Source organism: Aegilops tauschii, chromosome 5 (assembly GCF_002575655.3).
Source record: "Aegilops tauschii subsp. strangulata cultivar AL8/78 chromosome 5, Aet v6.0, whole genome shotgun sequence".
NCBI lineage: Eukaryota > Viridiplantae > Streptophyta > Magnoliopsida > Poales > Poaceae > Aegilops > Aegilops tauschii.
The window spans coordinates 361,765,964-361,837,771 of NC_053039.3; the positions used below are offsets into that span (position 1 = coordinate 361,765,964).

At 50.0% G+C, this 71,808-nt stretch overlaps 2 protein-coding genes across 2 annotated transcripts; one reads left to right on the forward strand and one right to left on the reverse strand.

Moving 5' to 3' along the window:
- The first annotated feature begins 20,383 nt into the window (after positions 1–20,383).
- LOC109759055 (probable potassium transporter 17) lies at positions 20,384–25,457 on the forward strand. Its single transcript, XM_020317899.4, has 8 exons — positions 20,384–20,607; positions 22,087–22,309; positions 22,733–22,975; positions 23,059–23,109; positions 23,198–23,458; positions 23,547–23,599; positions 23,685–24,054; positions 24,148–25,457. Exons 1-8 carry the CDS (start codon positions 20,521–20,523, stop codon positions 24,996–24,998), a joined length of 2,139 nt encoding a protein of 712 aa, XP_020173488.1. The 5' UTR covers positions 20,384–20,520; the 3' UTR covers positions 24,999–25,457.
- A 9,268-nt stretch (positions 25,458–34,725) lies between these two features.
- LOC120963982 (uncharacterized) lies at positions 34,726–36,306 on the reverse strand. The gene is made up of 4 exons (XM_040388439.2): positions 36,218–36,306; positions 36,015–36,122; positions 35,671–35,903; positions 34,726–35,326 (listed from the first exon to the last, which is right to left on the reverse strand). The coding sequence occupies exons 1-4, from the start codon at positions 36,296–36,298 to the stop codon at positions 35,110–35,112; spliced, it is 639 nt and encodes a 212-aa protein (XP_040244373.2). The 5' UTR covers positions 36,299–36,306; the 3' UTR covers positions 34,726–35,109.
- Between the last annotated feature and the right edge of the window lie 35,502 nt (positions 36,307–71,808).

The following is a 71,808-nucleotide window of genomic DNA, read 5'->3' on the forward strand; positions in this document are numbered from 1 at the left end:
CGGGAACTCCCCGATATTTTCCTCGCCGTCGCTTCTACCACGGTTTTTTCCGTCATGGACGGCCCAAAGAATGTCATGCAGCTGCGTCTCCGACCCGCCTAGGACGAAAAGCCCATTTTTTGTCATGATTTTTTGTCATAGAAGTAGGAGCCCACCACATCTATGATGATACCGGGTTTGTCACAATTATCGTCATAAAAGTGTCATAAGCATGACAGAAAAAAAATTCATTCGGCCCAAAATGTCACGGATGTGTCTTTTTTTGTAGTGGATGGAGCTGTACTACCGCCCGGGGCGCGGAAGTAAAATTTTACTTCCACCCCAGGCGCGGTACTACCGTGCCAACCCGGCACAGTACTACCACGGCTAGAGCGGCTGTAAAATTTTACTTCTGCATCCTGGCCCGGTACTACCGTTGAGTTAAAAGTTACTTTGTTTTGTCCACTCAATCTCATTTCTACATGTTTCGTTTGGTTTTGGTCTTGGTCTTTGCAATAATCCTTCTCGTTCCTCTCATGTGTTTGTGTTGTGTGTCATAGGCGGTGGCTCCAATGTCCGGCGCTCGAATCCCAGCCGCGACACGAGCTCCAAGCGGCTTCGCAACCAAGAAGCTCCCGAGGGGTCCAATGCCTCACAACGCCACGTCAAGACCACAACTAGCAAGTTCAAGGAGCCAAATGTTGGCATGGATGAAATGCCTCAAGCGGAGTTTCTCATTCGAAGGAAGCTCAACCCCTACGTCAAGCCTAGGGAGATCTCAAGGGGAAATGACTTGTTTTGGACCAAGCGACAAAATCTCATCTTCTTAGATGTGATCAAGGCCAAGCAGAACCTCTATGTACCCGTTTAGTGGATTGATATGAATCATCTGAAGAAGGACCAGGCATACTTTGGTGAGCCTCTGGATTTGGTGGAGCAGTTTGGCATTGAGGAGTTACTCATGTTCCACATGGACTTTGACCCGGAGATTGTGGCTCGGTTCTTTGCTTCTGTCCACTCCACGCAGATGAGCAGTGGACCATGACTTGGATGACTAATGGGAAGAGGATGTCTGCTAAGTGGAAGGAGTTCATGGATATGTTGCACGTTCATGATGAGGGGCTAAATGTGCCCATTGGTGTCCGCCCACATGCCAACCCCGAGTCGGCCAACAAGAACAAGCTTCTACCCTACCTTGTTGAGAAGAAGTTAGCCAATGACAAGAAGACTTTTGTGCTGAACCCGTTCCTTAACGTCATGCACCGGATCTTCTGCAACTCACTTTTTCCTCGCATAGGGGACAAGGACAAGGTGCATGACTATCTTGTGGACATGATGCTCATCTATGAGAAAGCGCGTCTCCAACAAACTGAACCACTTGATGTCTCTCATATCATGTGGTGTGAGCTGCAGTTTGCTGTGTTCAATCGCAAGGTGCCCATCTATGGACCTTACCTGTTTCTCTTGATCTCGAAGACTTGGGAGAAGCTCTTTCCGGATGAAGAGTTTCTTGCTCCCAACTGGATTCGCCACGAGCCCATCAAGCCGCGCCAGAAGAACAAGTGGGCTAACACCACTACCCAGGCTGAGGCAGAGGCTGCTAGGATGGATCTTGATGAGGATGAGTTGGAGGAGGAGGAGGCTGAGGACAGCTCTGAGGGGTATGCACCTCCCTCTGCTAAGCCATCTTGGGCTAAGAAGCTCAAGGCAAAGATGAAGGCTCTATTCTGCATGCAGGCCAAGGGACAATACAAGGCTCATGTGAACACCAAGATGGCTCGTTGTTGCGACAAGGCTATTATGAGGCAGGTTGGTCTTGAGGTTGAGAGTGGCTCTCAGGAGAGGATCACAGATGAGGAACCATGGATCAGACAGCACTGCCGGTGGAGTGAGTCTGAGGAGGATACTGGCGTTCGCTCTTCATCCTGTGCTGCAGAGGAGTCTGAGGAGGAGGAACATGACTGGTGATGCCTTGGAGGTCTACCACCACCTGTGTCGTAGGTGTCCTCTTTGCCTTTTTGGTGTCTCGATGCCAAAGGGGGAGAGAGTGTAGGATTTGCGGGTCTTGTGTCGAGTCTTGTGTCGCTTTGCTTTCGTTCCGTTGAACCTTCGTTGCTTTGGTTTGTTGGTTTGTGGTTGTGTTCGTGTGAGACCAGGAGACTATCATATGGTGTGAGACATATGCCCTCAAGCTTATCTTATTGTCTAGTATGTTTAGTAGATTGTGAGCTTATGTTTGTGCCCTTTACTTCATGCTCACTTACTTGACCTTGCCTCCATGCTTAGTGCCACTTATATTGTTGCAAGTTTTTCCTTGTCTATAAAATATAGGGGGAGTGTTGATCCTAGTATGTGTGCCGTGCAGTCCAAAGCATATCTATAGAGTGCACACATCTAGGGGGAGCCTGTCTATATTTTATAGATGTTGGGTATGCTTATGTTCATTTTATATCCTCATGTGCAAATCCCGTATTGTCGTCACTCCACCAAAAAGGGGGAGATTGTAAGGGCATATTTCTCCCTATGTGGTTTTGGTGATTGATGACAATGCATTTGCGGACTAATCGTGTGCATTGAGCATTTTAGAGATCTCATGTCTAGGCACAAGACAATTCGGTGCCCCTCGGAGTATATCGAAGATGGCATTTCTCTATGTTTCTTTTTGGTGGATTTGAGTTGTAGGAAAGCCGTACTATTAAGAGGGGGTCCGCTTCGGAAAGGTTAGGGTGGAATCAACACGTACACATCTGTTTCTTTGCACCACCTTTCCTTCGCTTCATTGGAGCACCGGTTGTTTACCCTTGTCTATGCGGAGATGAAGGCCTCCAAGTGCTATAGTTTCTGTGGCGCGCGGTAGTACTGCTCAAGGGAGAAGTAGTACCGCAGCGGTCCATAGTAGTACTACCCAGGGAAGCTGTAGTACCATGTTGTGTGGTAGTACCGCTCCTCGCGAGCGGTAGTACCGTGGCCTCTAGCCCAGAACACTGGCACGCACGAAAGTAGGTGCGGAAGTAATTTGTTACTTCCGCGCCCTACGCGGTAGTACCGCTCCCTGCGAGCGGTAGTACTGTGCCGGATTTTCGCACAGACCGAAACTCAACAGAAGTAGCCACGGATGTAATTTTATTAGTCCATGCGTTCCCAGCCCAGTTGAACCCTGCCTTGCGGTAGTACCGCAAGGGCGCGCGGTAGTACCGCTCCGGTGATTCCACCGCTCGATGCTTTACACAACAGGGCCTCGTCTGGTCTCTGCCGCGCGAGCGGTAGTACCGCAACGTCTAGCGGTAGTACCGCATGTCTGTGCAGTAGTACCGCATGTCGCGGGTTGAATAAGTGGGTAACGGTTGGATCTTCCCCCCCACTATATAAAGGGGGTCTTCTTCCCCAAGTTGACTACCTCTTCTCTCCCCAAGCTCCATTGTTGCTCAAAGCTCCATTTTTGCCCGATCTCTCTCCCTAGCCAATCAAACTTCTTGATTTTCTAGGGATTGGTTGAGAAGGCCCCGATCTACACTTCCACCAAGAGAAATTTGATTCCCCCCACCAATCCCTTGTGAATCTTGTTACTCTTGGGTGTTTGAGCACCCTAGACGGTTGAGGTCACCGCGGAGCCATATTCCAATGTGGTGAAGCTCCGTGGTATCGTTGGGAGCCTCCAATTAAGTTGTGGAGATAGCCCCAACCTTGTTTGTAAAGGTTTGGTCGCCGCCTCCAAGGGCACCAATAGTGGAATCACGGCATCTCGCATTGTGTGAGGGCGCGAGGAGAATACGGTGGCCCTAGTGGCTTCTTGGGGAGCATTGTGCCTCCACACCTCTTCAACAGAGACGTACTTCCTCTCAAAGGGAAGGAACTTCGGTAACACACCCTCGTCTCCACCGGCTCCACTTTGGTTATCTCTTACCTTTACTTGTGCAAGCTTATATTGTGTTGTATCCTTGGCTTGCTTGTGTGCTTGTTGTTTGCTTGTGTGCTTGTTGTTGTTGCATCATATAGGTTGCTCACCTAGTTGCATATCTAGACAACCTACTTTGATGCAAAGTTTAATTTGGTAAATAAAGGCTAAAAATTGTTAGTTGCCTATTCGTGCACACACTGCCAGATGCAAGATTTCCCTTTAGAGCAAGTACAATAGGATGACACAAGCGGGCTATAAGAGTTGCCACCTCAGATTTATGATGATGTGAAGGGGAGAGGAGAGGAAAGAGAAGAGAGGCGAGTTGTAAGCTTGTAGCCGGCTGCAACACGGGCTCCAACACACTTTGTGAGAGAGGAAAGTGGGTCAAGCATTAACTAGTCTATATAACCAACATTTATCGTATGAATGGGCTTTTAGATTGGCTATAAATGATGTGGCACGAGAATAGAGCTAGCAGTCGGCTATAGTATTAACCATGCTCATATGCGGATGATGCTGGCATCTTCGTCAAGCTGAACAAAGAGGAGCTGTGGGCAATCTCTGCCATTCCTAAGGCCGTCGGTGAGGCTAGCGGCCTTATCACTAATCTAGACATGACCGAGGTTTACCCCATCCGGTGCAATGGCATCGACCTCCAAGACATTCTCCCCGCCTTCCCGGCCAAGGTGGCCACTTTCTTGGGATGGTACCTCGGGCTGCCCCTCCATTTCCGCCGGCTCCGTAAGGTTGACTTGCAACCACTCATTGATAAGATCGCTGGTAGATTGCCAAGTTGGAAGAGGAAGCATACGAAAAAGCCTGGAAGAGTGGCCCTAGCAAAATCACGAGTGCTTTTTTCATCACCGCCACTACCACCCACCACATCTCGGCCATTATCTCACCCAAGTGGATTCTGATCGAGGAAGGTTGATAAAATCACAAAATCATGCCTGCTTTGTCTGGGAAAAGGAGGACCATGAGCTCGTTGGTAAACTAGAAGACGATTTGCCGGCTGCTAAGCTTGGGCGGCCACGGAATTGCGGATCTAGAAAGATTTGGCCGCACCCTGCGGTAAAATTTCGTGTTTTGACCCTTTTTGGTAAGAAATTCAGGATCTGACCCCCGTTTGAATTTATTTTGGGATCTGACCCTTTTGCCTACCGCCAGGGGGGCTGGCGGTAGGTGTGCACGTCCTACCGGCATCCTCTCTGGTGGTAGGACCTTTCACGGCGAATGACGGCCGTCTGAGCTGGCTAACGTGGAAAAGGGCCTACCGCCAGGGGCTCCGGCGGTAGGGTACTGAAGCCTACCGCCACAACCTCCAGCGGTAGGGTCGTGTGTGGTGGATAAGGTGGGGAGGCGCTGGTTTGTGGGCCCCACCACCACTCTTCTTCCCCACTCACCCTCTTCCCCGTGCTCAGCTCCTCTCCCCCCTCTCTCCCACTCACAAACCCCCCTAGATCCACTCCATTTGCTTGACATTTCACCGGTGGATCCGGAGCATTTTCATCACCCAAGGTACCTCCCCCATTCACCCTCCTTTTGATTGGTTGAGATCTTTGTTTTGTGTGCATTTGGAAAATTGGTTGCAAACCCTAGGTGTTGATCTTGTTGTGTGCATTTATGATAGTTTGTCAAGTTTGTGCTGTTTTAACCTTCGCAAGGACCGGGCGTAGCCACACTCGGTTCAACTAAAGTGAGAGAGACAGACACCTGCCAGTCACCTTTAAGCAACGAGTGCTCGCAACGGTGAAACCAGTCTCGTGTAAGCGTACGCGTAATGTCGGTCCAGGCCGCTTCATCTCACAATACCGCCGAACCAAAGTATGACATGCTGGTAAGCAGTATGACTTATATCGCACACAACTCACTTGTGTTCTACTCGTGCATAACATCAACGCATAAAACCAGGCTCTGATACCACTGTTGGGGAACGTAGTAATTTCAAAAAAATTCCTATGCACACGCAAGATCATGGTGATGCATAGCAACGAGAGGGGAGAGTGTTTGTCCACGTACCCTCGTAGACCGATAGCGGAAACGTTTAACACAACGCGGTTGATGTAGTCGTACGTCTTCACGATCCGACCGATCAAGTACCGAACGCACGGCACCTCCGAGTTCAGCACACGTTCAACTCGATGACGTCCCTCGACCTTCGATCCAGCCGAGTGTTGAGGGAGAGTTTCGTCAGCACGACGGCATGGTGACGATGATGATGTTCTACCGACGCAGGGCTTCGCCTAAGCACCGCTATGATATTATCGAGGTGTAATATGGTGGAGGGGGACACCGCACACGGCTCAAAGATCGTAGATCAATTGTGTGTAGAGAGGTGCCCCCCTGCCCCCGTATATAAAGGAGCAAGGGGGAGGCCGCCGGCCAAGGGAGGAGAGGCGTGCCAGGAGGAGTCCTACTCCTACCAGGAGTAGGACTCCCCCCTTTCCATGTTGTACTAGGAGAGGAAGGGGGAAGAGGTGGAGGGGAGGAAGGAAGGGGGGCGCCGCCCCCCTCTCCCTGTCCTATTCGGACTGGGGGGGAAGGGGCGCGCGGCCCTGCCCTGGCCTCCTCTCCTCTCTTCGACCTAGGCCCACTAAGGCCCATTAAGTTACCGGGGGGTTCCGGTAACCTCCCGGTACTCCGGAAAAATCCCGATTTCACCCGGAACACTTCCGATGTCCAAACATAGGCTTCCAATATATCAATCTTTATGTCTCGACCATTTAGAGACTCCTCGTTATGTCCATGATCACATCCGGGACTCCGAACAACCTTCGGTACATCAAAACATATAAACTCATAATATAACTGTCATCGTAACGTTAAGCGTGCGGACCCTACGGGTTCGAGAACTATGTAGACATGACCGAGACACCTCTCCGGTCAATAACCAATAGTGGAACCTGGATGCTCATATTGGTTCCCACATATTCTACGAAGATCTTTATTGGTCAGACCGCATAACAACATACGTTGTTCCCTTTGTCATCGGTATGTTACTTGCCCGAGATTTGATCGTCGGTATCTCGATACCTAGTTCAATCTCGTTACCGGCAAGTCTCTTTACTCGTTCCGTAATACATCATCCCGCAACTAACTCATTAGTAACATTGCTTGCAAGGCTTATAGTGATGTGTATTACTGAGTGGGCCCAGAGATACCTCTCCGACAATCGGAGTGACAAATCCTAATCTCGAAATACGCCAACCCAACAAGTACCTTTGGAGACACCTGTAGAGCACCTTTATAATCACCTAGTTACGTTGTGACGTTTGGTAGCACACAAAGTGTTCCTCCGGTAAACGGGAGTTGCATAATCTCATAGTCATAGGAACATGTATAAGTCATGAAGAAAGCAATAGCAACATACTAAACGATCGAGTGCTAAGCTAACGGAATGGGTCAAGTCAATCACATCATTCTCCTAATGATGTGATCCCGTTAATCAAATGACAACTCATGTCTATGGCTAGGAAACATAACCATCTTTGATCAACGAGCTAGTCAAGTAGAGGCATACTAGTGACACTCTGTTTGTCTATGTATTCACACATGTATTATGTTTCCGGTTAATACAATTCTAGCATGAATAATAAACATTTATCATGATATAAGGAAATAAATAATAACTTTATTATTGCCTCTAGGGCATATTTCCTTCAGTCTCCCACTTGCACTGGAGTCAATAATCTAGATTACACAGTAATGATTCTTACACCCATGGAGTCTTGGTGCTGATCATGTTTTGCTCGTGGAAGAGGCTTAGTCAACGGGTCTGCAACATTCAGATCCGTATGTATCTTGCAAATTTCTATGTCTCCCACCTGGACTAAATCCCGGATGGAATTGAAGCGTCTTTTGATGTGCTTGGTTCTCTTGTGAAATCTGGATTCCTTTGCTAAGGCAATTGCACCAGTATTGTCACAAAAGATTTTCATTGGTCCCGATGCACTAGGTATGACACCTAGATCGGATATGAACTCCTTCATCCAGACTCCTTCATTTGCTGCTTTCGAAGCAGCTATGTACTCTGCTTCACACGTAGATCCCGCCACGACACTTTGCTTAGAACTGCACCAACTGACAGCTCCACCGTTCAATGTAAATACGTATCCGGTTTGCGATTTAGAATCGTCCAGATCAGTGTCAAAGCTTGAATCAACGTAACCATTTACGATGAGCTCTTTGTCACCTCCATAAACGAGAAACATATCATTAGTCCTTTTCAGGTATTTCAGGATGTTCTTGACCGCTGTCCGGTGATCCACTCCTGGATTACTTTGGTACCTCCCTGCTAAACTTATAGCAAGGCACACATCAGGTCTGGTACACAGCATTGCATACATGATAGAGCCTATGGCTGAAGCATAGGGAACATCTTTCATCTTCTCTCTATCTTCTGCAGTGGTCGGGCATTGAGTCTTACTCAATCTCACACTTTGTAGTACAGGCAAGAACCCTTTCTTTGCTTGATCCATTTTGAACTTCTTCAAAACTTTATCAAGTTATGTGCTTTGTGAAAGTCCAATTAAGCGTCTTGATCTATCTCTATAGATCTTGATGCCTAATATATATGCAGCTTCACCGAGGTCTTTCATTGAAAAACTCTTATTCAAGTATCCCTTTATGCTATCCAGAAATTCTATATCATTTCCAATTAGCAATATGTCATCCACATATAGTATCAGAAATGCTACGGAGCTCCCACTCACTTTCTTGTAAATACAGGCTTCTCCAAAAGTCTGTATAAAACCAAATGCTTTGATCACACTATCAAAGCATTTATTCCAACTCCGAGAAGCTTGCACCAGTCCATAAATGGATCGCTGGAGCTTGCACACTTTGTTAGCTCCCTTTGGATCGACAAAACCTTCCGGTTGCATCATATACAACTCTTCTTCCAGAAATCCATTCAGGAATGCAGTTTTGACATCCATTTGCCAAATTTCATAATCATAAAATGCGGCAATTGCTAACATGATTCGGACAGACTTAAGCATCGCTACGGGTGAGAAGGTCTCATCGTAGTCAATCCCTTGAACTTGTCGAAAACCCTTCGCAACAAGTCGAGCTTTATAGACGGTAACATTACCGTCAGCGTCAGTCTTCTTCTTGAAGATCCATTTATTTTCAATGGCTTGCCGATCATCGGGCAAGTCAACCAAAGTCCATACTTTGTTCTCATACATGGATCCCATCTCGGATTTCATGGCCTCAAGCCATTTTGCGGAATCTGGGCTCACCATCGCTTCTTCATAGTTCGTAGGTTCGTCATGGTCTAGTAACATAACCTCCAGAACAGGATTACCGTACCACTCTGGTGCGGATCTTAATCTGGTTGACCTACGAGGTTCAGTAATAACTTGATCTGAAGTTTCATGATCATTATCATTAACTTCCTCACTAATTGGTGTAGGTGTCGCAGAAACTGATTTCTGTGATGATCTACTTTCCAATAAGGGAGCAGGTACAGTTACCTCATCAAGTTCTACTTTCCTCCCACTCACTTCTTTCGAGAGAAACTCCTTCTCTAGAAAGGATCCATTCTTAGCAACGAATGTCTTGCCTTCGGATCTGTGATAGAAGGTGTACCCAACAGTTTCCTTTGGGTATCCTATGAAGACACATTTCTCCGATTTAGGTTCGAGCTTATCAGGTTGAAGTTTCTTCACATAAGCATCGCAACCCCAAACTTTAAGATACGACAACTTTGGTTTCTTGCCAAACCATAGTTCATAAGGTGTCGTTTCAACGGATTTTGATGGTGCCCTATTTAGAGTGAATGCAGCTGTCTCTAAAGCATAACCCCAAAACGATAGCGGTAAATCAGTAAGAGACATCATAGATCGCACCATATCTAGTAAAGTACGATTACGACGTTCGGACACACCATTACGTTGTGGTGTTCCGGGTGGCGTGAGTTGCGAAACTATTCTGCATTGTTTCAAATGTAGGCCAAACTCGTAACTCAAATATTCTCCTCCATGATCTAATCGTAGAAACTTTATTTTCTTGTTACGATGATTTTCAACTTCGCTCTGAAATTCTTTGAACTTTTCAAATGTTTCAGATTTATGTTTCATTAAGTAGATATACCCATATCTGCTCAAATCATCTGTGAAGGTGAGAAAATAACGATATCCGCCACGAGCCTCAATATTCATCGGACCACATACATCTGTATGTATGATTTCCAACAAATTAGTTGCTCTCTCCATAGTACCAGAGAACGGTGTTTTAGTCATCTTGCCCATGAGACACGGTTCGCAAGTACCAACTGATTCATAATCAAGTGATTCCAAAAGTCCATCATTATGGAGTTTCTTCATGCGCTTTACACCGATATGACCTAAACGGCAGTGCCACAAATAAGTTGCACTATCATTATCAACTCTGCATCTTTTGGCTTCGACATTATGAATATGTGTATCACTACTATCGAGATTCAACAAAAATAGACCACTCTTCAAGGGTGCATGACCATAAAAGATATTACTCATATAAATAGAACAACCATTATTCTCTGATTTAAATGAATAACCGTCTTGCATTAAACAAGATCCAGATATAATGTTCATGCTTAACGCTGGCACCAAATAACAATTATTTAGGTCTAAAACTAATCCCGAAGGTAGATGTAGAGGTAGCGTGCCGACCGCGATCACATCGACTTTGGAACCATTTCCCACGCGCATCGTCACCTCGTCCTTAGCCAATCTTCGCTTAATCCGTAGCCCCTGTTTTGAGTTGCAAATATTAGCAACAGAACCAGTATCAAATACCCAGGTGCTACTGCGAGCATTAGTAAGGTACACATCAATAACATGTATATCACATATACCTTTGTTAACCTTGCCATCCTTCTTATCCGCCAAATACTTGGGGCAGTTCCGTTTCCAGTGACCAGTCTGCTTGCAGTAGAAGCACTCAGTTTTAGGCTTAGGTCCAGACTTGGGTTTCTTCTCCTGAACAGCAACTTGCTTGCTGTTCTTCTTGAAGTTCCCCTTCTTCTTCCCTTTGCCCTTTTTCTTGAAACTAGTGGTCTTATTGACCATCAACACTTGATGCTCCTTTTTGATTTCTACCTCCGCTGCCTTTAGCATTGCGAAGAGCTCGGGAATTGTCTTATTCATCCCTTGCATGTTATAGTTCATCAGGAAGCTCTTGTAGCTTGGTGGCAGTGATTGAAGAATTCTGTCAATGACGCTATCATCCGGAAGATTAACTCCCAGTTGAATCAAGTGATTATTATACCCAGACATTTTGAGTATATGCTCACTGACAGAACTATTCTCTTCCATCTTGCAGCTGCAGACTTCATATCTCTCAATCTGGGCATTTGCTTGAAATATTAACTTCAACTCCTGGAACATCTCATATGCTCCATGACGTTCAAAACGTCGTTGAAGACCCGGTTGTAAGCCGTAAAGCATGGCACACTGAACTATCGAGTAGTCATCAGCTTTGCTCTGCCAGACGTTCATAACTTCTGGTGTTGCTCTTGCAGCAGGCCTGGCACCCAGCGGTGCTTCCAGGACGTAATTCTTCTGTGCAGCAATGAGGATAATCCTCAAGTTACGGACCCAGTCCGTGTAATTGCTACCATCATCTTTCAACTTTGCTTTCTCAAGGAACGCATTAAAATTCAACGGAACAACAGCACGGGCCATTTATCTACAATTAACATAGACAAGCAAGATACTATCAGGTACTAAGTTCATGATAAATTCAAGTTCAATTAATCATATTACTTAAGAACTCCCACTTAGATAGACATCCCTCTAATCCTCTAAGTGATCACGTGATCCATATCAACTAAACCATGTCCGATCATCACGTGAGATGGAGTAGTTTCAATGGTGAACATCACTATGTTGATCATATCTACTATATGATTCACGCTCGACCTTTCGGTCTCCGTGTTCCGAGGCCATATCTGCATATGCTAGGCTCGTCAAGTTTAACCTGAGTATTCCACGTGTGCAACTGTTTTGCACCCGTTGTATTTGAACGTAGAGCCTATCACACCCGATCATCATGTGGTGTCTCAGCATGAAGAACTTTCGCAACGGTGCATACTCAGGGAGAACACTTTTATCTTGAAATTTTAGTGAGAGATCATCTTATAATGCTACCGTCAATCAAAGCAAGATAAGATGCATAAAAGATAAACATCACATGCAATCAATATAAGTGATATGATATGGCCATCATCATCTTGTGCTTGTGATCTCCATCTCCGAAGCACCATCATGATCACCATCGTCACCGGCGCGACACCTTGATCTCCATCGTAGCATCGTTGTCGTCTCGCCAATTATTGCTTTTATGACTATCGCTACTGCTTAGTGATAAAGTAAAACAATTACATGGCGATTGCATTGCATACAATAAAGCGACAACCATATGGCTCCTGCCAGTTGCCGATAACTCGGTTACAAAACATGATCATCTCATACAATAAAATATAGCATCACGTCTTGACCATGTCACATCACAACATGCCCTGCAAAAACAAGTTAGACGTCCTCTACTTTGTTGTTGCAAGTTTTACGTGGCTGCTACGGGCTTAGCAAGAACCGTTCTTACCTACGCATCAAAACCACAACGATAGTTTGTAAAGTTGGTGCTGTTTTAACCTTCGCAAGGACCGGGCGTAGCCACACTCGGTTCAACTAAAGTGAGAGAGACAGACACCCGCCAGTCACCTTTAAGCAACGAGTGCTCGCAACGGTGAAACCAGTCTCGCGTAAGCGTACGCGTAATGTCGGTCCGGGCCGCTTCATCTCACAATACCGCCGAACCAAAGTATGACATGCTGGTAAGCAGTATGACTTATATCGCCCACAACTCACTTGTGTTCTACTCGTGCATAACATCAACCATAAAACCAGGCTCTGATACCACTGTTGGGGAACGTAGTAATTTCAAAAAAATTCCTACGCACACGCAAGATCATGGTGATGCATAGCAACGAGAGGGGAGAGTGTTGGTCCACGTACCCTCGTAGACCGATAGCGGAAACGTTTAACACAATGCGGTTGATGTAGTCGTACGTCTTCACGATCCGACCGATCAAGTACCGAACGCACGGCACCTCCGAGTTCAGCACACGTTCAGCTCGATGACGTCCCTCGACCTCCGATCCAGCCGAGTGTTGAGGGAGAGTTTCGTCAGCACGATGGCGTGGTGACGATGATGATGTTCTACCGACGCAGGGCTTCGCCTAAGCACCGCTACGATATTATCGAGGTGTAATATGGTGGAGGGGGGCACCGCACACGGCTAAAAGATCGTAGATCAATTGTGTGTAGAGAGGTGCCCCCCTGCCCCCGTATATAAAGGAGCAAGGGGGAGGACGCCGGCCAAGGGAGGAGAGGCGCGCCAGGAGGAGTCCTACTCCTACCGGGAGTAGGACTCCCCCCTTTCCATGTTGGACTAGGAGAGGAAGGGGGAAGAGGTAGAGGGGAGGAAGGAAGGGGGGCGCCGCCCACCTCTCCTTGTCCTATTCGGACTGGGGGGGAAGGGGCGTGCGGCCCTGCCCTGGCCTCCTCTCCTCTCTTCCACCTAGGCCCACTAAGGTCCATTAAGTTACCGGGGGGTTCCGGTAACCTCCCGGTACTCCGGAAAAATCCCGATTTCACCCGGAACACTTCCGATGTCCAAACATAGGCTTCCAATATATCAATCTTTATGTCTCGACCATTTCGAGACTCCTCGTTATGTCCGTGATCACATCCGGGACTCCGAACAACCTTCGGTACATCAAAACATATAAACTCATAATATAACTGTCATCGTAACGTTAAGCGTGCGGACCCTACGGGTTCGAGAACTATGTGGACATGACCGAGACACCTCTCCGGTCAATAACCAATAGCGGAACCTGGATGCTCATATTGGTTCCCACATATTCTACGAAGATCTTTATCGGTCAGACCGCATAACAACATACGTTGTTCCCTTTGTCATCGGCATGTTACTTGCCCGAGATTCGATCGTCGGTATCTCGATACCTAGTTCAATCTCGTTACCGGCAAGTCTCTTTACTCGTTCTGTAATACATCATCCCGCAACTAACTCATTAGTCACAATGCTTGCAAGGCTTATAGTGATGTGTATTACTGAGTGGGCCCAGAGATATCTCTCCGACAATCGGAGTGACAAATCCTAATCTCGAAATATGCCAACCCAACAAGTACCTTTGGAGACACCTGTAGAGCACCTTTATAATCACCCAGTTACGTTGTGAAGTTTGGTAGCACACAAAGTGTTCCTCCGGTAAACGGGAGTTACATAATCTCATAGTCATAGGAACATGTATAAGTCATGAAGAAAGCAATAGCAACATACTAAACGATCGAGTGCTAAGCTAACGGAATGGGTCAAGTCAATCACATCATTCTCCTAATGATGTGATCCCGTTAATCAAATGACAACTCATGTCTATGGCTAGGAAACATAACCATCTTTGATCAACGAGCTAGTCAAGTAGAGGCATACTAGTGACACTCTGTTTGTCTATGTATTCACACATGTATTATGTTTCCGGTTAATACAATTCTAGCATGAATAAGAAACATTTATCATGATATAAGGAAATAAATAATAACTTTATTATTGCCTCTAGGGCATATTTCCTTCAATTATGAGGCCGCATATAAAATTCTTCCCAAGATGTTGGCAGCCATTGCTCATCGAAACCCGGGAATGCGCCATCGGGTGGAGTCAATTGACGGAGTGTTTCGTCGTGCCTTCTGGAGCTTTGGACAATGCATTGAGGCATTCACGTATTGTCGCCCGGTCTTGTCTATAGATGGTACATTCTTGACCGGCAAATACAAGGGCACATTGATGGTGGCGATGGCCCACTCTTCAAATGATAACGTGTTGCCGGTGGCATTTGCCTTGGTGCCTTCGGAGCACGATGATAATTGGGAGTGGCTCATGGAGCATGTGAGAACCAAGGTGATAGGCAAGCGAGAGGTATGCATTATATCAGATCGCCATCATGGGATTCTCAAAGCAATAGACGTTGATATTCCCGGTCTTCCAAAGCTTCAACACCGTTGGTGCATGAGACACTTTGTTGCAAACTTTTACCGGGCATGCAAGAGCAAGGAGTTTTGCAAAGACCTTACCCTTGTTTGCGTTGCATTCAACACCGACACATTCAAAAGCCGATATGATAAACTCCTCAAGGCTTTGGAGAAGAACAAAGAGGGAAAAGAATTCTTGCTTAGGCACGAGCCGGATAAAGAAAAGTGGTCACGCGCTTACGATGAAGGAGGTATGCGATATGGGGACATGATAAGCAACATGGTGGAATGCTTCAACAATGTGTTGAAGGGTGTCCGTTCATTACCAGTGACCGCAATACTCAAGTACACTTTCATCAAGCTCAATGAGTACTTCCTAAAGCATTCTGAAAGCACGGCCAAGTGGATTGGCGAAAAGATGGACTATCCATTAAAGGTTCATGATTGGTTGTTGCATCAAGCGCGCAAGTCTGCCAAACAACAAGTGATCAAATATAATGAAAAAGAAATGATCTATCAAATCGATGAGCCGGGTGGGACAACAAGGGATGGTAGGTCTTATGGTGGAGTTGCTTACGAGGTGCGTCTGAAAAACCGTTGGTGCCAGTGTGAGAGGCCACACAAGTATCATTGACCTTGCTCACATTTGACGACCGCAACACGGGCGAGAAACGTGCGCGTATCCGATGGCACAACGGTGCGGTTGCATGAGTTCACATTGGAACAAACAAGGTTGACATGGGCGCCTCGGTTCAATCCTTTCCTTGATGCCTCACAGTGGCCTGAGTATGTTGGGCCAGACATTGTGCCAGATCCCGCACTCATGGTGCCTATGAGGGGAAGAAGAAGAAAGAAGAGATTCCGGAGTGACATGGATGATCTAGCTGGATACACCGGAATGAAGCAATTTGGTAGTGGTCATTTCATGGAGCCACCGGAGAACAACAATTGTGGAGAATGCAACGACACAGGACACAACGTTAGGACATGCAAGAAACCAAAAACCAACACGGGCACTAGTCAAACACGTGGACGGAGGACTAGCCTTGGAGGGGTCCGTGGCCGTCGAGGAAGGGCTAGCCTTGGAGGGGGCCGTGGCCGTGGAGGAAGGACTAGCCTTGGAGGTGGTCGTGGCCGTGGAGGAAGGACTAGCCTTGGAGGGGGCCGTGGCCGTGGATCCGGTGGTTCTAGGACACGTCGGGTTGATAGGGGAAGGCCTATCGACGTGTTGCTCAATCCGGATGGTTGAAATAATGTGAATGGTACTACTTTTAATATGTTCATGCATGTGTTGATATATTTGCCCCTTTACATGTCAATGTGTTCATATTTAGACTTAACATCTTTATTTGTTGTAGGGCATGGCTTCATCCGGTTCCATGACGAGGCCACCGTGTGCTCACCAAGAAGACATGCCACACAAGTGGAAGGACGCATCTTTGGACAAGGTGAAGGAGAAAGATGTGAAGATTCCGCCATGTTGGTGTGGAGATGTTTGCAAGGTGAAGGAGTCCACCGACCGAAAGAAGTCATGGACCGAAGGAAGGAGATATTTTGTTTGCCCCAATTATGCTTAAGATCGTGCGCTTCCAACTAACGCCTATGACCTTCCACAGGTATGCTAGAGAAGTAACATGTTACTCTAAAATGTGTGTCAACACTAACATCCGTTTTATATGCAGTCACCGCCTCCTCTATGCAAGTACTTCAGCTGGATAGATCATGAAGTGCCAAAAGATATCCAAAAGGACCAATTAGAAGATTGTCTTAGGCGCCAGCGGCTGTTCGAAGAAAGGTTTCAAAGAGGCTTGGAGGAAGAGCGTCGTCAGAAAGAGAGGATGGAGTGGAAGCAACGCGAGGAGGAGAGGGCACGCCAAGCGAAGCTTGCTCGTGAGGAGGAGAGGGCAAGAAAGCTTGCAAAAGCTCGCAAGGCACAAGAGGAGGATGAGGCACGTGACAAGAAGGGGAAATGGCCCCGTATGACTCAGTAAAGCCTTTGCTTCGGTGGACTCGTCATGTAACCGGATGAAGCCATGCCAAATTTATCATAAACTATGTAGTACTAAGGCAAGAAGCCATGTGTCGTGAACTTGTCTTGAATGAATTTGCCATTTGTATTGAATTTGGTGTGAAAATGTTTGCAAGGTGTCGTGAATTTGCCATTTGTATTGAATTTGGTGTGAAAATGTTTGCAAGGTGTCATCATATTGTGTGATTTGTCATGATTCTTATTGAAAAACTGTTATGCTGGGAAGAGAAGAGGGATAGAACATAACAGAGTGCTCTGTTTTAGAGTTCACAACCCTACCGCCAGAGGCCCTGGCGGTAGGGTGCTGTACCCTACCGCCAGACCCCGTGGCGGTAGGGGGGTGTATATCTTCTATGATGAGAAACGCCAGCGCCCTGGCGGTAGGGTTGATCCTACCGCCACAGGGCCTGGCGGTAGGATGCTGTACCCTACCGCCAGGGCGCTGGCGCTTCTCGTCACAGAAGATATACACCCCCCTACCGCCACGGCCCTACCGCCAGGGCGCTGGCGCTTCTCGTCACAGAAGATATACACCCCCCTACCGCCACGGGGTCTGGCGGCAGGGTACAGCATCCTACCGCCAGGCCCTGTGGCGGTAGGGTTTGGTCCCTCCTTCTCTCTTTTCCCCTCTGTTTTGCCCCATTTGTCGAATGTTAGCGTAATATACCCAATTCTATCAAATATTAGAATGATCATTTCGCATACATAACTCAACTCAACATAGTTCATTACATTCACGAATAACACATGTTCAAACTTATTAAAACATGACCCGGTTCCGATGACATCGGTTGAAACTAATAACTCATGCTCAACGGCACATTTTCTAAACAGGTAACAAATTTCTCATACTTATCAGACGTTCAATTTGATCGTCACGCGCTTGATTACGCTTCAGTTGAAAGTCTGTGGATCCTGCCCAATGACCCAACACACCATTCGTTTCACGGAACCAAGCCCATGCAGCACGGCGAGCGGGATTCTCTGACACGCCCTGTTTGATTACCCATCCTATGACCTGCCCGGGTTTCCTCAAGTCCATCTCACGGAATTCTTCTTTGCTTGCAGTGAACGTAATCTCAACTGCCAAAGCGTGTCTGCAAGCATATTCCCGGTCTTGCAGCTCATCAAGCATCCTCTCTTTCTCCTTCACAAACTTTCGGAAAGCTTTTTTCTCCTTAGCATCAGAAGGTTCCTCGATAAAGTGATACTTGCTGAAATCCTTCATGGCCGCATTTGCCTCATCACAACTCTTCAACCATGCTTCACATTCCTTCTTCAAGCAACGGTGTCGCTCCGCCATGATCTTCTCACACGCTATGTTCATAGTCATGGATTGACTGTCCATCCTACATGAATATACGGGTTTAAGATGACATAAACCAAAACATAAAATAAATTCAGTAGAGTACAACACTTGGTTACTTGATATGACATACAAAACCAAGTTCTTAATGAGTTCAAATGTTAAGGGTACAAGTCATAGTAGTTCAAATGACGACCAAGCATAGGGTACATGTCATTACAGTCCAAATGACAAAGATTACATAGCCTCATGCAATTCTATGCGGCGTACGGTCCCGGGTTGCAACAAATAACATCATTTCTTTCTTTGACCCATGCCCAACGAGAAGCCCGGTTCTCGTCCGACGAGAATGGTTGGCGAACTAACCAATCAATGACCTGACCATGATTGCCCATGTCTATCTCAGCATATTCTCCCGTTGTCACACACAATGTAATTTGCATTGCAAGATCACACCTACAATTTTTTTCCACCGTCTTGAGCTTCTTCATCTGCCTCTCCTTTTTTGTTATAAAATTTTCGGAATGGTATTTATTGAAATAATTATATGAAAAGGCCCTACACTCCGCATTCAATGCATCAATGGCTTCGATCCACAAATTCATCTTTTCCTCAATCAATTCGCGTTCACGGTTCGCCGCCGCCTCAGCAGAAGTTTCAAAGAAAACGAACGGTGCCATCCTACAATTCGAAAAGTTGCTATTAAAGTAACTTAGATTTAATTGCTTTCTTAAGCCTAACCTAACCCCAATTATGTACATTAAGACTAGCACTAGATCTAGGTACACAAACTATTCTACAAGCAATTCTAAGCACAGCATACATAAGGAAATCACAAACATAAACCTAAATGGATCATAGTAATTGATTTGACCACACCAAAATGATGAGCTAGGGTTTGCAATCAAATGAGCAAATGCAAAGTAAACAAAGATATCAACCAATCAAAATGAGGGGAAATGAGAGAGCCACCTTGAGTGATGAAAATGGTAAGAATCCACCGGAGAAATCTCAAACAAATGAGAGGGATTTGGGAGGCTCTTGTGCTTTAAAGAAAGAGGGGGGGTTGAGCTCGGTGGAGAGGTGTGGCCTGAATGAGTGGTTGAGGAGGGGGAGGAAATATCCAGCCGCTCCCCACCTTATCCACCACACAGGACCCTACCGCCAGAGGGTCTGGCGGTAGGCTTCAGTACCCTACCGCCGGAGCCCCTGGCGGTAGGCCCTTTTCCACGTCAGCCAGCTTAGACGGTCGTCAGTCGCCGTGAAAGGTCCTACCGCCAGAGAGGATTGCGGTAGGACGTGCACACCTACCGCCAGCCCCCCTGGAGGTAGGCGAAAGGGTCAGATCCCGAAATAAATTCAAACGGGGGTCAGATCCTGAATTTCTTATCAAAAAGGGTCAAAACACGAAATTTTGCCGCACACTGCGTCTTTGTTCGCCCTGGTTGCAATGGGTGTACCAGAGTGACATGAACCTTTTTCGGGCCTGCACCACCATCACCTTGGGGAACGGATGTAAGGCGCTCTTTTGGCATGACAACAGGAGCGGTAGGGCCCTGTCAGATTTCTATAGGAAAAATTCCTTTAGAGCCTTTTGGTTTGTAGGAATCGAATCCTATTCCTATGAAATGAAGGAATTCTTTCTATCCTCCACATTTCATAGGAAAATAAATATTAGTCTAGACTCAATGGAAAAAAAATCTTATGTTGTGAATCAAAGGGATCTCTTTTTCTATTTCTACTCATATGATCGAGTCGAGCCCACGAAGTATGCAGGCAAGCCCAGCAGCCCACGGCTCGTTGCCGACCCGCAGTGCGCGGTGTGGTCACGGAAGCAGGCACGTGTGTTGACTCGTGAGCCAGCCCGACTCCCTTCCCAATCAGGCTCTGTTTGGTTCATAAGTCCTAGGACTTTTTTTAATCCCAACTTATAAGTCCCAAGTCCCTAAAAAGTCCCTACCTGTTTGGTTCCTGGGACTTACAACTATAAGTCTCTATAAGACTCTCCTTGAGAGTCTTATTTTATAAATTTCAAATGTCCACTTTAAGTCCCTATAAGTACCTTTTATTTGGTTTAGACTTTTTTTTAAGTCCCTGAATCAATAAGTCCTCAAAACAAACATCCTCTCAGTCGCGGTCGCGGTCGCCGCGCGCCGGAGAGGACTCGCCTCGGTACTATAAACCTTCTCTCGCTCGCCTTCTAATACAGCTTCGGCCACCCCCGCTTTCTCGTCCCCCTCTGCCTGCACACGCCGGACAGGGGGCCCACATGGATCTCGAGGCGGCAGCTCCTCCCCGGCCCCGCGGCGGCTCCCCGGCGACCGCCCCACTACCGCCGGCCAACAGAGAGACCGACGTGAGTGCGCGGGGAGAAACCCCATCCTCTCAATCTTACAGCTCTGCTTAGCTTCTGTTTTTTAGAGTACTTGTGTTATCTAGCTGAATCGATTGGTAGTTTTGCGCGAGCTCTCGCCTCGTGTTGGTGTGGGATTCTCGCCGGAAAGCTTCGGTCGAGAGCCAGAGGTTTACTTTAGTACTAGTACTACAATCTGTAGTAGGCTTATTAAAATAATTCTTTAACGAGAGCATCTTCAGTATTACTGTATCTGCATGCGCACAGTAGCAGAGCATGCTCGGGAGACCCGAGCGGTGGGAATCGATCGACTTGTTCGTCTAAGGAAGTTCTGGTGCTGTCGCAGTCGTAGAGATATTGCCCTTGATTCTTGCGACGGCGGCGGTGGCGCTGCGTGTCAAAATTCCAGCGTCAAGCCTGGGATTAGCTTCCGCCGCGGTGGCGATTTCTGCACGGGGTTGGTAGCACTGCGCTCCGCGAGTGCGCGTGTGCCCCAGTTTCCAAACTCTGTGTTGTTCTTTTCCCCATATCCTTTCTTTCCGCGGTGGTGACAGCTGATACGGAATAATTCTGTCATCGAGCGATGAGCAGAGTTGATTTCTCTTTTGTTTTGTCCGCTTTCCGCTACCGCTGGTCAATGGGATTTGCAGTCACGCAATAGTTTTAAATCATCTTTAAGCCAAGGGAAGGTTGTTTTGTCTTTTATTTTCCTCGAAGGAAGCTGTTTGTCTTGGCCTGGGCCAATATGGAATCAGTTGAATATTCTCCTTTCTTGCTTCCATAACTTGTGGATGATATTTAACCATGCAAGACTTGTTGAATGCATTAGAGAGCACTTTTACTTTTTAGTTAAGAGTTTGTATCATCAGTTGGAAGACTTGAGCATCTCTGACTGAAAAGTGTTAATACTATGCCTTCACTATGAAACGTGGTAGCTGAGATGGATCCCTAGGTGCTCATAAGCAACGGATAAGGATATTAGTCTGCAATGACCAGATTCCCTCTTTATTTCCCATCCATCATTCTTAGACAGGACCGCTTGTTTGTTTTTTCTAAGCTATCCATTCAATAAAATATTAAGAGAAAGAGAGAACTAGGTTTGCTGATTGGGGGCGACTTTTTTGATGATGTCACAAGGGATTACATCACAGGGACTCAGATTCGATGTTGATGCCACACCAAAGTGGACCAAGAGAATGAAACAAGTCCTTGGTGTTCACATTTGTCGTAAGCCCCACACAATTCCATATCATTACTTGTTGGGGATGGGATCTGTGAAATTATCAGCATAATTGATTTCAAGCAATGATAATGGTCCTACTTTGGGGCTTTGGGCCTTGCTTGACTCCATTGACTCACTATGCATATAAATGACCAATTGCTTTGTATGATCAGTTTGGTGCATCCCTCTTATTTTGGAGTACTGAATCTCTTATGTGTAGCTCAACGCTCATACAAATGACTTCCCTCAACTGTGAGCAGGTTGGCAATGTTCGCAAGAATATATTCCTTGCGTACAAGACTCTTGGCGTGGTTTTTGGTGGCCTCGTTACTTCTCCCCTCTATGTTTATCCCTCAATGAACTTGTCATCTCCTACAGAAGCTGACTACCTGGGAATATACAGCATAATGTTTTGGACTCTTACTTTAATTGGTGTGGTCAAGTATGTAGGCATAGCTCTCAATGCTGATGACCATGGTGAAGGTAAAATTTCTGCCTTTCCTTTCCTTTGAGCAGTTATTACTGCCTTTCTAGATTATTGTTGAAATTGCTAATAGCTTGGACAACGTTAGTTGATGATTTTTTATTTGAAAACAAACAAAAAAGATCAGTACAAACAGATTTCTTGATCAAATATTTGGGTACTTGTGGCGTTGCATCTCTGTTTACATCAATTCATTTTTCTAGTCTGCTGTCTTCAATACTTTAGTATGAACCAAGCAATTTACATACTATGATCTATGAATGTGTGTTCAGCTTGGAAAATGTCAATGAACCTTAAGCCTGTAGAGCTGTAACTTTTGTTTTAAACTCTTAATACAAGCTTCTTTTGCTGGTTAAATCATTTTTTACTTTATACTGTTACTGGTCTGGAGTGTTGCTTAGTCTACTTTCTGGTTTCCGCAGGTGGTACATTTGCAATGTATTCTTTGTTGTGTAGGCATGCCGATATAGGCATCCTTCCTTCCAAGAGAGGGTATTCAGAAGAAGAACCATTTCTTCATGAGCAGTCAGCAACAGCTATAAGGCCTAGTAAGCTGGGCAAGTTCTTTGAGCGAAGCATAACTGCAAGAAGGGTATTGTTATTCATGGCAATTCTTGGGATGTGCATGCTCATTGGAGATGGAATCCTAACTCCTGCTATTTCAGGTTTGTTGTTTGCAGGTGACATATCTAAATTAATCATTTTTGTGATCATATAGATAACTAACATGTTGTTTATGTCATTTCAGTGTTATCAGCAATTGAAGGACTAAGAGGACCATTTCCTTCTGTTAGTAAACGTAGGTAGCTCAATAGGTGTTGATTAGTAATGAAAATAATCTCTGATAACCCTTTTAGATGACATTGATCTTTCATTGAATTTTCCAGCTGTTGTGGAAGCTCTATCTGCAGCAATTCTTATTGGTGTATTCTTGCTGCAAAAGTATGGGACTTCAAAAGTGAGCTTTCTGTTTTCTCCAATCATGGCAGCATGGACTTTCACCACTCCAATTGTTGGAATATACAGCATTGTTCGTTACTACCCGGGCATTTTCAAAGCCATTTCGCCACATTATATTGTTCATTTCTTCCTAAGAAATAAAAAACAAGGATGGCAGCTGCTTGGTGGGACTGTTCTATGTATCACAGGTACATCAGATTTACATGCCAAGATTATCAGGTTGTGCATTTTTTTCAGATAAGATCATGCAGGCTAAAGTCGATCTCCTGCATACAGGTGCAGAAGCTATGTTTGCAGATCTTGGCCACTTCAGCAAAAAAGCTATTCAGGTCATTATTATTAACAAATATCAGCATGAATTATTCTTTGTGAATGTTTTCCATGTATAGCTGGTTACACCTTATTTGTTTTCAGATAGCATTTCTATCCAGCATATATCCTTCTCTGGTCCTCACTTATGCCGGGCAAACAGCATACCTTATTAACAATGTCAATGACTTCAGTGATGGATTCTACAAATTTATCCCTCGGCCAGTTTACTGGCCGATGTTTGTCATTGCAACACTAGCAGCAATTGTTGCAAGCCAGTCCTTAATATCGGCAACATTTTCTGTCATCAAGCAATCAGTTGTCCTGGACTACTTTCCACGTGTTAAAGTGGTGCACACATCACATCAAAAGGAAGGGGAGGTTTACTCACCAGAAATTAATTACATTCTGATGGTACTATGTGTTGGTGTTATACTAGGCTTTGGAGGTGGAAAGGAGATAGGGAATGCTTTTGGTAAGTAAATTTGACTAAACAAATGCTTCAGTTGTTGATATACAGCTACTTTGTGCCTGAAGACTCAATGCATAATTTATATTTTTACTGCAGGTGTTGTTGTCATCATGGTTATGCTCATAACTACAATCATGCTCACTCTTGTGATGATCATCATATGGAGAACACCACCTGTTTTTGTCGGGATGTTTTTCATTCCATTCGTCATTATGGAAGGGTCCTATGTCAGTGCCGTTTTCACCAAGATCCCTGAAGGTGGTTGGCTTCCTTTTGCAGTTTCCATGATCCTTGCATTGATCATGTTCGTCTGGTACTATGGTAGGCAAAGGAAAATAGAGTACGAAATGGCGAACAAGATAACCATGGAGCGCCTTGGTCAGCTCTTGGCAATGCCTGAGGTCCAGAGGGTCCCGGGCTTGTGCTTCTTCTACAGCAACATACAGGACGGGCTAACTCCTATACTTGGCCATTACATCAAGAACATGAGCTCACTGCATACAGTCACAATTTTTGTGACCCTGAGGTACCTGCTGGTTTCCAAAGTTGATCAACGGGAAAGGGTCCTGATCAAGAGGCTCGGACCTAGGGGGGTGTACCAGTGCACCGTCCAGTATGGCTACGCTGACAACCTGAGCCTCAAAGGAGGCGATGATCTTGTCGCACAGGTTATGAGATGCCTGAAGCGGCACATTGCGATGAGCACCGACCGGCGTTCATCTGTTTCTACGGAGGAAGAGATCGCTAACCTGGAGGCGGCGAGTTTGGCCGGGGTGGTGCATGTCCGGGGCAAGATGAGGTTCTATGTGGGTGACGATGCCGGCTGTTTTGACAAGGTCATGCTCCGATCCTACGAGTTCTTGCATAGCATCTGCAGATCGGCACTGCCAGCTCTCGGGATGCCTCTGCAGCAGCGAGTTGAGATCGGCATGTTGTACAAGGTTTGAGGCGCTGCATCAACTGTTTTTTGTATGAATCTCATGAACATGGTCACTCTCCACAATATACCGTCATGTCGGAAATGTCATTTGTGTTGGCCACGCCATATTTTTTGCAAGCAATGACACGGTTGGTGCACATCTTTTGTAAAGATTTTTGAACTGACATTTAGAAGACAAGTGGGCCTGAACTATTGGATTATTTGGCATCTCAATTCCTGGTATATAAGACATAAGAGTGATGGCACGAAAGTTGGGCCAACAAAGCGGGAGAAGGGTACCGTGAAGTCAGCGAAAAGTACCACCATGTCTCCTGTAAGAAATTCTGGGAAGGTTTGACCAGTTCAGTAGGAAACCTGTCAAGAACTCAAGATTTATTATGTTTCATTTAGGATCTTATTTTTGTTAGCCAAACTTGAGGCGTATCATCTTATTATGAAAAAATGGAAGAGAACAACTTCCCCAGTATCTGATCTCTGGATTCAAAGATGAACCAATTATTACGTTGTCGCAATAGTTTAAAAAAAATAAAGAAATAAAAGGCTAAAACACAATGTTACATAGAATATTGCTAAACCGTTTCCCATGTTCGATACTACTTGCGATATAAATTCTCTGGCAATCATGGAACGATGTCTCATTCTAGTTTTTTGTGTGTACAGAATATCATCGTGTTGTTAGGAAACATTTTCATAATACTAGTTAATTGCCTGTGCATTGTAGCGGATGGACATATATACAACAAAGGGGCATATATGTTCTCATGGTTCAACATCAATATAGTGTGTAACACATAGTACCTCTATATTCCTTGTGCACATGAAGTGATGTTGTCTCTTTTTACCATTAAATTTCACAACCCTAGCTTATGGTAATGTAATGGACGCATAGAGAGCATAGCATATCACCATGTCTGAATTCTTTGAATTGTGAAAATTGAGGATTAACTCAAACCTCATGTTTCCTAAAGGGCTAAGACCCTAAAATTTCCTCAGTGAATGCAGAATGCTCTTCATGGCAAGAGCTTCATATAATTGATATGGATCCTCTAAAAATTTCAAGGGTTTAAGGATGGTTTAAAACTTTGGAAATCATAATTTAAACCATAATTCTTAAAATAGCTGGATTAGAAATAAAAATATAATCTCAACAAATTTGAAACTTTTTATGTGTACCTGGGTTGCACCAGTGAGGTCACATAAATCTCAAAAGTTTCAGAGCTAGTTTGTACTCTGTCTGTTCCAGAACATAAGGTGTATTGATTTCCGTTCAAGTCAACCATTTGAATGTTTGACCAAGATTATAGAATAAAATAACAACATCTGCAATACCTACTAGATAAAATATGCAACTACTTTTCATGATGGATAAAATGTTCGTATTGTGGATATTGATATATTTTTCTTAAAACTCGGTCAAACATGCACTCGTTTGACTTTTGAAAAAATAAATGCACCTTATATAAAGGAACGGAGGGAGTATCTTGATTTAAATCAAAACAACAAAGTAAAATAGGAATCAGAATAAATAGCAGAGAGATACTGTAGCATGGGCCTTAATTTGCAAGTGAGCCTAGCCCAGCCCAGCCACAGCACCCCCCCGACAGTTCCTCTGGCGTGACTGCAAACAATGATGTTTTGACATTATGTTGTGTGTCGCGTCTCCTCAGATTTGGAGCGGCTGGTTGGCCGGTGAAAAATATTTAACAATTATTCGAAAAAATGTTCAAAAACATGAACGTTTTAAATGTTTATACACCGTAAAAAAACATTCATGTATTTTTTCAGAAAAATGTTCATCGTGTATTTCAAAAGAGTTTAACATGTATTCAGAAAAGTGTTCAAAACATGTATTTCAAAAATATTCATTCTGTATTTTTTTTAAATGTTCAACTTGTATCGAAAAAATGCTTCATATGTATGCAAGAAATGTACGACATGTAAGTTCGACATGTATGCAAAGAAGGAAAAGAAAGCTTCAAGTCCTTTATGTGGAGTTGTAACTCTTTTGTTATTTAGAGCTAGCTTCGGGGACCTTCGGTCCCTTCCCCTTGTTAAAACAAAGGTCTCAATCACGATGGAGATAAATTCTATCGCATTCTGCTCTGAGGACTAATATGCCCCACCAGGCTTTCGTCAGAAAGTGCTCAAACAAATCGTGCTATGTTACATTTGGAGAGGGAGGTGTCTCCACGAATCTTTCCCTAGTACATCGGTGAACTATAATACCCCATCACTTCCGGTTTATAGGGCTTAAATCTCAAATCTCATCAACCAAGTCATTTTGTGAGTGAAGGAATGTATCTCGTACTTTACAAAACTACCCGAATTAAACGCATGCATTAATTTGGATTAATTACGTGCATGCATGCTTGGCCGCTAGATAAGTAGAAACATTACATGCATTGGTGTGTTCCTTTTTAATTTTTGCATGCAAAGATTTAATGCGCATTGGAAACTAAAAATGAGATGGAGATGAATCCTCTAAATTGGAAAAACAAAAAAGTTGAGATAAGCCTTATAAACCGGAAAGGAGGGAGTATCTTCCATCCCAATTTTCTTAATGGCTCTAGCCAGTTAGAGAGCCCTCGAGTCCATCGCTTCCTGAGCGCAAACTGAACCCAAGAGGGCGCGACTATACCTTGCTTGCTGCGAGAGCTACCACTGCATCGCCTCAAGGAACACCCCCTAGTGGGCCCGCCCAATAACAGGTTTTTCACTTATTCAGTCGGTTTGTTTGTTTTCTTTCATTGTTTACTTTTGTATATATTTTCAAAAATATTACTATATATATATATATATATATATATATATATATCTAAAAAATCGCTTAAATTTTGAGAAGTGTTCATCAAACATTCAAAAAACGTTCATGAAGTGTAAAGAAAATGTTCACTCAACTTTCAAAACATTTCGTACCATTCAAAAAAATGTTCACACGTGTCAGAACATATGTTAAAATGTTCGCATAATTATTAAAAAAATACTTCATACCACTGAAAAAAGATGTTTACGTATTTCAAAAATATGTTTGTGACATTTAAAAAAGTTAATACAATCTATTTTTTTCATGTAATTTAAAAAATGATTATAAAAATGTTTACTATTTATTCAAACATGTACTTATTCAGTCGGTTTGTTTGTTTTCTTTCATTGTTTACTTTTGTATATATTTTCAAAAATATTACAATACATATATATATATATATATATATATATATATATATATATATATATATATATAATCGCTTAAATTTTGAGAAGTGTTCATCAAACATTCAAAAAACGTTCATGAAGTGTAAAGAAAATGTTCACTCAACTTTCAAAACATTTCGTACCATTCAAAAAAATGTTCACACGTGTCAGAACATATGTTAAAATGTTCGCATAATTATTAAAAAAAATACTTCATACCACTGAAAAAAGATGTTTACGTATTTCAAAAATATGTTTGTGACATTTAAAAAAGTTAATACAATCTATTTTTTTCATGTAATTTAAAAAATGATTATAAAAATGTTTACTATTTATTCAAACATGTACTTACAAAAGTGTCTGTATAATGTAAAAAAAATGTTCAAGTCATTTAAAAAAAGTTTCATATCACTCAAAAAAATTCAACATGTATTGATAGCATTTATTTTAAAACGTTCATTTTGTATTTAAAAAATGTTCAACTTTTATAAAAGAATGTTCCACGTGTATTTGAAAAATATACACCATGTATTGTAAAAAATAAAGAGAAAAAACACATAAACAGGAAATAAGAAAAAAATGGTTGCAAATCGAAGAAAACTGATGGAAACCAGACCAGTCCAGCCAGTAGACAACAAGAAAAAAATGTAACAACATAAAGGGACCGGAATATGGGTTGGCCCAATTACATCATTGCTGAAGGCCAGAGAATATCCATACGCGCAGTGTGTGGAGTAGAGCCCATTCTTTCTTTTCTTTAGAAGCACAGTATGGCCCATTCGGGCACTCATCAGCCGGGGCATGTAGGAAAAGGCCCAGCTGCCCACGGTGAATGTAGACTGTGGCGGCGGAAGCTCCCACGTGTGTGTTGACTTGTGATCCCGATTGCCTTGCATCGGAAAAAGGTAAACGGTCCCGGTCGCGGCTCTCGCGCGGCGGACGCGGTCAGCCAGGGTTCGTTCGCCCCTCCTCGGAACAGCCAGCTTCGGTCACCGCTGTTTTGACGTCTTCCTCTGCGCATGTCAACACGGGCCACATGGATCTCGAGGTGGATCTCGGTTTGCGGATCGTTCTTTTTTTTGAAATAATTCTTACATTACTCAAATCAAATGTTACAATCTCATCTAACAAGTTCCAAAGCCTCATCTAGACCAAAGCCTAGCCAAATCATAGTTTGGCGTTGCAACCTATCAAAATTAGCTAAGGCGTGACTAACCATATTACAATTCCGACGAGTATGAGCAATGCAAGAATCTCTCCTGCATACTTCTAATGATCTCTCTAACAATGAAAGCATACTTTGACTTGTTTTCCGTCCCACCTTTGATCATCATAACAGCCTCCAAACAGTCTGATTCCGCATCAATGGATAGATCACTCCATTGTAGTGTCAGAGAAATACCCTCCTTTATTGCAAGAAGTTTGGCTTTCAAAACATCATCGCATGTGAAAAGATATCTGCAAGAACTGAAAATAATAGTCCCATCATGGTCTCTGAGAATCATACCCACTCCCGCATTATCACCACAGACTGATCCATCAGTGTTAAGTTTTACCCTTCCAAGAATTGGCCTACTCCACCCACATACAAAACATGGGTTTCCTATATTGCATGCATAATGTTTCTCTATAGGGAGCACACACATTACAGCCTTGCCTCTACTTGTGCCGTCAGCAGGGATTGATTGCAACTCTTGTAATGAGCGCAAATAACTCGCTAGGAATCTTACCGAGACATCCATTGGCGGCGGCCGCTTACCGCGAACAATCTCATTTCTTATGTACCATATTCTCCAGAACAACATCATTATACGATTTTTTCCCTCATCCGCAACATCGGCTAGGAGCGTAAAAAACTAGTCCGGACCAACCGGTTGTATTTCTTTTGGTTTTGGGAGAGTCCACTATGACTCCATTGCCTTCCACAACCGAACGACATGATTGCATGTACAGAACACATGGAATGAATCCTCGGCCTCACGTCCACACACACGACACATAGTAGTTTTATTTCCAGATTTCTCTTAGCTTTGTTAGTCCAAGTTGCAAGTGAATCTGAACCCAACCGCCAAGCAAAGGATTGTACCTTTGGAGGTGCACTACTCTTCCATACATAATTCCATCCCTCCCTAGTACCATCAGGACGTATGCTAGTGGATGCAACCATCGAGTTACAAGCTTCATCACTAGCTAGCTTGTATGCACTATGAACGGAGAACATGCTGTGTTTTCAGGAGCCCAGGCGGCAAAGTCCTCATCCAAGCATGGTGAGAGCTTGATCATCTGAATTTCCACAACATCCACTGGCAGGAAATACTGCCTTATTTTTTCTATGTCCCATGTACCATTTAGAGACCCATTTTAATCGACACCTCCTCTTAGTAGTAATTAAACCATCCGAGGGTTCCCACGCTATCCAGCGATCACGCCAGATATGAACATTTTGTCCATTATCGATTATCCACACAATTCTTTTTTAGGAGCTCTAAACCATGCACAATAGCCTGCCACGTGGGGGAAGGATTTCCAGTGAAAACCGTGTCGAGGAGACGTCCATTAGGAAAATACTTGGCCTTTAAAAGTCTTGCACAAAGGCTATTAGGATACTCTAATATGCGCCAAGCTTGCCGAGCCAACAAAGCTTGGTTGGAAATACAGAAGTCCTTGAAACCAAGCCCTCCTTGTTTCTTTGGCCTTGTTATCTTGTTCCAAGCAACCCAATGAGTCTTCCTCTTTCCTTGTTCTACTCCCCAAAAGTAATTCCTGACCATGCGGTTCAAATCATCACACACTTCTAAGGGAAACTTGAACACACTCATTAAATATGTGGAAATCGATTGTGCAACCGCCTTGATCAAAACTTCTTTACCTGCTTGGGTGGGATGACCATCATAGGCAAACAAACGCTTAGTCATCTTCACTTGCAAGTTCTGGAATTTTTCTTTTAACATATGATCATCTAGGGTAGGCAAACCCAAATATTTCTCTTCAAATCCAGAAGATGTGACCTGCAGCACATTTTTAACATTCTCCATGGTTGGATCAGGGCATGAATTACCGAACAACATGGAACACTTCGAAGGATTTATTAGCTTCCCAGTGGCAGCCGCATAGACATCCAAGATGCTCTTTATATGGTTTGTTTCCTGGACACAAGACTTAAAGAACATAAGTGTATCATACGCAAAAAGTAGGTGTGAAACACACGGAGCCCTCCTGGTAATTCTCAATGGTGAAACTTCTACATAGTTGATACCCTTACAAATAAGAGCAGAGAGACCATCAGCAACAAATAAGAACAAATATGGGGACAAAGGGTCACCTTGCCGAAGACCACACGACGATGCAAACGAATCCAAGATGGATCCATTAAATTTTACAGAATATCTCACCGAGGTCACACACGCCATTATCCAGTCAACCCACCGGTGAGCGAAACCGAGTTTTTGCATCATTTGCTTAAGGTAATTCCAGTGCACCCTATCATAAGATTTAGAGAGATCAAGCTTATATGTGCAATAACACTTTGTGGGGTCCTTCTCTTGCTTAATATGGTGAATGCACTTTGTTTAGGAGAAATAATGTCATCAAGTGCCGGTCTCAAACGACTTACTAAGCACTTTGATATCACTTTGTAAACTACATTACATAAGCTAATAGGCCGGAAATCCGTTATCTTTACTGGATTATCCACCTTTGGAATCATGACAATAATAGTATCATTAACATTAGGAGGCATGACTCCTGTGAGAACAAAGTTCTTTACTGGAGAAATAATACCTTCCTTCATAGTTTCCCAATTCCTTTGAAAAAAACGGGCAGGGAATCCGTCCTCTCCTGGTGCCTTCAAAGGGCCAATTTGGAATAGGGCATCCATGATCTCCTTATCTGAAAATTCTGCACATAGGGCCTCATTTGTTTCCTGAGTAACCACTGGTTCAAATAAATCAACTATGGACGAAGGATCAAGCATGGGGTTGGCCATGAACAGATTCTCAAAATATTCTGTGGCCACACCCCCCATCTCCTTGCTTCCTGTATGAACATTACCATGTGTATCCTCAAGTTTTTTTATTCAGTTTTTACGTGCTCTCCAAACGAACTTGGCATGATTTTTTTTGTGTTGCGATCACCTTCCTTAAGCCAATCCACACGAGAGTGTTGCATCCACATCATCTCCTCCCTATAAAGTAACTCATTCATCTTGTCTGTAACTCTTTGAATCTCACAACGATCAGCATTCATCAACATCAACTCTTCTAGTTGTGTTCTAGACTTCTCAATTTCTCTAGTAACATTACCAAAGTGATCTTTACTCCAGGTGGCCAGCATAGACATTGTCGAGCAAAGTGTTGCATGCACATCACCCAGACAATCTTTTTGCCCAGCTTTCGCCCATGGTTTTGCTATAATGTCCTGCAGAGCCGGCTCTCTTTCCCACATTACCTTGTATTGCTGATTTTTTTTGCTTACATGCACATCATCCATAACTTTCATACTTACATGAAATGCCACATGGTCCAAAATAGGGGAGACCAAGTGGTGCACTGTCGGTTGCTCAAATAAATTTCGCCATGATGGATTAGCTACAACTCTGTCCAAGCGAACTTTAACATTTGCTCCTCCACTCCTCTTGTTGTCATATGTGTGTGGCACCCCGGAGAAGCCTAAATTTGTTAATCCACACACTTCTAATGCATCCCTAAATTCTTGCATTTGACCCAACGGCCTAGGCGTCAACGAGAAGTGCTCGATGTTGCACATACACTCATTAAAATCCCCCCCCCACACAAGCCAAGGAAGGCCAGATTGGGTACTGAGGTTATTTAGCATAGACCACATTTTATGCCTATCTTCCGCTCTGGATTCCCCATACACACATGTTAACCTCCATTGTGCCTCCTCTGGTCCCAGCTTAACATGAGCATCAATGCATCTCTCATTTGAGAAAATCACATCTACTGTAATCCCCTCATGCCAATATAGAGCTAATCCTCCATTGTTACCATTACTATCAGTACCATCAAAACCCTTCAGACCAAATTTAGCGCGGTGTCTTTTCATATTTTCTTTTGATTGTCTTGTTTCACACAACAAGACCAAACCGGGAGAATGCGACTGAATAAACGGCGCTACTTCACAAACTGTCCGGGAGTTCCCCGCCCCCCGGCAGTTCCAACTGAGCATATTCATTGCTCGCGTTTTTGCAATTGCCACTCCATCACTGCCCTTGAGTTTCTTATTATTTGCATTTTTAGGTGTGCTAGATGATGTACTCGCAGGTAAATCATCACCATCAAACTTCTCAATAATAGTAGTGTTCCCCACCAACACAATAGCTCATGTGTTTACATCTTGGTCTGCAGGAACCACCCCAGTAGCAGGTTCAGTATGTTCAGCTGTATCATTTACAGATCTTTTGCCCAGTATATTCGCGTCCCCCATATGGATGTCTTGAGTACCCACGACCACTGTACCAATAGTGCTCTCTTTTGTCGGATGATCAATACGTTCAGACTCTGTGTTTATTGCATTGAAATGCCAACTAATGTTTGGGTCCAGATTTGCAAGTTCTGTGCCCAACCCAACGTTACCATCATGATGTTCAGGCCCCCTATACTATTTCCGCGGCCACGAGCGGCAAATCCACATCGTCCTCTGCTATTTCTTGAGTTTGTGTTGTTTTTTCCCTTGAAGAGGAAAGGTGATGCAACAAAGTAGAGATAAGTATTTCCCTTAGTTAGAGAACCAAGGTATCAATCCAGTAGGAGGTATAAGCAAGTCCCCAATCTATGCACCTGCACAAACAATCAAACACTTGCACCCAATGAGGGAGTCCTAGACTAAGGGGTCCTCGGGCGTCCGGCCTGATATCCATGGGCCGGACTGATGGGCCATGAAGACATAAAGACATAAAGACCGAAGACTATGTCCGTGTCCGGACTGGACTCTACTTGACGTGGAAGGCAAGCTAGGCGACCTATTACGAAGATTTCCTCCTATTAACCGACCTCATGTAACCCTAGATCTCTCCGGTGTCTATATAAACCGGAGAGCATAGTCTGGATAGGACAGATTCATGACCATATACTCATAGGCTAGACTTCTAGGGTTTAGCCATTACGATCTCGTGGTAGATCAACTCTTGTAACACTCATATTCACCAAGATCAATCAAGCAGGAAGTAGGGTATTACCTCCATAGAGAGGGCCCGAACCTGGGCAAACATTGTGTCCCCTGTCTCCTGTTACCATCGATCCTCACTACAAGAGATCGGGCCTACTATGACGAGCTAAAAAATGTCATCGAATAGCTAATAACGTCACAAATTACCCCTCGGTGACATTTTATGGGCGTCACAAGCATCGTCACGGATTCCCCGTCACAGATTACTCCTAGTGACGGCGCACGCGCAAAAACGTCATCGAAATTGGGACCTTCGGTGACGTTGTATAGACTGACACTCGACTTGCTATTTCCATGACGGTCAATTAATGTCACATGTTAGGAGAAAATATGCCATACTGTACCATATTCGGTGATGAGGCAACGTCACTAACTTTATGCCACATTAACACCCGAGCGGCTATCCCACTACTAGTGCCACTAATTTTATTATGGATGAAGATGACGTCATCAAAATATATGTACTTTCTTTTGAATCTAAATTACGATGAAAATAAGTATTTAATTCACATCACATCACATCAGATTATATATAAAATTTAAAGAGAAAAAACACATCTTAAATTAATATGAAAGTCAAATCATATTATATATGAAATTGTCTCAGCCAAATCATTCTGTAAACAAAAATGACAGTAAAAAATTGACTCAAGTTTGACACAGACAGTAGACAAGATGAAAACTAATATTAACTAAAGACCACATATGTTCTCCCGATGATTCCAATGTAAGGATGGCATTCATGAACCATCTGGTTTGGACTGGGACTGCTGAGTTGCTTGAGCCCTCAAGAGAAAATCAAGCAGATTATCTGTCTCCTTTTGCTTCTTTGCCCAGGCTTCATTCTTCTCTTCCTGGCTCTTCTTTAGAGCTTCCAATTCATCTTGCTGCTTCTTTTGTATCTCTTCAAATGCTCTCTCTTGTGCTTCAAGTCTTGCGGCTAACTCCTCCCGATGCCTATAAATGACAAAACACAACAACATTGCATCCTAATGAAATTAAAACAGACAAGATAACAAGGTACAAGGGTACCAATTTGAAATAGAGAAGTACATTATTAAATGTCAAGGCAAGCATGCCCATGGGCCAATGAAACAGTAAACCCAAGAATAACTTATGATGTTTTAAAATATGCAAAACCAATAACTTGATTACAGGAAGCATCACCAAAAGGATATCAAGTCAACAGGTGAAAAGAAGCACTCCTTAGTTGAACTTTCGTTCACTGCAATGAGTGCAATGTGCACATAGAAGCAGGCAAAAAGAAACAACAAGAACAGAAAGGGAAATAAGATAATCACCTGTCATTTGCATCTCTTGCCTCTCTATCCTTCTGTTCAATTCTTTCTTCTAAAATTCGGATCTGGGCTGATGAAGTAGAGCTCCCAGACCTCCCAGATCTTGATGCATACCCCATGCTGGAAAAGAAGGTGCTATGGGCGCTTTCGTCCTTTAGAACTTCAGCCACAATCGCTGTATCAGATACTGGCTGCTCACCTTCTGATTGTGTTTTCCTTTTCTTTTCCATCGCATTCTATAGTATAAAGAAAAACATTGATGCTAAGGCAAAGTTCATATGGTAGATTACACTTGATCAATATGAGAATCTATTTCAAGTCAGAAACAATAGAGGAAGTAATCTTACATGAGCTAGAAGTGTCGGCTCGCTCATGCTACCAGTCTTGCTGTTTGTATGGGTGTCTTTGAAAAACTCAATGGGACTTGGTTCCTGATTATTGTACTTGTCTTTTTTCTACAAGATATATGAAATTGTAACATTACTACTACATATATATTGGCCAGATGCAATAGACATAGGACTACACGTAAGATATTTGGAATTCTTACAAGTTTGCTGAAATAGGCAACATAAGACATAGATCCAGTCTTTTGGTGATGCTTGACAGCTTCTCGGTTTTCCTTATTCATTTGACATAATTGCTACATAAAGAAAATTAATATAAGTATTTACATATGGTACAGTAGATGTGAGTGCAAAAACTATTGTTGGTCGCATATCTTGTTACAAACCTTGTTTCTTTCATCGGACCATTTATTGACAAGGCTGGTCCAATTCTCGTGAGTAATGTTTGTTGGCTTATTTGATAATGCTTCCTGAGCAGTATAACCATTGAAGTATTTCTTCTTTAGCCTGTAGCGTTGTTGTTGAACACCCTTCTGGATTACTTTTGTGCATACATCATTCCCAACCTTGTCATCCTTTTCCATCTCAAAGTTAAGCTGAAATAACAATCATATATACGATATATCACTAAATTGACTATGCAACATGTGAACACGTGTATGAAAATTGAAGGAAACTATCCCACCGCGATATCTTTAATAGCATGGGGAATAACATGTTTGAGTGGGCTTTTGGCATAGTCCTTCCAGTGCGTAGCAACATGCATTCTGCTCCTGATGTGGATACCACACTCAGAAGAAAGCTTTGCTGCTTGGACTGGGTCTGTAGGTCTCACTTTCTCTGCTGTAAAATCAATACGCATTTTCCTCCCTCCATTTCTGCTTGCATACTCCTGAAGCCCATGCCCCATGGTTGGTCTACGTCCACGACCTCTCCTTGACAGTCGTTGATCAGTTGGACCAGTGGAGCATGCTAATGCATCTACATTACAAACTGGCAGATAAATTAGAAGGTTACAATTTCAAGTGGAAAATAGAAGGGGGTGAAGCGATGATGTCGCATATACCTTGGCCTTGTAATGTTATCATGTTATCTGATTGTTCAGATGTGCCTATCATGTCTTGAGAACCTTTTACCCCTGAATCAGCGTCAAACGAGTTGCTATCCTTAGAAGTTAGGTGAGGTGATGTGTTTGTTGGATTTGGTGCAGACTGTTCTTGATGGTTTGTAGCTTCAACTGACTCAGTTGTTGTGGTAGCTCTAGATCTTGTTATTTTTGAGGTAGCAGCTGCACTATTTTTGGATCTTCCATGCTTTTTCGTTTTTGGCATGGTAGAACCTTCAGGTGCCTGGGTCAAACAAGTGAGTCAAACAAGGCAGGTAATCAACAGTAACTTGTGCAATGTCAGCATAGTTTCAAATAGGAATGCAGTGAACAAACATATCATCATCTATATTGACAGAAAATGTGAATACATATTTTGAGTCAACTATTTGTGATACTTATAGTGCACAGCGACATACACATGATACAACCAAGGCGAAATTAAAGCCAGTGAATCCACATTGTACATATTATTTAAGATGTAAGTCTGCATGATATATTACCATTGCTTTGGACTTAGCAACATCGACCTCCTCTTCATCTATCAAATCCTCTTCCTCTCCATGGGCCTCCTCTTCAGCATCTGGTTCATACTCCGAGTCGCTGCGATCATCAACACCTCGTGCATTTTGTGTCGGTTGCGCATTAGAGGCACTAGGGTATACAAGGCTACGAGCTAAGCTTTGTATGCCTTTAAGATGCTCCCACTCTGCAGCCTTGCGTTCCGCAATCCTTGCACCCCTTTCCTTCAAATACGCCTCGCCCTTGCGTTTCTGTTCTGCAAGATATTCCCTGCTATGCATATCACTCTCCAGAACTGGTGGCATGATTTAATAACTGAAGCTGGAAAATATGACAGAGAGTGAACTTAATGAATTGCCAAAAGACCTACCAGCCTACATTATCATCCCTAGATGACTGAAATTCGCTGAAACTTATTTGGAGGAGTACTTGTAACGTACATGATTACAATAAATTATCTCTTGAACCTGGTTATCATTGCTAGTAGACAAAAAAAAGCTAGATTGTGTAAGATAGTTGTAAACACGCAGCTCTACTAACAAGTAGTTCATGTGTTCCTTTATAATTAAACTTAGAATTGATGCTTGTCTAATTTGAGATGGCAAATACATTACTGTATGATGCTTTTGAGGATGTAGAACAGATTGAAATAAATAACACTTGGAAATATGGAGCGTCCAGAATTCAGTTAAACAAGAACAAGTGCAGACTCAGTCTTTATTCAGTTTCAAACAAGTGCAGACTCGGTCTTTATTCAGTTTCAAACAAGAACAACTGCAGACTCAGTCTTTATCAACAAGTGCAGAGTTGTTGTATTATAGGAAATCTCACAAACAACTAAACAAAGACCAACTAAATCTTACAGAGTTACTGGATTTGCCACATGCGCTGTGTTCAGACATGTAAAGAAATCTCATGCCCGTGTGTGCTTTTATCCCCAAAATCCCTTCCCTGATGATCCCTTACGTCTAGAGCTTGGGGTATGAGGAGGGCGGGATGAGAAAATTACAGTGAACCGTCGCCGGTTGCTCCAATCGGTGGAGAAAGAGAGCAGGGTGGGCGGCCTCCTCAAATCCGCTGGTGCCGGTTGATGCAGCGGATCGGAGCTCGGCCGGTCGGGCGGCCTCCTCCAATCTGCCGTCGCCGGTCGCTGCAATCAGGGGGGTGGGGAATAGAGCGGAGTGCTCGCGGGGATGGTTGATGTGGTGGATCCATGCTCGGCCGGCGGGGCGGCCACCCCCAATCTGCCGGCCCTGATCGCCGCAGTTGTGGGATAGGAGAGTCGATTGAATCTGGCGAAAAACGCCGGGGTGGGCGATGGCTTTTAGCGATGCCTCTTCGCGGGTGAAACAGAAGGATAATTTTTTGCTGGGTCTTTGACGGGTGGGGACACAGGGTGGATGCGGGGAAAAAATTAGGAAAGTGGAGGGAAAAGAGTACGTGGGTGGAGGGAAAATAATGTTTTTGCGAGGAGAGGTTTATTTTCAGAAATTAATTTCCACTTATGTAATTCATTTAATTTGAAATAAGCAGCAAATGATTATTTAAAAAGTAAATCTTACATGAACAATATGATGTGGTATTTTTTCTAGAGAAAAAGCATTGGCCGAGATCCCCTACCCGAGATCCGCCGGTTTTGACACTGACATTGGTGCTTTCATTGAGAGTTCCACTGTGCCGTTGACATAAGGCTCGATGGCCCCTTCAATCATCGGTGGTGGCGTTGTTCAGGGAGAAACCTTTCTCCCCGGACAAATCTTTGTGTTCGGCGGCTTCATACCGCGGGCCAACTCGCTCGGCCATCTGGAGCAGATCGATAGCTACGCCCCTAGCCATCAGGTCAGATTCGAAAGTTTGAACTACGTCGCGGACATCCGTGGGGACTTGATCTTCGACGGATTTGAGACCGCGGCAACCGCTCCCCTTCGCCCCATTGAACATGGCTTAAACCTGTCATCGGGCCGCATCCAGGAGATAGCTCCTGTAACAACTCCGGCCTTAGATCCAGAGCAGATCAAGACGTCCGAAGATGGGAGACTCAACCCCATCACGGGGGCTACCGAGTCTGCGGCGTTGGAGCCGCGCGTAGATCCCACTTCGTACGATACCTGCATCAACGGAACCCCGGACTCGTCTCCGATATCGAGTTCCGAACCCTGCGAGCTCGCGGATACCGAACTCGATCGTTCATCGATATTCAAGTTCAGCGCCGCAGATGTCTTTCAGCACTCGCCTATGGGCGATCTACTAAGCTCACTAAAAAACCTGTCCTTGGCAGATGGCTCATCGCCGAACTATGCTTGGTTCGACCTTACGGCGAATGACGGAGAATTTTGCTTCCCACCCGCCACCCACTTCATAGCCACTGTCGAAGACCCAACCAACATGCTTGACCTCCGCCCCGAAGACATCAACGGCATGGACGACGATGAGGGGCAAGGCCAGAGCTCACTATCCGCTAGACGCAGGACGACCACTTCCTGGTATGACGTGTGTATGGTAGACACACCCAACGACGATATCGACGATGACAAGGAGGATCCAGTGGAGGATAAACCTCCTGGTACACAATCCGAACACCGGCGCCCCCGGCGCCGCTCTAGGTCATGCCGCCCAAGAGAAAAAAATACTAGCAATGGAGGTGATACTACTCCGGATAACAAAGACCCTGTTGAGGCAGGATCCGAACAGGAGGACCAAGAAAGCGGGCAAGATAGCCCCGATGAACAGGTCATGTACAGAGACTCGGGGGATAGCAATTATCTTCCCCTCTCCGAGGAAGAGGAGAGCCTCAACAACGAAGAATTCATCGTGCCGGAGGAACCTCTCGAGCAGGAGCGCTTTAAACGCCGGCTAATAGCCACAGCAAGGAATCTAAGAATAAAGCAGCTGCAGCTTCAAGCAAGCCAAGATCTGCTCAACGATAAATGGACCGAGGTCCTAGCCGCCATAGAATACGACCCTAGTGGCTCGGACAAAAGCCACCCCAAGTGCAGGTGGCTCCCTCCACATGATGGCAAGGCGCTGGAGCCCGTTCCACCATCGAATAATGCGGCAGGTCGACCACAGTTCGGTCCGGATAAAGCAGCAGCCCAAGCAGAATACCATACGAAACAATCCGGCCGTAAGAACAAAAACAAGATGGTTCGGGAAAACTATGGCGACATCCGCCAAAGTTTAGTGGGCAGAGCAGGACCGACAAGATTGACGACAGATCGCGGGGATATGCCCCGACCGGTTACCATGGTCAATCAGCCGGACTCAACCAAGCCAACCACGCCCGAAGCCGCCAATGGCATCCAAAGGAGGTGCTTCACAGTGTGGCCCAACATAGAGGAGCCACGCACCCGCTTGGCTTCACCAACGAGGTAATGGAGCACGAATTTCCAGACGGGTTCAAACCCATCAACGTCGAATCATACGATGGAACAACAGATCCCGCAGTATGGATTGAGGACTATCTCCTCCATATCCACCTGGCTCGCGGAGACGACCTTCATGCCATTAAATACCTGCCTCTCAAGCTTAAGGGCCCCGCACGGTACTGGCTAAACAGTTTGTCAGAAAATTCTATTGGCAGCTGGGAAGATTTGGAAAACGCCTTTCGTGACAACTTCCAAGGAATATATGTCCGGCCGCCAGATGCCGACGACATAAGTCATATTGTCCAATAGCCTGGCGAGTCAGCCAGGGAGCTCTGGACCAGGTTCTTAGTCAAAAAGAACCAAATTGTCGACTGTCCGGACGCGGAAGCCCTCGCGGCCTTCAAACATAGCGTCCGGGATGAATGGCTAGCACGCCACCTCGGCCAGGAAGGACCTAAATCCATGACCGCCCTTACCACTCTAATGACTCGCTTTTGTGTGGGAGAAGACAACTGGCTCGCTCGTAAAAGCAACAACACCAGTGACCCAGGCACTTCCGAAATCCGAGACGGCAACGGCAAGCCACGACTAACCGAACACAACAGTCGCAATAATAATGAAGGATTACGCGACACAACGGTCAACGCCGGATTTAACAATCCGAAGCCCGGTCAACGGAAGAAGCCATTTAAGGCCAGCCAGGATGGACCATCCGCCCTCGACAGGATACTGGACCGACCTTGTCAGATTCACGGTCACCCTGATAAGCCAGCCAATCACACCAACAGAAACTGTTGGGTCTTTAAGCAGGCAGGCAAACTTAACGCCGAATACAAGGGGAGGAGGCCACCAAGCGATAAAGACGATGGAGCGGCTCGCCAGCCGAACACTAGGGGCCAGAAACAGTTTCCCTCCGACGTTCGACCACTACCGGAGCGGAAATAGCAATTCGGCTTCCGCTACCCACCCACTATGCTGGCAAGATTTACACCACGCGTACATCACTACGCGTTCAAGATACCATGGGCATCGGCGGCGGCACAATACGGGCACCCCTGCAAGAATTCCCGTAATGTTTTTTATCCGTTTTCTTCACTTTTCTTTATTATAAACAGGTGACCAACAGGACAGCACCTACAACGGACTCTATCAAAGTTCGGATCCGTACACTCACCAAAGGGGCTACTTCCGTTAAGGACTCCCCTCCCAGAGGACGGGCAGCGCAGACGTGCGACAGGAGGTCCAAAATAGCTTTTTGTAGACCGCACTCTTTATTTTGAGCATGTACTATGCCCTTTTTTCCTCCGTTCCCGACCCCGAGCATGTCAAATAGCCGGGTTGTGGTTTTTCTTTTATATATATATGAATTTATCATTGGCATATTGCTCCACTCCCAGTAAATTTTATCCGAGCTAATCTTAAAATACTCTTGCTACAGTGAGTACGGCCGCAACGGCTGTGTCACAAGAAGCGTCTCGGCATAACATACCAGAGGCCCGGTATGGGGAAAAATGAGTCGCCAATAAAAGTCCGAACAGCTCTACAGCGTACTTCGGCGTCGCAAGTTTGGCCTTATATGCATCAGCTCCGAATCATTGTCTTTGGTCAATAGTTGGGTTGCCCGGCTCCTGTGCTTGCGACCCTACGTTCCGCTCTATCGGCTAGGGTAGTAAAGGGAGAACTACTGCGATTGTGCCCTGGCTTTGACCGGATGAGCACCTCAGTAGAGAAAGACGAAAACTGACTGTCATGATGCGGCGAGAGCTGGTCAACCACTTGACGACTTATTCGAATCTTTAGCGATTCTTCGTGTTACACGAAGGATCTTTTTCAGATCAAAACATGTAAGGCACAATATTACGATACGCCGCATACATACTAGGGGCTATGTCGTAGCCCCACCATAAAACTCCTATGGCTTAGTGAAAGTGTTAACGCCCTATAGTCTGATTGCCTGGTTCACCGCATTATCACCTCCTTTATGGACCAAGACGTTGGATAAAGAGTGATTCAATGCTTTTCCGAACACCCCCGTATTTCCTATGAGGGGGCTGAAGCCGACGACTGGAAAACTTTCAAATTACATTAAAACGGCCGCACAGGAGGAATAAAAGCTTCCGAGCAAAAAATAGATTAACTATTAAGTTGTCTGTTACAACCCTTGTACACATCACTCGAATATTATGTCTTTCGAGCATTGACCCTCTATCAAGCGGGCGGCCTCTAGGACGTCTCCAAAATAATGCTCTGGTTCCGGACGGTCCTTGCCTTTGGGTGGACTCTACGTTGCAATATCGATGGCCTTCATCTTCCCCCAGAATGTCTTGACTCCGGCGAAGGCCATCCGTGCACCTTCAATGCACGCCGACCGCTTCACAACGTCGATACGCGGCACCGCGTCAGCAAGCCGCTGCACCAGGCCGAAGTAACTACTCGGAACAGGTTCAGTCGGCCACAAACGGACAACGACATTCTTCATGGCAGCGCCGGATATCCTATGCAGCTCAGCCCACTGGGACATCTGCTCATTCAGCAACAGAGGGCGCTTCGACGCGCCAAATTGCGACCAGAAAAGCTTCTCCGTTGCATACCCCTCTTGCGCCTGATAAAACTGCGCCGCATCGGAAGAACTCTTCGGCAAGTCTAAAAAATTGTCCGGAGAACTCCATACTTGGTTAAGCTGAGCATAGTTTGGATCACCGAACTTAGCCTGTAGCAAAAAGGGCTTGCCAGCCACAATCTCCCCAGCTTGCCGGATCTCCTCACGGGTTGCTCTGGATTCAGACCGCGCTTCTCTCGCCTCTCGTAAGGCCTTGTCAAGTTCAGCCGTTTTGGCTTCATTTTCCTTCTCAAGAAGTTTACAGCGGCCAGCCGCATTCTCTAACTCGCGCGCCATGGTGGACATTGCCTCCTTGTCCTGGCTCCGTGTGGCTTGTTCGGCCTTCAATTCAGCCGAGGCCTTTTCGGCAGCCGCATTACTAAACCGGGCCTACTCCTTGGCCCGGGCTAGCTCCGCCCGAAGGGCTTCCACGGCGGCAGCACCATCTGCATTGATGCACATTTCATATCAACCTCTCTTCAGAGCCAGGCTTAAATTACAAGCATATTGGTGTAAGGAATGCTCGAAATATATACCTTGCGAGTCGTCAAGACGCCTGTTGATCAAAGCAATGTCATCCCCCGCAATATCCAGCTTTCGCTGCAGTTCGGTTACCTCCGAATTTCGGGCAGTGGCAGGAGAGGAGACAGCCTGCATTCCAAATTAAACTAAGGTTAGTACCTGAAAATATCTTTTCGATCCTCCGATCACTTCCTTTGGAAGGCGATCCGAGTCTCAGGGGCTACTGCATACACAACAGGTGCATTCTGTCAATATTATTCAATTGGCAACATTACATCACAAACCTCAAAACCTCTCAGAAGGCTCGTAAAGACCTCGTTCAACCCGCTCTTCGCGGATACAACTTTTTTGACCACCGTAACCATTAAGGCATGGTGCTCCTCTCAAACGGACGCTCGTCGCAGCATGTCCGTCAGCGTCTCCGGCACTCCTGGGTCTTCGGACACCGCTGCCGAAGCACGACGTTCCTTTGAAGGAATCCGCTTACCTGCCTCCAGCATTGTCTCCGGCTGTAAACCGGACAGTTTGGGGCCGTCATCTTGATCCCCGAACCCTGAGTGACAGAGGCACCACCTTCGGGCAGCTCCTTCCTCGTTTCCCGCGCTACTTGCCGGTTGGGAGGAGCCCTCCAGGACGACACCTCGAGACCATCCACCCTGTTAGGCGATGAGGCCGGAGAAGGCGTGTCACTCTCCATCATCTCCGGAAGAAGGTCTCCCGAGGAGGAGGACGATTGAGAAACACCAGGCGTTAACCTGCAAGGATGCACATATGTTGGAGGGTTATTTCAGTAATAAGAAAGGAATGAGGTATGGTTAAAGTGCCCTGCTCCACTTACGGTCTGGCCGGAGGTTCGTCCTCATCATCAAGCTCAACGACGACATCGCTTGCCCGGCTCAAGCCGCCCGACGATGGCATTTTCCCTTTCTTGGAAGGCTTCCCCTCCTGACCTCCAGAAGCGGCCCCCTTTTTGCCATGAAGTGCCCCCTCCACATCTTTGCGCCTGGGCAAAAGGGTTTCGGTTTCCCCGAACACAGTGCCTAAATCGCCCTTAGGATGGGCATCTCCTCTGGGCTCCCCGCTCTCGCCCCCCTCTGTAGACACCAGGTACGGTGTCGGGATCAACATCCGCGTCAGTAGGGCGGACGCAGGGTCTTCGGGAAGGGGCGCCGGACACCAGATTAACACCGCTTTCTTTATCCAGTCCTGTATAAGGGCAGGTTGTTTAGTGTCTTGTCAAAGAGATGCTTGAATGAAAGGTGTGCGGGAATTAAATATTTACCGGAGTGTCCGGATGATTGCAGTCGAGGCTGGCGTCTTCGGTGGTGTCCGGCCATTGCTCTCGCTCCCCGAAATATAACTTCCACATTCCTTTGTGCGTAGTACCGAAGAAGTGCTGAAGAGTCCGCCGCCCTTCTGGATTGAACTCCCACATACGGAGAGGCCGCCGTTGACACGGCAGGATCCGGCGGACCAACATTACCTGAACGATGTTCACAAGATCGATGCCCTTCTCGGTAAGGCTTCGGATGCGACCTTGCAGAGTCTGCACCTCATTGGCGGATCCCCAGTCCAAACCCTTGTTGATCCATGAAGAAAGCTGAGTCGGAGGGCCGGGTCGGAACGCAGGCGTGGCCACCCACTTGGAGCCCCGCGACTCGTTGACATAAAACCACCCCTGCTGCCATAGTTCGGAAGACTCAGCAAAGGATCCTTCAAATCAAACCACGCTGGCAAGCTTGTTTATTACAACGCTGCCGCACTCCGCCTGCTCCCCCTATATCACCCGCGGCCTCACTTCGAAAGTCTTGAGCCACAAATCAAAGTGCGGAGGAGTCCGGAGGAAGGCCTCACACGTGACGATGAATGCTGAGATGAAAAGAACAGAGTCCGGGACCAGATCATGAAAATCTAGCCCATAGTAGAACATGAGCCCCCGGACGAAGGGGTTAAGCGCGAACCCTAACCCATGGAGGAAGTGGGACACAAATACTACCCTCTCGCCGGATTTGGGAGTGGGAATAATCTGCCCCTCGGCAGGAAGCCGATGAAGGATTTCTGGGGTCAGGTACCTCGCTACGCGGAGCTTCGCAATATCCTCCTCCGTGACGAAAGAGGCCACCCACCGGCCTGAACGGCTAGACCCGGACATGATTGGGGCTGGTGGTGATTGGAACTTGAGGGCTAGGACTCGAGGTGGCTGGGGTTGAGGAAGAAGCAAGCGCGGAAGAAAAAGACAAGTCTGGGTCCCTATATGAAGGCCCAGAATATCGAGCGTCCCCTCCTGGGTCTTGAAACTTACCTATCCCCAAAGAGTTGTACCCAGGGGACGGTTGGGTTACCCATACCTACATTATTGAAAATCCCGTGAATAAGGGGACACGATCTCTGCTTTGACAAGACGTGCCAATAAAACCGCTTCCCGAGACGTGGGGCGACGGGCTAGCCAACGGTTGGAAATAATAACCGGGCAGGCGTGATACAATGTCATAAACAGTTATCAGCAGATTGGACTTATGGAGTATTGTATTTTCTGCAATTATATACACAGGTCCGGATACAATCATCACATCCGAAGACTACCTTGGGGTTCGGAAGAAGGGGAACCCGCCTTGCAATGCCGAAGACAATCTGCGCGCCGGACTCTTCGTCATTGAAGCCAGGTTCAGGGGCTATTGAGGGAGTCCTTGACTAAGGGGTCCTCGGGCGTCCGGCCTGATATCCATGGGCCGGACTGATGGGCCGTGAAGACATGAAGACCGAAGACTATGTCCGTGTCCGGACTGGACTCTACTTGGTGTGGAAGGCAAGCTAGGCGACCTATTATGAAGATTTCCTCCTATGTAACCGACCTCATGTAACCCTAGATCTCTCCGGTGTCTATATAAACCGGAGAGCATAGTCTGGGTAGGACAGATTCATGACCATATACTCATAGGCTAGACTTCTAGGGTTTAGCCATTACGATCTCGTGGTAGATCAACTCTTGTAACACTCATATTCATCAAGATCAATCAAGCAGGAAGTAGGGTATTACCTCCATAGAGAGGGCCCGAACCTGGGCAAACATTGTGTGCCCCATCTCCTGTTAATATCGATCCTAGACGCACAGTTCGGGAGCCCCTACCCGAGATCCGCCGGTTTTGACACCGACACCCAACGCGATAAAGGGGTTGTCAATCCCTTCACAGTCAACTGGAAAGGTGAGATCTGATAGAGATAGGTATAAAAGATTGCTAAAATGTAAAACAAAATAAAAGTAAGTAAATTGCAACAAGATATTTTTGGTATTGCCTAAACGTTCGGGCGGACAGCCCACCCCAACGTCACGCAGACATAAAAACACCAAACTTGAAATATTTAATGTTGACGTGGAGTTATTTGGCAGAGGATGACGAGTCAACCCATCCCCCTCCCCCTCATCGGGAACTGCGCCGGCAGCGAGCTGAAATCCCACCTATCCTCGCCTCCCCACCCACCCCCGCATTACTGCGCACCAGCATAGCCCATCCCCCATCACTACACTCCCATCTGCTTCGCGCTCGGCTTCTGCTTGTGGCCATGGAAAGGGAGCGACGCCGGTGGATCCGAGTTTGTCGATTGGCGCCGAGAACTCGGGTGGCAGAGCCGGTGGCGCTGCCGCCGCCTAGAGTGGCTCCGCTGCCCCTAATCGATGCCGATTCACCGGAGGGCCGCAAGGAGATGCGGCGGGTCGTGCGGGAGCGGTTTCCCAATCGAGACGAGTGGGCGGATATCCACATCGAGTTCATTCAGTACGCAACTGTCGGAGTAAATAACCACGGGTAGCCTAACCGACTGCCCCTGGCTCTTCAGAAAATTATCAGGCCATTTGGGCCTTCAAGCATTTCAAGCATTGGGCCGCCTTCCCCGGTCGGCTACCTCTGAAGCCGACTCCCAGAAGGCGACCCAGCCTCAGCAACCTCCCCCCCAGATAACCACGGGATGGCCGACTCTAGAAAGCCGGTCATAAAGGATGCCGACTCCCCAGAGCCGGCCATGAAGAACGCCGACTCCCCAGAGTCGGCCACGAAGAGCGCCGACTCCAAGGAGCCGGCCGAGACCGCAACCACCAAAACTACACCCACATAACGGTGACAAGACGGGGTGTGGCCACAGTGCGGCCCACTACCCTCGAAGCCCGAGGCAGGCATGGCCACAGGACGCCGTACGGGACGGCCATCTCCCGTCCGGCTCGGCACTGTAGCCATGCTGGCCTCAACGTCACCCACGGCAGACGCCAGTACGGCCGCGGGCGGCGGGCCCCTTTAGCCAGAGAGAGGCGCGAAGGCGGCCCGGCCTCTCCCAGTCGGCCAAGGGCGTAGCCGGCCCCCAGAAGCCGGCTACTCCCTCCCTCGAAGCGTGCGCCACATTAAGGAGACAAGACGAGGTAAGGCTACAGTGAGAGCCCTCGAGGCGGCACACTGTAGCCACGCTTACCTCGACGAAGCCCTCGTCATCAGGGGCGAGGCTACAGTAAGCAGCCGCCGACAAGACCCTAGGCGGTAGGGCCGGCCTGTCGACCAAGAGGCCGGCAGCCGGCGGGACCCACCAGTTGGCGGGCCCCAACGGCCGGCGGAGAAGCCGGCGAGCGTAGACACTGGCGGCTAGGCCCAGTGCCTAGCCGGATTACAATTGTACCCCGGGGGTAGGCCTATATAAACCCCCCGGAGCACCCATGCAAAGGGTTGGCTTCTTAGCGTTACACACACACCATAGATAGAGGGAAGCAAGAGCTAGCCTTGCTCTTCTTCTCCCTTGAACCCAACAGCTCTATGAGCAATTGTAGCTACTCTTACTGATCTAGTGATCATGCAGAGACCCCGCAGAGCAGGACTAGGGGTGTTATCTCCTCGGAGAGCCCCGAACCTGGGTAAGATCCGCCGGCATGCATGTCTTCGCCTCATCCCGTTTCCAGGCACCGGCGACGTCTTACTGGCACCCACTATGATAAGCCACCCGTTGGCATATGTCGCACCTACCACCCGACATTTGGCGCCCACCGTGGGGCCAGGTGCACCGTCGTTCGGAGACCTGTTCTGGACAGGAACCCTCTTCCTCCCCCGCGAGCGCAGCCAGCCTGCTGCGCCCGATGGCGTTTGCCTCGACACGCTGCAAGGCGTCGACGACGCCTGCGCAGCGAGCCGCCTCGCCGATCTTCTCGGCGAGACTCACATCTCCGACGAGCCTGCGTCCGACGCAGGCACGGACTACCCCGAGAGCCGCCTCGTCAGCTTCCTCGACCAGCTTCACATCTCTAGCGAGCCTGCTGCAGATATGGAGTCGGTCGGCTCCACCGACCCGATGCTCGTCGATTCCGACACGGCATCGCTCGACGCCTACCCCTCCGACGTGGTGGAATTCGACGATCCTCTCCCTCGAGCTGACAGCGGCAACAGCGCTGTCACCAAAGTGTTGGTCATCGGCCACGTCGAGAACGCCCACGACGCCCTGCAAGCGGCGATGCACGACCTCTCCGTCCCCATCCCGGCCGACGCCGACGCCGAGACCTTGGAGGCACACCGCCTCGCCCTCATCGCGGAGGGCCAGAAGATAGCCTCCATGAGACGCCTCACCGAGGCCCACCAGCGCGAAGTCGACCGCGCCGCCTTCGGCACGCCGCCGCCTAGCGGCCCGAGCCGAGCCGGCTTCGTCCAGAAGCGCGGCGCGGCTATCGCCAGCATGCTGGAGGCAGATCGCCCCGTCTACGCCACCCCGCTCGAGAATCTACGAGCCGCTCAGGCGGCCGCAGAAGAGCTCAATGGGCTGGGAGCCGATGAGCTCCCCTACATGACAAGACGGATCCAGCAGCTGATCGACGCGGCTGCAGAACGGCACGAAGCCGGCGCCCGTGCTGATAGTCATCCCCCGCGCCGGAAGCACGCCGCGACGTCCCGCTTGCCGACTGCGAGCGGCGCCCGACAGAAGAAAGACAAGGAGCCGGCTGCTAGCCGTAGTCGGACTCGCATCACCATCGAGCGCGACGCGGAAGGCCGCCCGCGAGCGGTGGAACACCAAGGAAATCTGCCTCCTCCCCCGCCTCGAAGAGAAAGACGTCTCACCCCGCCGCCTATCACGCACCCGACTCTTGGCGACCGACTCGGCCGCCGAGAAGGAGTCGGCGAGAACGACGCCCGCCACCGGATCGACCGCCTTGCTCGATCACTGGCGTTAGAAGAAGAAGACGATGTCGGCCCGCCATGCTTTGGCCCCCGCATCCGCGATGAGCCCTTCCCCAAAGGGTTCTCGCTCCCCAGAGACACGCCCAAGTACAACGGCTCAGTGAAGCCGGAAGATTGGCTCATCGACTACTCCACTGCTGTCAGCATAGCCAACGGCAATCGGCGCGTAGCCGTGAAGTACGTCCCCCTCATGCTGCAAGGCACGGCGCGCACCTGGCTCAACAGCCTCAAGCCTTACAGCATCAACAGCTGGCTGGACTTCACCGAGGTCTTCGTCCGCAACTTCACCAGCACCTACAAGCGGCCTCCCAAGCCTCGCCAGCTCTCCCTCTGCGTCCAAGGGCCCAACGAGTCGACCCGCGACTACCTCACGCGGTGGGCCGAGCTCCGCAACTCCTGCGAGGGAGTGCACAAGGTTCAGGCCATCGAGTACTTCACCGCCGGGTGTCGAGAGGGCACCCTCCTCAAGCACCGACTCCTCTGCGACGAGCCGGCTACTCTCGATGAACTGCTAATCATCGCGGACAAGTACGCCACGGCCGACTCCTCGATGAAGACTGAGCTCCGGGTAGACGCCTCTGGGAAGGTTATTGCCCGGGCTCCCAAGACGCTGGCTGGCGACTCCAACCGGCGCCCCTACCAGAACGATCACAAGCGCAAGGCCCCCATGCCGACTTCCACCAGTCGGCAGGTGGCCACAGTTGAAGATGAGCAGCCCGAAGAACGGCCCGCTCCTAAGAAGAAGGGTGGCAGGCCGGCTTGGCAGCCGGCTTTCTCTTACGAGCAGACTCTTGACGCCCCCTGCAAATTCCACAGCGGCGCGAAGCCGTCCAACCACACGACCCGAAAATGCCACTGGCTCACACGCATCTCCAAGGGCGAAGGGTTGTTGCCGCCTCCGCCTCCTGGCCCGCCGCCTCCAGCCCCCAGCAGCCGGCGGCCCGGCCGACAGTCGGAGCCGTCCAAGACGAATTCCCTGAAGAGCACGCCGCCTACGTCGTCTTCACCAGTCAAGCCGACGACAAGCGTAGTCGGCGCCGTCAGCATCAAGAAGTCAATGCAGTCGCCTCTAGCGCCCACGAGTTCATGCACTGGTCAGAGAAGCCAATCAGCTGGAGCCAGGCCGACCACCCAGAGGTGATGCCATCCCCTGGCTCCTATGCATTGGTCTTGGATGTTACCCTCGCCACGGAGAGGCGAGCTGCCCGATTCTCCCGCGTCCTGATAGATGGCGGAAGCAGTATCAATATACTGTACCGCGATACCATGGAGAAGCTGAACATCAAGGCGAAGCAGCTTATGCCAAGCCGAACCATGTTCCATGGTATCGTCCCCGGCTTGTCTTGCTCCCCAATCGGCAAGATTAAAATGGACGTTCTCTTCGGAGACAAAGATCATTTTCGCCGAGAAGCGATCTGGTTCGAAGTAGTGGATCTGGAGAGCCCCTACCATGCTTTGCTTGGCCGACCTGCTCTGGCCAAGTTTATGGCTGTGCCCCACTACGCATACCTGAAGATGAAGATACCGAGCTCGAAGGGGATCATCACGGTAGCCGGCAATTACAAGAAGTCCATCGAGTGTGCCATGGCCAGTAGCCGGCTGGCCGAGTCCCTCGTAGTGGCAGAAGAGAAGAAAATGCTGGAGCGGGTTGTGGCCATGGTCGGCAAGCAGCCGGCCCTGTCCCCCAACCCCAAAGATTGTGATGCGCAGGGCTCCTTCCAGCCTGCCAAAGAGACGAAGAAGATACCTCTGGACCCGGAGAACCCGGAGAGGTTCGCTGTCATTGGGGCGAACTTGTACAGTAAATAGGAAGGCGAGCTCGTCGACTTCCTCCGTGAGAACCGAGACATTTTTGCATGGTCCCCAAAGGACATGCGGGGTGTCCCAAAGGATTTCGCTGAGCAAAAATTACATGTCCGAGCTGATGCGAAGCCGGTCAAGCAACCCCTCCGCCGACTATCAGAAGAGAAGCGAAGAATCGTGGGAGAAGAGATAGCCCGGCTCCTTGCCGCTGGCTTTATCATGGAAGTGTTTTTTCCAGAGTGGCTTGCCAACCCAGTTCTGGTACTGAAGAAGAATAACAAGTGGTGTATGTGTATAGACTACACCAGCCTGAACAAGGCCTGCCCCAAGGATCCGTTTGCTCTGCCACGGATTGACCAAGTGATAGACTCCACAGCCGGATGCGAGCTGTTGAGTTTTTTGGATGCCTACTCAGGGTACCATCAGATCAAGTTGGACCCAGCTGACGGCCTGAAGACTGCCTTCATCACACCCTTTGGAGCTTTCTGCTACCTGACTATGACATTCGGCTTGAGGAATGCCGGTGCCACTTTTCAGCGTTGCATGCAGAAATGCCTCTTGAAACAACTCGGCAGAAATGCCCACGTCTATGTAGACGACATTGTGGTGAAGACAGAGAAGCGCGGTACCTTGCTGGAAGACCTGAAAGAAACATCCGCCAACTTGCGCCGATTCCAAATCAAGCTCAACCCCGAGAAGTGCGTGTTCGGAGTACCAGCCGGCCAGGTGCTAGGCTTCCTGGTCTTCGAACGTGGCATTGAGTGCAACCCTATAAAGATCAAGGCCATCGAGAGGATGGAGATTCCCACCAAACTGCGAGATGTGCAGAAGTTCACCGGATGCCTGGCCTCTCTAAACCGCTTTATCGGCCGACTAGGAGAGAAGGCTCTCCCCTTGTACCGACTCATGAAGAAGTCCACTCACTTCGAGTGGAATGACCAAGCCGACCAAGCCTTCCATGAGTTGAAGAAAATGCTGACCACTCCGCCCGTCCTGGCAGCGCCGACTGAAAAGGAGCCCATGCTCCTCTACATTGCTGCGACTAGCCGAGTAGTCAGTACTGTTGTTGTGGTCCAGCGCCCAGAAGAAGGCCGAGCCCAGCTAGTCCAGAGGCCGGTGTACTATCTAAGCGAAGTGCTATCCAGCTCAAAGCAGAACTACCCGCACTACCAGAAGATGTGCTATGGGGTATACTTCGCCGCCAAGAAACTGAAGCCCTACTTCCAAGAGCATCCCATCACGGTCGTGTGCACCGCCCCGCTCGCCGAGATCATAGGCAGCTGGGATGCATCTGGCCGGGTGGCTAAATGGGCCATTGCACTGGCACCGTACACGATCTTCTACCAACCCCGCACTGCCATCAAGTCCCAAGCACTGGCCGACTTCCTCGTCGACTGGGCCGAGACCCAGTACCTACCGCCGGCTCCCGACTCTACCCATTGGCGGATGCATTTTGACGGGTCCAAGATGCGCACCGGCTTGGGAGCTGGCATCGTCCTTACCTCTCCCAAAGGCGACAAGCTCAAATACACGCTGCAGATCCACTTCGCCGCCTCCAACAACGTAGCCGAGTACGAGGCGCTCGTACATGGGCTCCGGCTAGCCAAAGAGCTCGGCATACGCCGGATCCTGTGTTACGGCGACTCAGACTTGGTGGTCCAGCAGTCGTCTGGCGACTGGGACGCCAAGGACGCGAACATGGCGAGCTATCGATTCCTCGTCCAGCAGATCAGCGGATACTTCGAAGGGTGCGAGTTCCTTCACGTACCAAGGGCCGACAACGACCAAGCAGATGCCCTAGCACGGATCGGCTCCACCCGACAAGCCATACCGACTGGCGTCTCCCTCCAGCGCCTCCTCAAGCCGTCCATCAAGCCGTCTCCAGAGTCGGACTCTATCTTCGTACCGTCTGCGCCAGATGCAGCCGGATTCGACTGGAGGAACCCCGCAGGCGGCACGGGGACTTCGACAACTGGCCCGGGGACTGCCGTAGTCGCACCCGGCCCGGGGACTTCAGAACCTGGCCCGGGGACTGCAGCAGTCGGCCCGGGGACTGCAACGACACAAGAAGCGGTGGCCGACTCCAACTCCTCGCCACCCAACCCACCCACCCGAGTCATGGTGGCTACACTAACAGAAGAAGAAGTCACAGCTCCATCATGGGCCCAGCCCATCCTCAAGTTCCTAGTCAGCAGAGAGCTGCCGGCTGATGAGATCTCAGCAAGACTAGTGCAACGACGAGCCGGAGCATATGCAATAATCAACAGAGAGCTTGTGAAGCACAGCGTCACTGGAGTCTTCCAGCGTTGTGTCGAGCCAAAAAAAGGAGTGGCAATCCTCAAGGAAATCCACCAAGGCGAATGCGGCCACCACGCAGGCTCAAGATCACTTGTGGCCAAGGCTTTCCGCCATGGTTTCTTTTGGCCGACTGCCCTGGAAGATGCCAAACAGATAGTCAAGAGCTGCAGAGGATGCCAAGTTTTCAGTTCCAAGCAACACCTGCCGGCTTCTGCACTCAAGACCATTCCCCTTACCTGGCCCTTTGCCGTCTGGGGACTGGACATGGTGGGCCCTTTCAAGACAGCCCGCGACGGCTTGACACATCTACTTGTCGCCGTGGACAAGTTCACCAAGTGGATCGAAGCGAAGCCGATCAAGAAGCTGAACGGGCCGACTGCCGTAACATTCATCACCGACATCACTACTCGGTACGGCGTGCCGCACAGCATCATCACCGACAACGGCACGAACTTTGCCAAAGGAGCACTGGCACGTTTCTGCGCGACGCAGGGCATCCGACTGGACTTAGCGTCCGTTGCCCACCCGCAGTCAAACGGCCAGGTCGAGCGAGCAAATGGACTCATCCTTTCCGGCATCAAGCCTCGACTGGTTGTACCACTGGAGCGATCAGCCGGCTGCTGGCTCGATGAGCTGCCGGCTGTCCTTTGGAGTCTGCGCACTACACCCAGCAAGTCAACCGGCTTCACTCCGTTCTTCCTTGTATATGGTGCCGAGGCTGTCATCCCAACCGACATCGAGTTCGACTCGCCTCGGATCACCATGTACACGGAGGCGGAGGCCAGGGAAGCAAGAGAAGACGGCGTCGACCTACTGGAAGAAGGCCGGCTGTTAGCACTCAGTCGGTCCGCCATCTACCAGCAAGGATTGCGCCGCTACCACAACCGCAAGGTCAAGCCAAGATCCTTCCAAGAGGGCGACCTTGTGCTTCGGCTGATCCAGCGAACAGCCGGCCAGCACAAGCTCTCGGCCCCTTGGGAAGGCCCCTTCGTCATCAGCAAGGCACTAGGCAACGACTCCTACTACTTGATCGACGCGCAAAAGCCAAGAGCACGCAAGAGAGATGACTCCGGCAAGGAGTCGGAGCGACCATGGAACGCGAACCTCGTGAGAAGATTTTACAGTTGAAAGCAATATGTATCACGCTACCCTTTTGTATTAAGTACGAACCAATAGGCTCCCCGAACAGTACTCGGGGACTGCCTTTATTTATCTATGAATGACGAGTGTCATATCCATGAATGTATTATTACATTTGATTTCTTGTCTGGCACCGGGTTCGACTAGTCGGCCCGGGGACTGGCCGCCTTGAGCTATATTAAAAGTTCTACCTGAAGTCAGACAAGTAGTGTGCCGGCTCCCGAGTCTTCTCTTGTTGAAAGTCGCAGCTCGAAGAGCTGACTGTCCGACTAGCAAGAGACAAGGCAGAAAGGATGCCCACACGAAAAACGGCTAAGGACCAACGAACTTATATAGCAAAAAGACGGCCTCCAACCACGCTTGCCGACTGTCAAAACAGCCGGCTGGCCGGCTTCCTAAACACTTAGCTCAAATCCAACAAAGCTAGAGTACTTGCCCTCCCAATTGGCCAAGCACTCTTCCAGCCACAACTTGCAGAGCAACTGTATGACTAGGGAGGCGGCAACCAAGGGAGGGCGGCAAAGGAAACAACAGAAGGATCAAAAGCAAAGTACGAGGAAAAGCCAAATGCATGCATAAGTTATATATACATATAAAGCCGCCAACAGGCCAGCAATCGACATAGTCCGAATACACCCCAGTGGGTGGAATTGTGCAGACTTAACAGAATATTGTTCCAAAAGTGACAAGACAGGAAAACAAAAGATAGCAGACTAGACTAAGGCGCGGTGCGGGAGCCAGGCTGGTCGGTGGAGATGGCGTCGCCGGCTGAAGGAGTGGCCGGCTGGCGGGTCTCGGCTTGGTCACCACCGGTGGCAGGCGACGCACCCGCACGTGACGTGGTGCTGGAGGCGCGGTCAGGCTGAGGCTGGTCGGCCGCTCCACCATCCGGCTCAGCATCTTCACCCTCCTCCTCCTCCTCCTCGCCCTCGTCGCTGGAGTCGATCTCCTCCGCCGAGTCTTCACCGTCGGCCGGGTTCAGCCCGAACCACTCCTCCGGCTGGGCGACACCGTTGTCATCTACCTCAGGGGCGAAGACGCTGGTGTCGGTGTAGTCCGCGATCGCCGAAGCCCGCCGGATGATAGCCGGCCGCGCCGGCTCCAGCTCCGTGTCGGCTTGCTGCCGCCAGGTAGCCAGCTGATCCAGGCTCAGGCCGGGGTACCAGGCCTTGACGAACTCCAGCGCCCGCCTGGCGCCGGACCGAGCCGCCGAGGCCTTCCAGGCTTCGAAGCGACCGACTGCCACCTCCAGCCAGTCGGCAGTCCGACTGGGGGTGCGAGGAACCACTTGGCCGGGCCAGAGGGCGGCCAACACTTGCGCCCCAGCGCGCTGAAGCCGGCGAAGCAGTCGGTGAGCCGGCTGGAGACGGGCCTGGATCGCCAAGAGCTGCTCCTCCAGCGAACAGCCAACGGTTGGTGAAATCTCGAAGCCAGCCTGCCGTCGCGCTTGGCGGCGGGCCTCGATGATCTGGTTGGTGGCGGTAGAGTAGCCAGGGAAGTACTCTGCGCAAGAAAGAGAAAGAAGAGAAAACACCAAGTCAGAAAACGAGCCAAAAGCGGCAGACGGCAAGAAAGGATGAAGAAATAGGCGGCTTACCGTCAACCAGATCTTCGATCTGACCGTAGCCAGTGATCAGAGTCTGCGTTGCTACAGCCCAGCCAGCCGCTTCTGTCTCGGCCTGGAGGGCGGCTTCGCGGTCCTGCACCGCCTTCAGAGCCGCCTTGTGGCCCTCCTCCTGGTCGGCCAACTTCTTGGCCAGGCGGTCGCGTTCCTGCACCAAGGCGGCGAGCTCGGCGTCCTTGGCACGAAGGGCAGTCTGAGACTCTCCCAGCTGTGCCCTCAGACCGGCGTTGGCCGCTGCAGAGACGGCAGAAAAAGAAGAAACAATAAGAGGAAGTCGTCAAGGAAGATCCGACCCGACTGCTCAGCAGTCGGCCCGAATCTCGGGGACTACACCCAGTGGGTGCGCTGACGCGCCCCCACATGAGATGAAGAACAGAGCACTTACCCCGGCTCTCAGTAAGGTCGGCGGTCTTCTGGGTCAGCTCCCGAGCCTGGGAGTTGAAGGCAGCCGCACGAAGATTGTGGTAGTCCTGCAAGAAAGGCAGAAGATTGAAGTAAGAACAAGAATAACAAAGCCAAATCCACCAAGAATTTCCAAGCCGCCTGCTCAGCAGCCGACTCAGAACTCGGGGACTACACCCAGTGGGTGCGCTGACGCGCCCCCATGGAAGAAGTCAAGATCAAGAAGAAGCAAGATAAGAAGCCTAACCCGGATGGCCGCCCGCGTCGCAAGGAACTCGTCGGTGTATTGCCTCAGCGCCGTAGCCTGGGCTTGGAGCCGGGTCCGGACGTCCTGCGCGGCCACGTTCATCACGGCCGTCCCTCCGCCCGGTGTCCACCCTGAGGTGGCGCTGGCCACCTCCACATCCTGGGCCGACGAGCTGGAGCCCACGGCCGGCTGCGGCTCCGACGCCGCCTTCTGTGGCTCTGACGCCGCCTTCCCCGCGCGCCGGCTCGGCGGCATCCGGACCGCCAGCTCGGTCCTCGCGGCTGGCTCGCCCCCCGCCGACTGCGCAGACGGCAGATTAGGCCGACCGCCTTGAGCCGTCCCAGTCTGCGGGGTCGGCACCGGCGCCCTCTCCAGGATGACGATGTCGTCATCCCTCTCCAGCCCTGGCTGGTCGCCGCCGGCTTCTTCTGGCGGGGGCTCCGGGACCCCAGGCGCTGCGACGCGCAGTGGGATGACCAACAAGGCCCCCTCCGCCGTCGCCGCAGCTGCAGCCTCCGCTTGCGCCTTGGCTGCGGCGTCCGCGCGCGCCTTCGCCGCCTCCTCCTCCTGCGCCGCCTGGGCGGCGGCCGCCTTCCGTGCCTCCGCCTCCCGCGCCTCCTGCTCCTCCCGCACCTCCCGCGCGTTCCGTTCCGTCGCCGCCTGAAGGTCGGCTCGGGGTTCCACGCGGCGAGTGGTGCTCCTAGATCCCCTCGGCGACTCCACGACGGAGGCGGCAGTCGCCCGCTCGAGCGACAATGGAGCTCTGGTTGTTTGGAGAAAAAGACAAGGATTCAGGAACCACCAGAGAAAAGAAAGAAAAAAGAGTACATGAAGGAGTTTGAACTTACGCTGACACCGTCTACGGTTGCCTCACCGTCTTACGGAAGCGAGCCGCCTTCGCGGCCGCCTCCTCCCGCCTGGCCGCCGCCGCCCCGCCCCTGGGCTTCTTCGTCCGACTGCCGAACAAACCCTGGGCGGCGCGACGCTTTTGCCCGCCGCCCCGAGCAGGCGGTGCAGCGGAGGAACCCGCCCCATGGCCAGATGCCGGCCGACGACGCGGGACGACTTCGGCCTCGTCGTCATCCGGCCAGTCGTCGAAGGTGACTCCATGACCGGAGCCGCCTGCTTCGTCGCCGGCTTGGCCACCACCCGGCTCGGTGTTGTCGTCCATAGCGGCCGCCCCCAAGTCGGGGTCCTCCAGATCATGCTCCGTCCGGTCGGGGGCGAATCGGCGCTCCGCGTCTGACCCGCTTGCGGGCCGAAGAAGAGGGCTCTGTCAAAGACAAGCCGACTAGTCAGAGTCGGCCAAAGGAACTCGGCGACAAAACTAAGAAAAGAGAAAGAGACAAGGAGAACATACCGTGGGCGGCGGATTGGCCCGGCTATATGGCTCCTTGCTGAACCGCCACTCTTCGGAGAGTTTGCAGTTCGCGAGGTAGTTCACCATATAGGCCGCCTCCTCGTGCGGCATGTCCTTGGTACACATCCGGCTCGGATCGAGCTGGCCGCTCATCTGACAGATCAGATGAGGGCGGCTCTGGAGCGGGAGTACCCGGCGCGTGACGAAGGCGGCCAGCAGGTCGGGCCCCGACAAGCCGTCCGACTGGGTGATCGCTCGCACTCGGGCGACGGCTGCGGATCCAGCCGGCGTCAGCGTCACGGCCCGGTAGGACCACTGGGGCCGCCTGCCCGCCGGTGGGCCAGCTACGTAAGCCGGTAGGTTGACGTAGTCGCCCTGCGGGGCGATGTTCCTGACGTAGAAGTACGACTTTTGCCATAACTTCACCGACTGGATCAGCGTGATGACGGGGAAGGGGTTGTCGGCAGCCACCCTCCGCATCGCGATGAAGGCGCCAGTCTGAGCCGGCACGCCCTGCGAGCGCGTGCCCAGCTTGGACTGGAAGAACTCCCCCCAGAGCTCGAGGGTGGGGAGGCCGCCGAGGTAGCCTTCGCACAGGGTGACGAAGGCAGACAGCAGCACCACCGCGTTCGGGGTGAGGTGGTGCGGCTGGAGCTGGTAGAACTTGAGCCAAGAGCGGAAGAAGGCGCTCACGGGCAGGCCGATGCCGCGCAAGAAATGCGAGCGGAAGACCACCCGCTCGCCCTCCCGTGGCTCCGGTGTAAGCTCCTTCGCCGGCGCGAGACGGACCTCCACCTTGTCTGCGCCGGGCAGCCGCCGCGTCTTGCGGAGGAATTCGACGTGATCCTCGTGGACGTTGGAGCCGTCCCAATCCCCGCCGAACTGCTCCGTGGCGGGAGGCATGGTGAAAACGAGCGCGGCGGCAGAGGAACGAGTGGTGGAAGAGCGCGGCGGCGAGGCGCTGTTGCAAGAAACGACAGGAGGAAGAAGATGGTGGAGAAAGGAGGAGCGTGCGAGAGCCTTCCGCTCTCCCCCTCCCCCTACTTATAGCTTCGCAAGGCGAAGCCGGGAAGGCAGGGCGTGGGACGAGACGTGGGATTAACTGCCCCACGCCCCCCGCGCCTCGCGATTATTACGCCTTAAAGGCGTGCCGAAACCGCCGCAGGAGGACGTGCGGGCAGTTTCGGGCCGCAGAGAATCTGCGCCCGGGCCGGGGCGAGGTCGTGGCGGGACCCGACTGTAGCAACGCCCCGTCACGCGCGTGGCTGGCAGGCTTTTTTGCCACGTGGTCCGCTGGCGGCAAGTGGCCGGCCCGCGGCCCGGAGCACGCGCCGGCCAGCTCCCGCCCTCCGACTCCGAAATTTTTCACCGAGACGGCGCCCTCAACCGAAGCCGGCTCCCAGCTGCCGGCTCGCCAAAGATAGGAAGCTGATCGAGCTTCTCGACTCCTACCCAACCTCGAAGCCCAATCAGCTTCGGGGACTACTGTCGGAGTAAATAGCCACGGGTAGCCTAACCGACTGCCCCTGGCTCTTCAGAAAATTATCAGGCCGTTTGGGCCTTCAAGCATTTCAAGCATTTGGCCGCCTTCCCCGGTCGGCTACCTCTGAAGCCGACTCCCAGAAGGCGACCCAGCCTCAGCAACCTCCCCCCCAGATAACCACGGGATGACCGACTCTAGAAAGTCGGTCATAAAGGATGCCGACTCCCCAGAGCCGGCCATGAAGAAAGCCGACTCCCCAGAGTCGGCCTCGAAGAGCGCCGACTCCAAGGAGCCGGCCGAGACCGCAACCACCAAAACTACACCCACATAACGGTGACAAGACGGGGTGTGGCCACAGTGCGGCCCACTACCCCCGAAGCCCGAGGCAGGCATGGCCACAGGACGCCGTACGGGGCGGCCATCTCCCGTCCGGCTCGGCACTGTAGCCATGCTGGCCTCAACGTCACCCACGGCAGACGCTAGTACGGCCGCGGGCGGCGGGCCCCTTTAGCCAGAGAGAGGCGCGAAGGCGGCCCGGCCTCTCCCAGTCGGCCAAGGGCGTAGCCGGCCCCCAGAAGCCGGCTACTCCCTCCCTCGAAGCGTGCGCCACATTAAGGAGACAAGACGAGGTAAGGCTACAGTGAGAGCCCTCGAGGCGGCACACTGTAGCCACGCTTACCTCGACGAAGCCCTCGTCATCAGGGGCGAGGCTACAGTAAGCAGCCGCCGACAAGACCCTAGGCGGTAGGGCCGGCCTGTCGACCAAGAGGCCGGCAGCCGGCGGGACCCACCAGTCGGCGGGCCCCAACGGCCGGCGGAGAAGCCGGCGAGCGTAGACACTGGCGGCTAGGCCCAGTGCCCAGCCGGATTACAATTGTACCCCGGGGGTAGGCCTATATAAACCCCCCGGAGCACCCATGCAAAGGGTTGGCTTCTTAGCGTTACACACACACCATAGATAGAGGGAAGCAAGAGCTAGCCTTGCTCTTCTTCTCCCTTGAACCCAACAGCTCTAGGAGCAATTGTAGCTACTCTTACTGATCTAGTGATCATGCAGAGACCCCGCAGAGCAGGACTAGGGGTGTTATCTCCTCGGAGAGCCCCGAACCTGGGTAAGATCCGCCGGCATGCATGTCTTCGCCTCATCCCGTTTCCAGGCACCGGCGACGTCTTACTGGCACCCACTATGATAAGCCACCCGTTGGCATATGTCGCACCTACCACCCGACATTTGGCGCCCACCATGGGGCCAGGTGCACCGTCGTCCGGAGACCTGTTCTGGACGGGAACCCTCTTCCTCCCCCGCGAGCGCAGCCAGCCTGCTGCGCCCGATGGCGTTTGCCTCGACACGCTGCAAGGCGTCGACGACGCCTGCGCCGCGAGCCGCCTCGCCGATCTTCTCGGCGAGACTCACATCTCCGACGAGCCTGCGTCCGACGCAGGCACGGACTACCCCGAGAGCCGCCTCGTCAGCTTCCTCGACCAGCTTCACGTCTCTAGCGAGCCTGCTGCAGATATGGAGTCGGTCGGCTCCACCGACCCGATGCTCGTCGATTCCGACACGGCATCGCTCGACGCCTACCCCTCCGACGTGGTGGAATTCGACGATCCTCTCCCTCGAGCTGACAGCGGCAACAGCGCTGTCACCAAAGTGTTGGTCATCGGCCACGTCGAGAACGCCCACGACGCCCTGCAAGCGGCGATGCACGACCTCTCCGTCCCATCCCGGCCGACGCCGACGCCGAGACCTTGGAGGCACACCGCCTCGCCCTCATCGCGGAGGGCCAGAAGATAGCCTCCATGAGACGCCTCACCGAGGCCCACCAGCGCGAAGTCGACCGCGCCGCCTTCGGCACGCCGCCGCCTTCGGCACGCCGCTGCCTAGCGGCCCGAGCCGAGCCGGCTTCGTCCAGAAGCGCGGCGCGGCTATCGCCAGCATGCTGGGGGCAGATCGCCCCGTCTACGCCACCCCGCTCGAGAATCTGCGAGCCGCTCAGGCGGCCGCAGAAGAGCTCAATGGGCTGGGAGCCGATGAGCTCCCCTACATGACAAGACGGATCCAGCAGCTGATCGACGCGGCTGCGGAACGGCACGAAGCCGGCGCCCGTGCTGATAGTCATCCTCCGCGCCGGGAGCACGCCGCGACGTCCCGCTCGCCGACTGCGAGCGGCGCCCGCCAGAAGAAAGACAAGGAGCCGGCTGCTAGCCGCAGTCGGACTCGCATCACCATCGAGCGCGACGCGGAAGGCCGCCCACGAGCGGTGGAACACCAAGGAAATCTGCCTCCTCCCCCGCCTCGAAGAGAAAGACGTCTCACCCCGCCACCTATCACGCACCCGACTCTTGGCGACCGACTCGGCCGCCGAGAAGGAGTCGGCGAGAACGACGCCCGCCACCGGATCGACCGCCTTGCTCAATCCCTGGCGTTAGAAGAAGAAGACGATGTCGGCCCGCCATGCTTTGGCCCCCGCATCCGCGATGAGCCCTTCCCCAAAGGGTTCTCGCTCCCCAGAGACATGCCCAAGTACAACGGCTCAGTGAAGCCGGAAGATTGGCTCATCGACTACTCCACTGCTGTCAGCATAGCCAACGGCAATCGGCGCGTAGCCGTGAAGTACGTCCCCCTCATGCTGCAAGGCACGGCGCGCACCTGGCTCAACAGCCTCAAGCCTTACAGCATCAACAGCTGGCTGGACTTCACGGAGGTCTTCGTCCGCAACTTCACCAGCACCTACAAGCGGCCTCCCAAGCCTCGCCAGCTCTCCCTCTGCGTCCAAGGGCCCAACGAGTCGACCCGCGACTACCTCACGCGGTGGGCCGAGCTCCGCAACTCCTGCGAGGGAGTGCACAAGGTTCAGGCCATCGAGTACTTCACCGCCGGGTGCCGAGAGGGCACCCTCCTCAAGCACCGACTCCTCTGCGACGAGCCGGCTACTCTCGATGAACTGCTAATCATCACGGACAAGTACGCCACGGCCGACTCCTCGATGAAGACTGAGCTCCGGGTAGACGCCTCTGGGAAGGTTATTGCCCGGGCTCCCAAGACGCTGGCTGGCGACTCCAACCGGCGCCCCTACCAGAACGATCACAAGCGCAAGGCCCCCATGCTGACTTCCACCAGTCGGCAGGTGGCCACAGTTGAAGATGAGCAGCCCGAAGAACGGCCCGCTCCTAAGAAGAAGGGTGGCAGGCCGGCTTGGCAGCCGGCTTTCTCTTACGAGCAGACTCTTGACGCCCCTGCAAATTCCACAGCGGCGCGAAGCCGTCCAACCACACGACTCGAAAATGCCACTGGCTCACACGCATCTCCAAGGGCGAAGGGTTGTTGCCGCCTCCGCCTCCTGGCCCGCCGCCTCCAGCCCCCAGCAGCCGCGGCCCGGCCGACAGTCGGAGCCGTCCAAGACGAATTCCCTGAAGAGCACGCCGCCTACGTCGTCTTCACCAGTCAAGCCGACGACAAGCGTAGTCGGCGCCGTCAGCATCAAGAAGTCAATGCAGTCGCCTCTAGCGCCCACGAGTTCATGCACTGGTCAGAGAAGCCAATCAGCTGGAGCCAGGCCGACCACCCAGAGGTGATGCCATCCCCTGGCTCCTATGCATTGGTCTTGGATGTTACCCTCGCCACGGAGAGGCGAGCTGCCCGATTCTCCCGCGTCCTGATAGATGGCGGAAGCAGTATCAATATACTGTACCGCGATACCATGGAGAAGCTGAACATCAAGGCGAAGCAGCTTATGCCAAGCCGAACCATGTTCCATGGTATCGTCCCCGGCTTGTCTTGCTCCCCAATCGGCAAGATTAAAATGGACATTCTCTTCGGAGACAAAGATCATTTTCGCCGAGAAGCGATCTGGTTCGAAGTAGTGGATCTGGAGAGCCCCTACCATGCTTTGCTTGGCCGACCTGCTCTGGCCAAGTTTATGGCTGTGCCCCACTACGCATACCTGAAGATGAAGATACCGAGCTCGAAGGGGATCATCACGGTAGCCGGCAATTACAAGAAGTCCATCGAGTGTGCCATGGCCAATAGCCGGCTGGCCGAGTCCCTCGTAGTGGCAGAAGAGAAGAAAATGCTGGAGCGGGTTGTGGCCATGGTCGGCAAGCAGCCGGCCCTGTCCCCCAACCCCAAAGATTGTGATGCGCAGGGCTCCTTCCAGCCTGCCAAAGAGACAAAGAAGATACCTCTGGACCCGGAGAACCCAGAGAGGTTCGCTGTCATTGGGGCGAACTTGGACAGTAAATAGGAAGGCGAGCTCGTCGACTTCCTCCGTGAGAACCGAGACATTTTTGCATGGTCCCCAAAGGACATGCCGGGTGTCCCGAAGGATTTCGCTGAGCAAAAATTACATGTCCGAGCTGATGCGAAGCCGGTCAAGCAACCCCTCCACCGACTATCAGAAGAGAAGCGAAGAATCGTGGGAGAAGAGATAGCCCGGCTCCTTGCCGCTGGCTTTATCATGGAAGTGTTTTTTCCAGAGTGGCTTGCCAACCCAGTTCTGGTACTGAAGAAGAATAACAAGTGGCGTATGTGTATAGACTACACCAGCCTGAACAAGGCCTGCCCCAAGGATCCGTTTGCTCTGCCACGGATTGACCAAGTGATAGACTCCACAGCCGGATGCGAGCTGTTGAGTTTTTTGGATGCCTACTCAGAAAGCCGGTCATAAAGGATGCCGACTCCCCAGAGCCGGCCATGAAGAACGCCGACTCCCCAGAGTCGGCCACGAAGAGCGCCGACTCCAAGGAGCCGGCCGAGACCGCAACCACCAAAACTACACCCACATAACGGTGACAAGACGGGGTGTGGCCACAGTGCGGCCCACTACCCCCGAAGCCCGAGGCAGGCATGGGCACAGGACGCCGTACGGGACGGCCATCTCCTGTCCGGCTCGGCACTGTAGCCATGCTGGCCTCAACGTCACCCACGGCAGACGCCAGTACGGCCGCGGGCGGCGGGCCCCTTTAGCCAGAGAGAGGCGCGAAGGCGGCCCGGCCTCCCCCAGTCGGCCAAGGGCGTAGCCGGCCCCCAGAAGCCGGCTACTCCCTCCCTCGAAGCGTGCGCCACATTAAGGAGACAAGACGAGGTAAGGCTACAGTGAGAGCCCTCGAGGCGGCACACTGTAGCCACGCTTACCTCGACGAAGCCCTCGTCATCAGGGGCGAGGCTACAGTAAGCAGCCGCCGACAAGACCCTAGGCGGTAGGGCCGGCCTGTCGACCAAGAGGCCGGCAGCCGGCGGAACCCACCAGTCGGCGGGCCCCAACGGCCGGCGGAGAAGCCGGCGAGCGTAGACACTGGCGGCTGGGCCCAGTGCCCAGCCGGATTACAATTGTACCCCGGGGGGTAGGCCTATATAAACCCCCCGGAGCACCCATGCAAAGGGTTGGCTTCTTAGCGTTACACACACACCATAGATAGAGGGAAGCAAGAGCTAGCCTTTCTCTTCTTCTCCCTTGAACCCAACAGCTCTAGGAGCAATTGTAGCTACTCTTACTGATCTAGTGATCATGCGGAGACCCCGCAGAGCAGGACTAGGGGTGTTATCTCCTCGGAGAGCCCCGAACCTGGGTAAGATCCGCCGGCGTGCATGTCTTCGCCTCATCCCGTTTCCAGGCACCGGCGACGTCTTACTGGCACCCACTATGATAAGCCACCCGTTGGCATATGTCGCACCTACCACCCGACAGCAACCTTCGCGGAGAGAGCGAGGTTCATCGGCGACGAGGGCTGCGACGAGGTGGAGCTCATCTCTTCTGGGCGATTCAGGAGGCCGAGTCGGAGATCCCAGCTCAGGCGGCGAGGTGGGCGTACTACCGGACAACAAATCCCTCGCAGCTCAACATCAGGCCACCGCAGGTGGATGCGCTGGCCAATCTTCCTTCGGGAGCCTTACCGTCGGCGGTGCGGCCACCGGTTCGTCAGATCTGATCCTCCCAAGGCGAGCCCTGATGCAGCGGAGATCTATCGAAGCCCCTCCATGGCCTGGCGATGGTGGTATGACTCCAATTCGAATTCATGCTTCCTTTCGCAATCATTTGAATGCATTTCGTGAACGTGTGCTTAGATCTCGAAAAATTCCGTTTCTACGGGATTGCAAGTTAGCTGAGAGTGTGTTGAGGGTTCTTCCTCTGATTAAGGATTCGAATTCTATGGATTTTGCTACTTCTGCAGCTATCGATTTGGCGGTGCCAGTGGGTACAGTGATCTCTCCGCCGGCTGGTGACTGCCCGGTTGCTGTTGGTGAGATTGTGGAGCGAGTAGATCATCCCCCAAGACGTGCTCTCTCCCCGCCAGCTGGGCCCTCCTTCAGAGGTCGTGTTGTCTAAGGGAAGACGTATTCCACAAATGCGCATTCCTTTGACAAGGAAACCCTAGAAATAGAGGAGCATTTTGGCCAGTTATGGCTTATTCCATCCCCTCCTCGCCGCTGCCCACACAGCCCGCCCCTCGGCCACACAAACCCTCTCCTACCCCAGGATTCCTCTGTTGGATTCGGAAAGACCTCATTGAAGGTAAATCATTTTCTGCCACTGATTGCTTCCCTGCAACTCTCCGTGCATTTGATCCACCTCCCAAAACCATCAAATTGTCTCGTGAAGGTCTTGGCCCGGGTTCTCTTTCTTTTGCGGATGTGGTCAGACAAAGCTCAAAGATGGCCGATCGTAGGACTGGCTTTGCTGGTACTGTTAGTCAGCCTAAGATGGCTGTGCAGAAATCTGCCCCAGGAGGAGGAGCTAGTGGATCCAAGCAGCCGACCGTTCCTTCTGGTAAAGAGCATGCCCCCCACAGCGACCGACCAGATCTACTAGCTCCACTGCTACTTCATCTCAGGTTCAATCTTCTCAGGCTAATGAGGTAGAATTGGAGCAACCTCTGGACCCTAGGTATAAGGACATGATTTGCTTCAATTATGGTGGTCCTGGTCACTATGTTGGCAACTCTGTGAAGCCCAAAACCTGCTTTATATGTCAAAAAAATCACAATGTCAACAACTGCTCTACTTGGTCTAGAGTGCAACCTACGGCCGCTTTCTTTGGAAGTGGTGCAAGTGGTCTTGGTTTTTACCATGTGGATGTTCCTGTGGCCAATGAGTCAAGGTGGTTGAATTTCCAAAATTCTGGTGTGGTTAACATAACCAAAGGTGATGTGGACAAGGAGAAACTGATGAGTCTTCTGACTGCTACTTTTTGCAAAACCAAAGCTTGGCCTTGGCAGATTAGAGGGTTGTCTAGCAAAAATTTCCTAGTTAGGTTCCCACCATGGAAGAAGGTGGAGGATTTGATTGAACTACCTGGCTTTTGCCTGCCTGAAGATGTGTCTGTTAAGATGAATGAATGGAAAGGTTCTTGTGACCCCTTTGGGGAACTGATTGAAGCCTGGGTCTTACTAGAAGGTAACCCACCCAAGTGGTGCACTTGGAAGGTTTTTGCACAAATTGCTTCAATGTTTGGTGTTTCGACAGATGTGGACTGGAATGGTATGTTTAGAACCTTTTTTAAGAATGTGAGAGTCAAGATTTCTTGTAGAGATCCAACTAAAATTCCTTTTGAAAGGCTGATTAAGATGAAAAAGAAACTGTTCCTACCTGGGTTCACTGTGGAAGGCTTTGAACAGAGTGGTGGTAAAGATTCTGTGATTGAGATTGATGATGAAGAAGAAGATGGAGATGCCAATGATGACCTTGGTGAACACTGTCAGCATGAGACCCATGATGATCCCACTGACCTGGTTGATGATGAAACTGCTATTGATGAGTTGGACAAGGCTAACCTGACTACTAAAAGCACTTCTGGATCCTCTGTTGGTAAGAAGAATCTGACCCTTTTGGATGATTGTTTGTATTCTGAACATGATGCTCCTGTGCTGGAACACAACCATGGTAACCTGGAAACACAGACAAAGGAAAATTGTGCTGTGGAGAATGATGATGGTGAGCAGGTGTTGTCACCTGATGTGGAAGGAAAAAACAGTGAAGGAGAGGGGTTTTATACTCCTGATATTAGCTACTTGGCTAAAGATAGCGTGGATGTCAAACCTGGTAGTGTGAGCTATTGCCTTAACCTACTGAAATCTATTGACATGTCTATGTATGATGATGAAAAAAGTGAAGCTGATATGGAGCTGGGGGTTCTCCCATCAGAAACTATTGAGAGGATGCAGGGGAGTGGGCTTAAGTGCTCCCTGATGGATTCGCCGACTCAAGTCCAAGATGAAGGTGGAAAAAATGTCAAGTTATCAAAGTGGGGGCCAGTTATGGCACAGAAATACTGCACTAGAACTCATGGAAATGTGAACATCATTGAGAAAGCTGCTGCCTATAAGATGAAGAAGAACTTGGAGATTCCACAAACTTTCAAAGGTAATTCCTTCCCATTGTTGACCCCATTGTTCTTGTTGACCAGGCTAACCAGGTTAATCTTGATATTGGTAAGGACAGTAACAATATGTTTGATATCATTAAGGATCTGGTGGTTAGGGAGCAAGAAAAATGTATAGCTTTTGCTAATGGTCACCCTGAAATTGTTCTTCCTGATAATATTGATATTACCAATGATGATTTAGTAAGGACCCCTGCTAGAAATTCCTCTTTACTACTAGTTGGCACTGCTGATATTTTGGAGAGATCTCCAGCTATTCTCACTAAAGTTAAGCCTTCTGGCTTGTCTCACCCTTTTAGAATTCCTTGATATGATAGGTCTGGTTTGGAACATTAGAGGTTTAGGTCAACCTAGTAAAATTCAGTGCCTGTGTGATGTGATCAGTAAAATTAATCCTGACTTTATTGGTTTTCAAGCGACTAAAAGAGATTTCATCTCTGATGGTTTTCTTAAAACCTTGGATGTTGGGGCAAACTTTGTCTGGCAATTTTTGCTTGTTGTGGGTACTGCTGGTGGGATTCTAATTGGCCTTAATTAAGAAAGATATGTTTGAGGTGATAGGGTTTATTAATAATAGATTTTCTATTAAAGCTACTATTAGGAACAAGTGTGATGGATTTCTCTGGCATTTGGTGATTGTCTATGGTTTAGCTTATACTAAATTCAAAATGGATTTTATTGCTGAATTACATGATGTTTTTGATTCTGCCTTGTCAGATGTGGGGTTCCGGCAAACCCTTGAGGTTCGATCACTGGGGTGCGCGCGAAGTCTTTCCCTCCTACTGATCTACGCCCTAGCTCGCAAAGATCTCGCAGACGAACTCGACGAACTCACAACACAGAGAGACACGAAGTTTATACTGGTTCGGGCCACCGTTGTGGTGTTATACCCTACTCCAGTGTGGTGGTGGTGGATTGCCTCTTGGGCTGATGAAGAATAGTACAAAGGAAGAACAGCCTCCTGAGGTTGAGGTGTTCTTGTGCTTGTCGAACTTGAGTGGGCGAGGATTCGATGCCCCTACTATGGTGGCTAGCTCTACTTATATAGGGCCTGGGCCTCTTCCCAAATATCGAGCGGGAAGGGTGCCAACAACGGCGGGCAAATTTGAAGGGGGACAGCTAGTACAAGCTATCCTGACAAAAGCGGTCTTCGCCTAGAAAAGCTCTGGTGGTGACGCCGTCTTGGGCTCCACGATGACCTCCGTCTTGCCATCCTTCTGGTCTTGGTCTCGTTGCACCAATATAGCAACCTTTGCCTGATGCCTGGGTACTCTTCGCCTGCGCTGGCCTCCTTAGCACCAAAGAGGAAATGAGGACGCTGCGCGCGCTGGCGCCCGCCTGGCGCCTGCCTGGTGTCGTTCGTCATGGCTCACGTCACGAGGGCCTCGTGAGGTTTTGCCCTGCCTTGATATCTCCGCTCCTCGCGAGCCTGCCTGGTTAGGCTACTTCAGAGGAGGTCTTGCATCATCCGCCTCGCGAAGCTTGGACCCTTGCGAGGGTCTTGAATGCCTTTGTAACACCCTGGGAATCATGCTACAGTAACTCCCTGTGATTAAGCTAATCATGTTGCTAAACAGGGCTTGATCACATTTGAATCACCTTCCTTTTCAAACTCCTAGTTCAAACTTCAAATATAATTAAAGTGAAAAATAAAAGTTTTCAAAAACTCAAACAAAAATGTTCAGTGGGTGCCAAATATTACACTGGTAATTATGGTGGAGAAAACACATTTTTATAAAATACCTAAATACTTTTAAATGAAATAAAACAGAAAAGGAAATAAGCAAATAAAAAGAAAACAGAAAACAAAAACAGAGCAGGAAAAGAAAAAAAAGGAGCAGGCCTTCCCCCCCCACTGGACCCGTGGCCCATCTGCACCGAAACCCCCCCGGCCCAAACTGGGCCGCACCCCCGCACCCCCGACCCCGGCCCAGCCCACCTCTCCTCCCTCGCCCCCTTCCCTGTTCCCCCGACCGGGTCGGAACAGGGGCGCGCTCCCGCCCGACCCCCTCGCCGGCACCGACGCCGGAGAGGATAAGGGCGCCAGCGGCCCCCGCCTCCTCGGGCCTCTCTCCACTCACCCCGCTCACTCCCTCGGCCTCTGCGCCTCTCCCCCGCCAGATCCACCTCTCTCTCCCCTTCGATCCCCTCTGCCCGCGCGTGCTCGCCGCCGTTCACCGTCGAACTCGCGGCCACCGTGCCCCGATCGCCCTGACGACGTGCCCGAACGACTCCCCGCCGTCGACTATGTCGACTACGCCCTCGGGAACGAGCCGAGCGCCTCTGCACCGGCCTCCCCGAGCTCGTCTCCAACCTACGGCCGCCGTCGTTCGTCGCCGATTCCGGCTACCCCGCGCCCTCCCCGAGCACGCTGCCACTCCCTACAGCTCCGCTGTGAGCTCCCGCATCTCCTCCCCCTCTCCGTTAGCTCGCTCGCGCTCCGTAGCTGCTCCCCCACGCGCGCCCGAACGCCACGCCGCGGAGCTCGCCGCCGGCGTGTCTCCGGTGACCAAATGGTCACGGCCGTAGGCCCGCTAGCCCGACCGCACCGTGCCGCGCCCGCCTAGGTAGTTAGTTCGGCCGTTCGCGCGCTCTAACGCAGCTTCCGTCGGGCACCCGTAGCACCTCGCCGCCGGCGAGCTCGTAGCGGTCGCCTCCGGCCGTTCCAGCCCCTCCGACCACCGCCGTTGGACGCGCGACGTCGAGCCGCGTCGAACGCGCCAAGCCCCGCCCCCGCAAACCCACT

Excerpts from the sequence above, each read along its gene's own strand:
- LOC120963982 (XM_040388439.2), bottom strand. The coding sequence starts at position 36,298 with ATGAATAAGGAAAACCGAGAAGCTGTCAAGCATCACCAAAAGACTGGA. Across the intron at positions 36,123-36,217 it reads TTGCCTATTTCAGCAAACTT|AAAAAAGACAAGTACAATAA; the intron begins GTAAGAATTCCA and ends TATATCTTGTAG. Across the intron at positions 35,327-35,670 it reads GCAAGAGATGCAAATGACAG|GCATCGGGAGGAGTTAGCCG; the intron begins GTGATTATCTTA and ends TGTCATTTATAG.
- LOC109759055 (XM_020317899.4), top strand. The coding sequence starts at position 20,521 with ATGGATCTCGAGGCGGCAGCTCCTCCCCGGCCCCGCGGCGGCTCCCCG. Across the intron at positions 22,976-23,058 it reads CCTAACTCCTGCTATTTCAG|TGTTATCAGCAATTGAAGGA; the intron begins GTTTGTTGTTTG and ends ATGTCATTTCAG. Across the intron at positions 24,055-24,147 it reads GGAGATAGGGAATGCTTTTG|GTGTTGTTGTCATCATGGTT; the intron begins GTAAGTAAATTT and ends TTTTTACTGCAG.